Source organism: Cyanistes caeruleus, chromosome 12 (genome assembly GCF_971803275.1).
Source record: "Cyanistes caeruleus chromosome 12, bCyaCae1.hap1.1, whole genome shotgun sequence".
Lineage (NCBI taxonomy): Eukaryota > Metazoa > Chordata > Aves > Passeriformes > Paridae > Cyanistes > Cyanistes caeruleus.
The window spans coordinates 18,469,539-18,540,265 of NC_141712.1; the positions used below are offsets into that span (position 1 = coordinate 18,469,539).

At 44.2% G+C, this 70,727-nt stretch overlaps 2 protein-coding genes and 1 long non-coding RNA gene across 5 annotated transcripts; 1 reads left to right on the top strand and 2 right to left on the bottom strand.

Moving 5' to 3' along the window:
- Positions 1 to 9,126: 9,126 nt before the first annotated feature.
- On the top strand, positions 9,127 to 11,301 carry LOC111934341 (uncharacterized). The gene is made up of 3 exons (XR_002867162.2): positions 9,127 to 9,183; positions 9,681 to 9,731; positions 10,257 to 11,301. It is a non-coding gene; the product is annotated as an uncharacterized LOC111934341 (long non-coding RNA).
- A 3,305-nt stretch (positions 11,302 to 14,606) lies between these two features.
- Positions 14,607 to 18,231, bottom strand: HSBP1 (heat shock factor binding protein 1). Its single transcript, XM_023934515.2, has 4 exons — positions 18,170 to 18,231; positions 17,646 to 17,712; positions 16,857 to 16,976; positions 14,607 to 15,963 (listed from the first exon to the last, which is right to left on the bottom strand). Exons 1-3 carry the CDS (start codon positions 18,212 to 18,214, stop codon positions 16,858 to 16,860), a joined length of 231 nt encoding a protein of 76 aa, XP_023790283.1. The 5' UTR covers positions 18,215 to 18,231; the 3' UTR covers positions 14,607 to 15,963; position 16,857.
- Positions 18,232 to 42,865: 24,634 nt separating this feature from the next.
- On the bottom strand, positions 42,866 to 58,247 carry KCNG4 (potassium voltage-gated channel modifier subfamily G member 4). Of its 3 annotated transcripts, none has more exons than XM_023934513.2 (3): positions 57,933 to 58,247; positions 56,282 to 57,081; positions 42,866 to 44,804 (listed from the first exon to the last, which is right to left on the bottom strand). In XM_023934513.2, exons 2-3 carry the CDS (start codon positions 57,029 to 57,031, stop codon positions 44,019 to 44,021), a joined length of 1,536 nt encoding a protein of 511 aa, XP_023790281.2. In that variant the 5' UTR covers positions 57,032 to 57,081; positions 57,933 to 58,247; the 3' UTR covers positions 42,866 to 44,018. The 3 variants fall into 3 exon arrangements, with proteins under 3 accessions (XP_023790281.2, XP_086703596.1, XP_023790282.2); XM_086847470.1 differs by lacking the exon at positions 57,933 to 58,247 and adding an exon at positions 57,508 to 57,602; XM_023934514.2 differs by lacking the exon at positions 57,933 to 58,247 and having other exon boundaries at positions 56,282 to 57,096.
- Between the last annotated feature and the right edge of the window lie 12,480 nt (positions 58,248 to 70,727).

Below are 70,727 nucleotides of genomic sequence, written 5' to 3' on the forward strand. Positions count from 1 at the left end.
ACTGGGAGTGCAGCTCTGGGCTCGATGTGGAGCAGGGAGGGGAACTCGCGTGTGGGAGCTGCTGCTGTCAGGATTCACCTGCTCCACTCTGAGAGGAGCTGAGGACACACACAGAGAGGTTAAAGGCTTGCTGTAGAATGTCAGCCCTCTGCTCTGTGTTTGCCCTTTTGCCAAAACAGATTTCGTGCTGGGGAGAGCTCTCAGCTCCCCGTGCTGGAGAAATATGTCTTCTGTAGTACAGCTGCTCTGGGAGATTCCTCTTCCTCTTGTTTTCTCACCAGTCTCTCTCAGATCGTGTTTTTAATGAGGTTTCTTTCTCCAGAGAGTTACCACAGAAGGCCATTGGTCTGAACCTCTTCACTCCAGAAGAATATATGAATAATTCAAGGCCATTAGCATTCATCCACCTCCCACCGAGGCCGTTGCCCAAATGAACTTACTCCTGTCTTTTAACTACTTATTCCTTCCTAACCACCTTGTTTCCCCTCTTTTTGTTCTCTTTTACACTCTAGCTCCCCCTCCTACTGAAAAAGCCACCTGTCTGTACTGTCTGCCTCTTCCTCAGGGAATGCTGCTCTGGAGACCTGGCGTGACTGAGCCACCACCAAGAAACAGGTTACTGCTCATCAGGCCAGCTCTGGATCCTGCTTTAAGGTCAGAAGTGATTTTGGCAAGGGGGATTTCTCAGCAGTGCTGTTCGTGCCTCTGGACTGTAAACCTCACATCAACAGGACAGCAGGGAGCAGCTCAGGAACTTCCCCTCGGAAAGCACTGGCCAATAAATCAAGAATTTCTGGTCAAGGCTTTCTGTCTGTGGTAGCTCCCCTCTGTTGTGGGACAAGAACATGTTGTCATCTCGAGCAGGGATGCTCTGAACTTAAGAGGAGCTGGGCGACACTTCTTTGTCCATGGCCAGTTTCTGAAGAGGTCATTGTCAATTATTGCATCGTTCATTTCTTAGCAGTCTGCAGTGGTAAGAATATGTTAAAGCCATTCCTGAGGTTCTGGTGAGGATGTTTCCATTTCTGACCTCAGTGGAGAACCTTTGGTCTGTTTGTTGTCTTCACCACCCCCCGTGCCCCTCACTCCGCAGCAAACCTGCCTGCCCACACTTTTTGCTTTCTCCTCACTTTCACCTTCCTGTCTCAGTGGTGTTCATTTTCCTGAAACAAACCTTGTAAAGCTGAAGCAGGCAGGCACAGAGCTTTTGTTTGGCTGGGGCAGGGGGAAGCAGAGCTTTGCCATCCCCATGGCACAGGGCTGGCAGTGCAGCCCGCTCTCCTGACTTTGGCAGTGACCTCCTGAGTGACTTCATCCTGCAGGGACCCCAATCAGCAGCACTTCAGTCTGATGGGATTGGCTCCAGGCTGCTCAATTCCTGTCGTGTACCCTCTGAAAGGCCAGCCCCAGCCTGTCCTTGCTGGATTGGCTATGAATGGGCCGAGGAAAGGTGAACTATTCTGTATTCTATTACTTATCCCCTTGGGCCGTGCAGTCTCCCTCTGTAAAGTTGAACTTTAAATATGATAGTTATTAAGGCTTGTCCAGGCTTGAGATTTAGCTCATATAAATTCTGACAGGAACAAATGACTCTAAATTGTGACCAAATCTTTCTTTCCCCCCATTCCCTTGCCCTTCCAGGTCTGCTGCTCAGAGAGGAAAGTGAATCAGAGCAGCTCGGGAAGATAAACAGCTGCTTTAAAGCAAAGTTATCCAGATCCCTTCCTAATATAAAATTTACTGCAACGTGCCATGCTGCAGCTGAAAGCAAGGTGTTTGTGACAGGTGTTTTTCTACTTGAAATTGGCTTTTAAAGCAGGTACCAAGCGGAGGGGAGTGGAGCATGGCAAGCTGCACACAGAGCTCAGGGAGACATCGTGGAATTCAGTCTCCTGGGCCAGGGCTCCATCAGATAACACAAGAGAGCGTTGATGGAAAAGCAGATCAGTGAAACGTGGTAGGAAAGAAATGGATCTGGCGACTGGGAAACCAGGCAGAATGGATTGGTAATTATTTCTGATTGTGTTATTGAAGGGCAATTAATTTCCCCACTTGCTCTGCCCCATGTTTTTTGCTCAGCATTTATGTGGAGGTTGCTAAAGAGTGGTACCTGTGGGTGCAGAGGAGACATTAATGACAGGTCTGGCTGAGCTCAAGCTCGGAGAACTGGTGTGGTGGCTAAAAACCTGGGCAGGGTGACTGGCTTTTGGAGTGGGAGTTGGTGCCCACACCCAGCCACATTCCAAGGAGCCAGCTGGGTGCTCCCAGCGGTGCTGGCCCAAGGCAAACGCGGCTTTGCCCCTGCCTGGAGCTGGCCCTGCTGCTTCCCATCCTGTGCCCTGCTAAAGGCAGCCCGCAGAGCACATTTGTCAGCTCAATTAAATTAGCTCAGAGAGATCTCTTGTGTTAAATAGATGCGGCTTTCTTACATATTCAAGGACTGTTCTCAAGGACTGTGTGTTCAGCATCCAGCCTGCCAGGGCTCTGATCTCACCGGGGATCTGGAAACACGCTCAGGAAATAACGAAATACAATTTTACCGAGGTTGAAACAACATGTCCTTTGAGTGGAGATAATGGTGCTCCACGAGCTGCCCGAGTCTGCTCTCAGTCCCTGTCCCTGTAAAAACTCTTGGTGACGGTGCAGAGGGAAGAGAATAAAACCAAGTGTCCTGTGCCAGGTGATAAAACCTTTTGCATATGGTTATACTGCTATCATTTGCCCTTATAATGCCTTTCACAGAAGGATCTGGAGACATTTTCCAGACGTTAGTTAATTAATCTCCATAACATCCCTGTGAATTAGGTGACTTATCTACTATTTTACAGACGTGTGAGCTGAGGCGAGTAGAGGTTAAGTGTCTTTCCCGAAGTTAAACAGTGAATTAGAGGGAAATGCTGAGAGTGAAATGAAGGGCCACAATTCTGTTTAACAGCCCTGTTCCCTCACCAGCACCGTGGTTGCCCAAGAAAGTTGCCTTCCCTCTATACCTTGGCCTGTTGGACAGAAAAATGGTGAAGTTCAAATATTTCTGTGGAGGTTTGCAGAACTTTAGCTCATTAGCAAATATTTCACCTGTAATTTAAACTCCTGACGTGGATTCTTGGGTATCAAGTGGCAGACTGTGCTGTGTAAAACAGTGATTTCTTATTTAAGGCCAATTAAATCTTTCTCATGGGGGAATAAAATTTGGTTTAGAGACACCAACTGCATGTGTATATTCTGACATGAAAGCATTAACACCTCAAACTGAGATGTATATTTTTTTTGAAAGGCTTCCAGGTTTGGCAGTATAGGCTCTCTTGTTCCTGGGAGAAATTGATTTTCTGCAAATGTTCAGCAGGATTTTTTTATTATACTTCCCCCCCACCCCATCAGAAAAAGGAATTACTGATTTGCTTCATATTTCAGCAGACATTCTGGAAGTCTGAGAACACATGGTTTGTATTTGCAACTTCTGACAAGCTGGGAGAAGGAAATAAACATTAGATACCTGTCCCACATGGTATTGCCTGTCCAGATCAATAAATACAACAGGAAGGGCAGCACTGTTCTAGAGAGTTGAAGTTACAATTGCCACCTGCTTTTTTGGCAAGTCCTATATTTACTGGCATAAAGCCCATTCGTCTCAGAAATGCTCCAGCTGCTGATGATCCATTCTGTTTTAATAAGGTGTTTAAAAACCTCCAGCTGTTTCTGAAGAATCAGCTCAGAGGAGTTGATCAATCTGACAGGCACAATGTGAGTGTGGGCCTCACAAATACTCCATTGTGGCTTGGGTGATTGATATTGACACGCCGGATTTGGCAGCTCCGATGGAAGCAATCTACTGCCAGATGGTGGAAGAATGGAGAGGGACTGGAAGGGAAGGCAGAGGGATTCTCCACCTGCAAATCCCCCCTCAGTGGCACCCAGGCTGGCACAGGGAGGGTGGAGATGCACATGCAGCTCCTGCACCCCATCTTTTGTCCATAGCAAACCCAGGAGAGGTCATCAGTTCCTGCCCCACTAGGGAAAAAAGCACCCATGGCCTCATTCCAACCCACAACAAATTACCTTTGTTCTCCCAATTAATTTAGCCTTCTGCTCGGTGTGAGGCACGTGTGTAATTAGCTCCAGAAAGGCAGAAATGTTATTTCAAAAAACTGTTTGAAATGTCCCAAAGAGGCATTGCAGCAGGCTTTACCCAGTGTTCCTTTATCTCCATTCCCACTCTAATTACCAACGAGCCTCCTTGTTTAATACAGTTTTGTGGAGCTCTTCTTTCCTTCCCTCTTGCTATTAGAAAGTTGCCGATGTGGAAAAAACAAAAAGAGGGAAAGTGTCATGAGAAGAATCATGGCAGACTGAGCTCACTTTGAAAAATCCCTATTAAAAACTGAAGTGGAGGCTTGATTCTTTTTTGGCTTGAAACCCCAGAACCCTGAAGGACAGGGGTGAATTCTCAGCAGAGGAACATTGACTCTGCCATTCTTTCCTGGCTTTGCTTGGAAAAATAGGAGTGGCATGATGGGTGCAACATCATCTCTCTTGATCACTTATTCTGTTGGGAGAGTGGCACAGTGCAGGTATAAAAGCACAACATAAATTTGACTTTCACTTTAATCTGAAATTGTACTCATCTTGTGTTTGTCAGGACAAAGTTGGAAATTCGAGTGAATATAGGAAGGCAGAAGGCTGTTATCATCCCAAAGAGAGATAACAGCGTGATCTGTGGCTTTCTTCTATGGATTCCCTGTCTCACCACTCCTGGAGTTATGGGTCTTTAATATTCCAAACTGTCACTTGAGCTGGGAGGAGGAGGAAGACATCAGCAACGCACCCATCCATCCCACCTCGCTCATGGTGCCAGAATAAAAGATTTATTCCCTCACACCATTCTGATTCTGCCTCCTGGAAGTGAGTTAGTTTTGATTTGTACATGAGGATTTTTTAATTTTTTTTTTCAGAGGAACAAAAAGATGGTACAGACTCTTGATTTGCTTGGAAAGAAGCTTGAAACATTCTCTGTCTATTTTTGTAGGACAAAGTAGGCCTGAAATGATGCTCCTCATTTGGTAACCAACACAACCTCACTTCTGAGCTTCTGACTGATTTAATACTTCAGTCACCAAATTTACAGTAGGTAAAATCCCTTCTGATTGTTGTTTTTACCCACAGCTGATGTTCAGCCTAGCCCTGTAGCTCTGTGTAGAGGATCCCATTCTGCTCAGTTTTAACACCAGGGGGAATTTGGCTGCAGCCTGAGCCCAAAATGCAACACAGGGACACATCCACAGGGCTGTTTCCAGTGCCAGGTGTGTGTTTGCATCATTCAGACCGAGTCACTGGCCTCAGCAAAGCAAGCTGAGAGAGGGGAAGCACCCCAGGAGGAGGCTGGAACTGAAGGGCTGTGTCTTCATTTGCTGAATTTCCCAACTGGTGAAGTTACCTTGGGCTTGGCTTGGGTGTCCCCAGAGCCAAAGGAGAACAGGAGAGGTAAAACCACACCCAGAGATCAGCCAGTCCTCTGCTGGGCTGGGAGATGGCACTGGAAGGACTAGGGAGAGCAGGGGGAACTCGTCCCAGTTCCCACTGCTCAGGAATTTGGGGAGGCTCAGCATGAGCCTGGGCTGGCAAGCCTGAAAGTCACCCTGGCCCCTGCTGTCTGCTGAGGCCACCAGAGACACTGACTCCAGGGGACCCGAGCACCAGGAGCACCAGGAGCAGGGATGTGAGCACCAGGAATAGGGATCTGAGCATCAGGAATAGGGATCTGAGCATCAGGAGCACCAGGAGCAGGGATCTGAACACCAGGAACATGGATCTGAGCACCAGGAATAGGGATTTGAGCACCAAAGCAGGGATCTGAGCACCAGGAATAGGGATCTGAGCACCAAAGCAGGGATCTGAGCACCAGGAATAGGGATCTGAGCACCAAAGCAGGGATCTGAGCACCAGGAGCAGGGATCTGAGCCCCAGGAGAAGGAATCCAAGCACCAGGAGCACCAGGAATAGGGATCTGAGCACCAGGAATAGGGATCTGAGCACCAGGAGCAGGGATCCGAGCCCCAGGAACAGGGATCTCTGCTCAATTCGATTCCTCCCGCAGCACTGAGCTGCCTTCACTGCAGAGGTGACAGTGCCATCTACAGCCCCGACTCAGCCTGGCTGTGGGACCTGCCTGAGAAACGTGAGAGGATCTGGTGCATTTATGGGTTTATCCTCGTGCTGACTATTTAAGACAGCACTTTCTGAGCCCTCCTGCGGGCCCTGTCTGGTGCTGAACACACTGACAGTAAATAATGGACAACAACACAATAGGCACACAAGCAATTTAGGAATCACATTATTCCAACCGCTCTCCTCGATGGTTTTCTGTCATTTTGAAGACTGTTTGACAGGGTTCATAGAAAATGCCTGATCTTTATCCAAATCACACAAATTTCCATCAGGTTTTGGGCTGTTCTGCAGGTATATAGCTCTTGAACTCTGAGCGATTTGTGAATGATTATTGCAGATATTGTGGCTGTAAAGCTTCCCACTTACAAACACACAGATCACAGCTGTTCTGGGAGAGGAAGGGAGCACAGAATCTACTTGGTGGGACAAAATCCCACAGCAGATGCAGATTGATTCTAAACTCAAACAATCACTGAGGCTTTCTATGGCTAATTAATGAAATAGTGCTGTCCTGGGTGCATTTAAAGGCTGTACACACCTGTCATCCAAAGGAGAAATGGGTGAGATTTGCTCTGTTCGTGTAACCTGGGAGGTTTCTGTCCCATGGGCTCTGGCTTTGATGGCTCCAAATGTTTTAGTACTGCTCCACTTCTTCCCTTCAGGCAGTAAATCTGTGCCTGCTCTTTGGAACAGGAAAAAATCTACGGATTGGAGGCTCTGATTCCAGTGGAACAACTGCACATTTGTAGGTTGTGGAAGTATCTTGCTAAAGGCTGTAGAGGAGAGGAAGTTTGGCTCTGTTTTGTTCCAAAATTCGTGGTTAGTTTGGATCTGGCCCATGTGATCCCTTCAGAGAAGAATCAGTTCCAGCAGCTACACCTGAAAAGTGGAAAAATCAAAGCAATGGCTGTGGAGGAGATTTATGGGCTTTAAATTTACTCCCAAAGATCTGGACTAATTTCATTCTGAAGCAAAGCTTCAGGTCTAGTAAGCTCCTGAAATAGAAATGTAGCACCAGGCTGCTCAGGAAAAAGAAAACAAACATATTTCTGCTCCTGAACCTATCGAAATATCTCCTGTGTTAGCAAGGCTTTTGCCACTCAGTTGACAATTCAGTTCTAGGCAGTGGAGCACAGTGGGAATCAAATCAGATCACACCACCATAGCAGGAGGATTTAACATGGTAATGAGTAAGATGGACTGATGTTTAAATAGCAAGAGATATTTGGGTGAAGATTAAAGGATTTTTAGTCATGGATCCAAATTCCTTGATTAAATAAAATTTCTAGTGACATTTGTACAACAATTCTGGGGAATTACACTGTGTGTACTTAGTTTGTGATAAAGCTTAACCTGTAGGGTCTCCTACAAAGCACAAGAGCCGTTTTTATCACAAAAAAAGTGGACCTGCTTGGCCTCTTCTCACTCTCTCTGGTTTTTAACCTTGGCATGCACCATCCAAAGCCCAAAGAATTAAAGGATAAGCATCATCCTTGAGGATGGTCAAGCTGGATTGCTCCAGGATCACAAACCCACTGGGATTTCCATGGCTGAGCATCTGTAAGAGTTAAATTAAACCTGTCAGACCTCATGGCATATTCTTCAGAGCACACTGAGGGGAAGCTGGGTTCTCCAGGTGCTTTCTCATTTTTTTTTTCCTATTATTCTAAAGATAGAATTAGAGCAAACAAAGCTAGAAAACCCCTGCTATGGTGAGTTTGTGGCCACCAGTTCCAATTCCCCACATAACAAAACCAATCCGTTTTTGAGTCGGCTGGAGCTGTGTGGCCACAGCCTTTCCCATCTTTAAAGGAAATTTCCAGTAATTATACATTTCTGCTGTGCTTTGAGTGCTTGCTCACCACCACCTTGGAGCTGCAGGTCCTGTTTGCAGTACCCTGGGGTGCAGCATTTATCATCCCTGTCCTTGCAACCCTTGCTCCCCCCGAGAGCTGAAACTCTCTGTTTATCTCCAAACAACAATTTTTTCCTACTCAGGCTCAGTTAATGCATGCTAACCTTAGTGTAAACATTTTTTATTTTTTTTTTCCCCTAGATAAACTCCCTCAGGAAAACTTTCTGCTTGATTTTTGAGGAGTTGCTTAGCTGTAATCATGCAGAATTCTCAGGGTTTCAAGCCGTGTGCCTCCTGCAGAGGTGTTCTGCCTGCTAATGATAGGCACTCAAGCTGTTCACTTTGCTCAGGCAAGGCCACTTGAAGGACAGCTCTCTAGTTTTGCCATCCCTTCCCATCCTGGGCACCAGAAACTGCAGAACTTCTGCAAAATGTCACAGTCCCTTTGCCCAGAAAAGCTTCCTGGGAAAACACAGGGATGTTGCTCTCAACACGAGCCACTTGTTTCTGCGGGTTTGGAGAGGTTGCTGCAGGGAGATATTTCCATCTTTTTCCAAGACAAGCTGTAAAACAGTAAGAAAAAGACTAAGTGATACCAAAAATGAAAGCTTTCTGCCCTAAGAGTGAAGATTCATTATATAAACACCAGGCAGTTTTTCAGAGCGAATTTGGAGTTCGCAGTGAAAATAACTGCTCACTTAGTTCCTGGCAAAGCTGCCTCCAAATTATCTGCAGCTTCTCATAGGAATCAGGCTCGTTCAGCAGGGTTTTTGAGGCAGCAGACATAGAAAAGGTTGTTGTGCCACTGTGGAGCTTCACACATCACAGGCCTCGTAAATCCCAGTTCCAGCGCGAAGGCCTGAGACAGGCCCTGAACTCACCCACGGGTTTGTGTGAAGGGGGAAACACTTGTGTCTAATCCAGCTGGGGTTTGGGCCAGGGATTCTCTGTCTCCCATCTGCCTGGGCCTCACAGAATATCCCTCACAATATCCCTGTGAGGGAATTTGGGAGGGACAGGTTCCCCCCTGTGCCTGCTGCAAGCCCCTCTGCTAGCCAAGGGGCTGCTCTGGGATGCTTGGAATGCAGATTTCAGTGTTAAGCTGTGTTCATACACAGAGTGTCTGGGACAGGAGAAGGTGCTGAATCACTTTATGGGCTTTCCAGGTAATTAATAAAGCATTAATGACACAGGGATGGCAGCCCCTGTGCTGGCAGCGCCTGCCAGCTAAATCCCTACAAATTCTCCATGAATTTCCCTCCTTCCTTTGCCAGTTCTGGGAATAATAATTTCTGATTTCTGAATCAGCCAGGGAAAGAAGAGAGCCCAGGGCTGTGGCAGGGGCTGCAAACCCTGCCCCAGTGACCCCATCCCTAATTCCTGCTCATCCCAGGGCTGGCCACAGCCATGCAAAGGCTTTGCAGGAAAAGAGGAGAGTGAGCAGAAATCCCTGGCAGCCTCAGGTGTCTGGATCCCAGGATTTCTGTGGCATGAAGCGTGCTCTCTCTGCCTGCACACAGGCTCTGGTGACAGCTCAGCCTGAGGAGATTTGATTGATGCCTGACAATTTGAACATTGGTGGCAGGAGGGGCTGCACCTCCGTCCTCCCTGCAGAGCTCTGCATTCATCCGCTCCTGTTGTTAAATAATCATTTCTTTTCTAGGTATAAAACATGGGGTTCCAGTGGGCAAAAGCAGCAGGAAAAGCCAGCAAGGTGAGAATGTTTGGGGATTAAACACGGCTGAGAGAGATTTCAAATTCTAATCATGACTTTTTTCTGAAGTATTTGTTCTGCCCTATCAGCTAATACAGCAATGGCGCATGCATTAACATCCTGAAATTGAAACAGAGATCAAGGGTGTAGGGTATAAATTGGTTTTGGAGCATAACATTAAATAATCAAACCACGCTGGAGCAGCCTCTGTGACAAAATGACTTACATTTTTGGTGCTGCTTTTAAAATGTGATGAAGCATTTTAATTGTTTAACTTCAGCCTGCGGAGTATTTACAAAGATGTTTTAAAATAACTTACGGCATGAAAAGCCTCCTGGCTTTTAAATATGCCTTGGGTTCAATAAATTTGTTTTTAATTTTGTGTGATGTGTGAAGCAGTGACTTTGTTCAGTGCTTTCAAGGGGGTGGAGCAGGATTTTCTAAAACACTCTGGATTGACGAGGCTACAAATGTGTAAAGACAGTAGAAATTTCCATTCAGATTGTTGTTTTGTTACTCTGGAAGAACACAGGGCTCCATGAATTTCATGTTTGGAAGAACAGGAATCTTCAAGGCCAGGTTGGACGGGATGTGGAGCACCCTGGGACAGCAGAAGGTGTCCCTGGCCATGGCAGGGCTGGAATTTGGATGAGCTTCAAGGTCCCTTCAGCCCAAACCAACCTGAAATACCGTGACCCCTGTGCTGCTCTGAGCCTCAGAGGAAAGAGCTCTGGGACATAAAGGGATGATGGATAAACAGGAAAAGGTTTTGGGTTTGTCTTCTCCACTCCTTCAGCCTCATCCTCCCTCCAGGAGCCCTTTCTCCAGCTCCAGATGCCCCAAATGCAGAACCTCAGGGCATGTCCTTGCCAGCAGTGCCCACATCCCCTCCCAAGAGAGGGCTGATCTGGGAACTCATCCCACAAGCTCAATAATGAGTGGAAACTGAGACCTCAACAACCTGTGCTTTGTTTGTTTGTGCTCCTCCCTGGTCAGAGAGCAGAAAATCATAATTTACAGTGGCAATTGTCAGCATTTGTAACCAAGTTCTTGGCTAAAACACTGGAAATATGATTAAAAAAATTAAAAATGGCAGATGGTGTCATTCTGCTAAACATATTTTGCTGATGCCTGTTGATTTAGAAGTGCTCAAAATGATTTTAACAGGAGTTTTATTGTGCAAGGACTTCAATTTCCAACATTTCTTGCTAATGAGCAGCATCAATAATCAAACTCATCAATCCCCTTGAATCCCAAAGTGTCTTCAGTAGGAATGTGGGGGAGGAAGCCTCAATCATGTCTGGGATCTCTGTGAAGCAATTCAAACTTCACAGTTGTTCAGGAGCAAAGTCTTAAACTTCTGCCTTAACTTTTATTTAAAAGTGGTTCTGGCCTGGTAAAAAAAAAAAAAATACAAACCAGCACAATGTTAATGTGAAGATCTTGCATGAAAATACAGTTAAGAACTGTATTTAAAACCAGATTATCAAAGCTTCAATTCGTCATTAATTTTGGTATTTGCAGCCATTTTTTAAGACCATTTGGTCTGATTTATAATATTTCTCGAGTTCAGTAGCAGAAGGGCTGGTGTCCTTTTCTTGAGTTGGTTTTTCCCCCTTACATCCCATTAACATTAACAATCACTCTCCTGCTCTTGGAAGTAGATATATTTTTTTTAAGATAACAACACAACTGAGGGTCTGTACTTGTGTTTCTCAGCAGGAATTTAGACCAGCAAGCACTCAGGTTGTTTTATCTCTGGTGACCACTCACTTGCATTAAATGAACTGCCCTGTAGAGTAAAGAAATTCACATTATTTTTTCTAAAATGCCTGGTGCTGAGCATTGAAAAGCCTTTTGATGGCACATCACACACAGGCTTCACTCCTGGGGTTTTAATTGCCTAAAAGCCAGCAAGCCTCGTGTCCTAAACTTGGTCTCTTTTTCTTCTGTGTTCTCAGTTGATTTAATTTTCCAAAAGTAAAGTATTTCCAAAAGTATTGCTGTCCTGGATATCCTTGGCCTCCTGACTCCTTGAAGTACATGTAAAAATAATCAAACAAATAAAATCTTCCTGGAAACCTTCTTGTGTTGCTTTTAAGGAGCTGATGTTCCTGTTCCAGTGGATAGGGAGCAGCCGAGCTCAGTGATTTCCCCCACTGTGGAGGTTAAAATGCAAAAAGCTTTAAGGAGACACTTTTCCTGTGCTTTAAAGAGACGGGGAGCTGGTGCTCAAAAGAAAACACTTCTGTAGGAGAAACAAGTGGAATCAGAAAGTTTCATTTACTGGGAAATTCATGCTCTCAGAGATGAAGGATTTGGTCAGAGGAGGGAAAAGTGAAACTGGAGGAGCTCTGCAGGTGGAGCCCGAGCAGATGGAGATGGCAGCTGGGAGCTGGCAGGACATCAGACAGGTGCTGTCCACAATCCAGCTGGGATTTTGGACATTCCTGTGCCACCAGAGGGCATTTGGCCCAAATCTGCACCCGAACATAGCAGACTGTCCAAGCTCTCAGGGGAATCCAGAGGTAGAGGGTGAGACCCTGCCTTTGGACACAGAAGGGTCACAAGTCAGCCACACCTGCCACAAACACACCTGCAGTTCTGGAGAAATAAACTCCATCACTTCTCCAGCTGCTAATTCCAACAGGATTGGATCTCTCCAGCGAGGATTGCACATTGCACAGCTCTGTAAACTCAAGGAACTTTTATATCTGTATCTAACTATGAGAACTTCATAAATAAAAATGTCAGGTCTGTAGCAAGACAACATAAAAGAACATATTCTATTATTACGTGCAGATTTTTCAGAGAGACAATTCCTGATTAACCTTTCTGATTTCAGAATGTTTATAAGAGGTAAAGTATCTATTCTGATTCTTTATTTTCCTGATGACCTAATTTCATTAACTCTACATCAGAGTGAGAAAAAAATATCTCAGCAAGCATTAACTCTTTTCAAAACAGCGATGCTTAAAGCCCAGGAAGTGATTTGTGCATCCTCTTTGTTTTCTTAACTGTAAACAATCCTCAGTGCCTTGTGCAATAGCCACATTTCAGCAGCATGTGGCTGGTTATAGCCCCAACATCTGAGCCCCAGCTGAAATGACAGTAATTAATCCGAGCAGAGCTGCTCCTCGCAGTGCCTGTGCCACTAGAAGGCACTATCTGCTAGAAAGTTGGGAGAAGAGAAGAGTTTATTAAATAATTCCATGTGGTCACCTCCAGGAAAACCGCAGGCTCGGGTGTAGCGTTGGGGAAATGCTGGGCAGCGTCTCTGGCTGTGGTTACAGCTGTCCCCCAGCCAGGCCACAGAATCAACATTATTTCCCCTGGAAGGCAGGGCCAAATGTATTTACAGTGTAAAGGACTGAATTCCACGAGTTTTGAAGGCTGGAGGAAGAGCCAGTGAGTGACTTCAGCACTCTCCCAGGGTTTGGAGGACAGGCAGGTGACATCTGATTTCCACAGGGATCTCTGGCAAACCAACTCCCTGTGGCTCAGCCACCCGAGAGAACCAAGGGCACTTTCCTGGGGGTGCTGAGTAAATCTGGACAAGGACAGGAAACATCAGCTGGCACAAAGGCTGCCTGCCAAAACCAGAGTGCCAGAGGGGCAGGATGGAGGCCAACAACTCCTGTGTGCCCCAGCAGGCAGTGACACTTGCCAGGAGCTGAGGGACCTGGGCTCACCCTGTGCAAAGGGAGGTTCCCAACCTGGCTGTGGCACAGGTCAGTGTGTCACTGGCTCCCAGCAGCCTCATTTAGTGCCTGCACCAGATGTTATTGACTGCAATCTTATTTACTGCACATTGTCTTTAGGGCAGAGATTAAATGAAAAATCCTCTTAAGGCTATCATAATTCTGGATCAGTTATCAGTAGGCCGAAGTGTTTCAAAACATGCATTTATTAGAACAGTGTTCCTCTGTCCAGAGTAACATTCCTACTATAAACACAGGAATTAAGACACCAGAAGAGATGAAACAGCGGTGTCATATTTGTGTTGCCCAGAGCAAGATACACTGGCCACACAGCTCCTGTGATATTTGACTTATTTCTCACTTCTCAGGTCTTAATTCCAGCATTCAAAACCAGCACTGCTGTTGAAGTTTACCTGCACAGTCTGTGGATGTCACTCCTAATTCCTGTCACAGAAAAACACCGATTCTATTTGCTGTTCCTAATGCAGACCCTGTTGTGAAAGAGCATCTCCACTTTGTACCTGGAGAGAGCTGGGAACCCCCAGCTCTGGGACAGCTCAAGTGGGGCTCTGAAGGGGCAGAGGGGAAGAGAAGCAGGGCTGGAAGAGGATGGAGATGGAAATCTAGAGTAGGTGCAGGGAAGAGCAGTTAAAATCAGTGACATGTCAAAATTTAAGAGAAAAATATCCCTACTGAACAACTACTGCAATCTTTCCAGTGAGTGGAAAAACACAGCTGCCTCTTAAAGCTGAAGTAACTTTCCTGGAAGTTATTCCGCCAGAATAAACATGAGGAAAGCAGGGCTACTGCTGCTGCTCAGGGGAAGGTGCAGGCAAATTCAGCAATGACCATTTGTGCCCTGGGAGGAGCACAGCCAGCTGAGGATTTATAACATTATACATCATAGATAATAAGAGAATGTACATGTATAAACATCATACAAAATGATTATCCACTTTAATGTCCCTTTCTGTGTTCTAATTAGCTGCTAAATCACAGGTCTGACAGGGCACAAATCATCATCTTTTTATTATACAGAGCACTCCTGGATTTTTAGTGTATTCTGTGAGCAGCAGCTGTGCTAAAGTCTTTTTTTAACTTGCAACTAAATATATTCTCCCACATGATTACAGACTTATGCTAGACTGTGCTTTAACACACGTGACCTGACTACTTGTTACCATCTAGCAGTTTATTAGATTTTTTCCAAATGACATTACAAAGGACCTAAGGCTGGTATTACAAGTATATATCGATACATTTCTCATGTTCACAAAATTCCCCTGTTATTATGAGCTTTTATTACAGTGAGTTTGGAAAAATGACCTGTCATATTGCCTTCACAGCACCCAGGTGCTAATTTGGTGGCATTTAAGGAGCAGTTTAGGGCTGCTGCCTGCCACTAGTGCTTGCTGAAATTTGCATTTGAAGCTGGAGGAGCATTGCAATGATTGTCAGGAATAGCTGACATTGGTCATTTTTCCTCACAATTGACACAGTAAAGACTCTCCCAAACACAATTCCCACGGCCAGAATGTAATAAATACCTACTCCAGGCCCAAAGATGCGGGTATGATTAGAAAAGCAAACTCTTTTCCAAATCAAATAGTTTTGAAGCTGTTATTCCAAGAGAAGCAAGGCTTTAAAAATCCACCTGGATTCTCTTTTTATTCCTCATGTATCACTGCTTTGTTGGCAAACTGATTCCCACTGAAACCCCCCCACAGACATTCCCACAATCCCATCCCTGCTCTGCCCAGCATCAATCCCAGCCCACCTCAATCCCAGTTACTGACAAAGGAAGTGCCAGAGGGCAGTGCCAAGGCAGAGTGGTGAAACCCCTCAGTCCCCAGTGAGAGTGTTCACAGCTAACAGCTCCTTTTCTGTCCAGGTGTCACAGCTTGGGGAGGCAGTGGTGGCTCAGGTGTCTCTCCTGGGAAATCCGCATTTCTGGTTTCGGCTCCAGGAAACTCAGGTAACACCAGGAGTAGGAGAGATGATTTTGATGTTCAGTGTCTCTTGTTTCCAAAAATCACCTTTCTTACACGTATGAAAGACAGCACAATCCTCAACCAGTGAGTGCCTGATGCTCAGAGCTACAATTAATGCAATTAATTACGTTTCAATGTTGTGCTTCACTCCACAAACTCACGTAGGACAAGGCAAGATTCCCATTTGGTGGGAGTCACAAAATGCTGAGCTATCAAACATGAAACATCTAGAAAAGTACAGGAAAGAGGAAAAAGTGACTCCACAAAAAAGTACACCCAGAAATTGAGATCCATAAGATTTGTGTTTTGATAACACAACCAAGTGATTCTCGTAACAAGAATTCAAAAAGTGAAATTACAGTACACAAATCAAAATAGAAACTACCCTACCCCAACTATACAATGTACATTAGGAATGCAAGCTCTGTAACAATATAAAAATGCTTTCACACACTGGAGTTGCAAAAAGCCATTCTTTAATTCCAAGGATTTGTAGAAAAAAAGAAAAAGTCATCTTCTATGATTTGAGCTGCTGGCAAACTGTTGGGGGAAAAATAATAAGAAAGGAGATTACTGAGAGTTAAGAGAGTCATGCTCATCAGAGATTTTCATTTCTGGGGTTCAAGCTAATGGAAATTACACTGAGAGCAAGGAAGCAGTAATAATTTGTACTTTTAACAAGGTAACACAAAAATAGCTACCTTAAAAAGCAAGAATGTATCTGTCCCAAACACACAGGCCCACTATAGTATTATGACTTGCAAGTTAGCAATCAGAAATGCTCTAAGAACAGATAATTTAATATTCAATTTATCTTTCAGAAAATCTCTTTCTCCAGGGAGCCCTGCCCTAGGACATGGATTGCCTCATGGAATGCCCTCCCACACAGCCAGGACCTGCAGCTTGGCAGCTGTGTGGAGTCCCTGCTCCCTGCCTGCTCACAGATTACACACAGGAGGAATTTACAGCTCAGGGACAGCTCCTCCTCAGCAGCCCCTGGGGCTCCACTGCTTCCCTGGGCAGTCAGTTCCAAAGCCTGACCGCCTTTTCCATGGAGAAATCCCTCCTGATGTCCAACCTGACCCTCCCCTGGCCTAACCTGAGGTTGTTCCCTCTCATCCTGGGAACAGAGCCTGATCCCCCTTGGCTGTCCCCTCCTGTCAGGGAGTTGTGGGGAGGCAGAAGGTCCCCCCTGAGCCTCCTTTGCTCCAGGCTGAGCTCCCTCAGCAGCTCCAGGTACTCCAGCCCTTCCCCAGCCCCTCTCCCATCCCTGGCCACGCTCTCTGTCTCTCTCCAGCACAATTATCTCCCTGTATAATTCTGCTCTGCACGACTCCCAGGCCACCTCACAAACCAAGGAAAAGCTCCCTCTGTGCTGAAGTCAGTAATTCCAAACACCCAGGGGATTGTCCCAAGGCCATGAAGCAATTTACTTTAACCCTTGTTGGGAGCCGGGGTCTTGTTCTCTCCCTCGAGCTCCTCCACGCCCGCCTGCATCATGAGGTCAGCAATGTTCCTCTCCAGGTCATCGATGCGGCAGCTCATGTCATCGACTGCCCGGGGGTCAAGGAAAGCACAGCCTGTGCCAGCCCCAGGCAACACTGCAGGGACCTCACAGCCCCTCTGGTCCCAGCCCTGCCACGGCAGGGACACCTGCCACCCTCCCAGGCTGCTCCCAGCCCGGTCCAGCCTGGCCCTGGGCACTGCCAGGGATCCAGGGGCAGCCCCAGCTGCTCTGGGCACCTGTGCCAGGGCCTGCCCACCCTCACAGGGAAGGATTCCTTCAGTATCCCATCTAACCCTGCTTTCTCTCCATCTGAACCCATTCTCCCCATCCTCAGTCACTCCAGGCTCTCACAAATAGTCCCATTCCATCTTTCCTGGGGGCTCCCTTCAGGCTCTGGAAGGCCACAATTAGGTCACGGTGAAGTTTCACTTTCCCAGGCTGAACAATGCCAGCCTTTCCTGCCAGCAGAGCTGCTCCATCCCCCTGCTCATCCTGGAGCTGCTCTGGGCTCTCTGCAGCAGCTCCAGCTCCCTCCTCTGCCAGGGCCCCAGCACCAGGATGACATTCCTCTGGGAGTGGGTAACACTGCTCCGTTTAATTCTTCTCATCATCACAGCTGCGATCAAACACTTATGGTCACTTCAAATTCATCTTACAAACCACACCGGCAAACAGACTTGTAATCCTGCACCCGTCTGAGTTTAGAAAAGGATATTTCTTCCAATTATTTGGTCAGACATGGTTTGAAACTTGTCCTGCATTTGCTGGAGCAGTGTCTGCACCTAACACAAAGGGAAAAAAAAGAAATGTTTCGTTTCCTTCAGAGGCTGTTACCCAATCTCATGTAATAAGTACATTGTTCTTGCACTGCTAAGCTCAAAACTCTGCAGTATAATTACATCGACAGGTAAAAACGGTACTTAAATATATGTATAAAGAGAGGAAGTGACGCTCACACGAAACATTTGTAATATCCAGAAACCACCCGTGTTGCCCAGTCAGGACCAAGCCCAGGACAGCAGCATCCATGCTCGTGCTGACCACATGGGAGCTGTTTTGGGTGTCACGGAATGGTTTGGGATGAAGGGACCATCTCCTTCCACCCCTGCCCCAGGCAGCGACACCTTCCGCGGACCAGGCTGCTCCAGGCCCCATCCCGGACAGGAGTTTTCCCTCCTTTCGTCTCTCTCCCAAGCCCCTGCAGCCCGTCCGCGACCCGCTCGCCCCTCGGCCCCTCACCACGGCCGTCAGGTCCTGGATGCTCTTGGGGTCGGTCTCGGCCATGGTGGCTCCGGTGGCGGCTCCACTTCCGGGCCACGCCCCGCCGCTTCCGGCGCCTCTCGCGAGAGCGCCCGCCCCGCGGCATGCTGGGAAATGTAGTCCTTCACCAGCCCCCCGCAGTCCGCAAAGCCCGCACAACTATTAAAGCTTTTCGCTGTTTACACGTTTCGGCTGAAAGTTGCGTGGTTCTCTTATTAATTAGCCTTCTGTCTTCTATCGGTAATTAGCTCCGTTGGTTGGAGGGTGGTGCCAAATCATTCCAACAGCACCAAGAGCGTGGTGTTGAATCATTCTGCGTACAGAGCTTCTCTGCTCTAAGGATTATACATTTCTGCTTGAACTACAGCTGTTGTTTCTCCTTAATATATCTCCATGTACAATTTTCAATTAATAAACACCTCTATAAATACATTATTATATACAATATAATAGACAAATACATATAATATAAATATCTAAACAATTAATATAGCTCCTTGAACAATTTTCTGAAGTCTTCATTTCTTTACACAAAGGAAAAGAATTATTTATTTCCAGGTTTCATTATTTTTATTTTTTTTTAATGCATGATACTGAAATGTTCCCTTATTTTATTTATTGCTTTCTTCTGGATGAGCAGCTAAGCTTAGTCTTATCTTTTGAATGCTAACAACCTACCCAGAATTAGATGAAAATTTAAAGGATGACATTTCATGAATATTTCCTATAGAATCCGTTGGCATTTCTGCTGCTTTGAATAGACAAAGCAGGATGATTTGATTATAAATACTTCATGTGTGGAGGAGAACAGGTAATTATTCTCTGTGTCTGCTCCACTAAGATGTTTTTTCCCGTCTGTTATTGAATTCAAAGAAGTTTAACAAATCAATCACAGATTCACAACTACAGATCTCGGACTGAAATTAAGGTCGGTTGAGATTTTTTTCCCTCATGGAAATTTGAAATGTGTCCTTCCAATTCCAACTGTGTGAAACCAGGAGAAAGGCAGCATTTGGAGATGGACAGAGGCACCATCTGGAAAACAAATGGACACCCGTGGAAGCCAGCAAGGAAACCTGGCCAGGAAAAAGGGGCAATTACACTGTGCAGCCACTCTGATTAATGAGCAATTCCAAAGGCTTTGCAAAATGTGTAAATATGTGACACTGGAGCAGTGACAGCCCATTCCTGCTCCGCCTGAATCTGGTGTTAAACTCCCCTGATCACAGTTAGATATCAATGCTGCGCCTTTTTGTAAAATCCGCCCACCGAGGAGTGAATAAAACCAGCATTTGTTTGTTCAGTGTCATACTGGGAGAGCAAATATTCTAACTGCAGGCTCCAGGCTGATAAGGGTCCACATTTACCATCCCAAATTGCTTGTTAGAATGGCTTCTTCATTTTCTGCCCAAGCTCTCATGAAAATCTGCAGTTGGCTGGTTTTCTGTGGAGAGATCATGAGGATGTGATGTTCCCTGTTTGCAGCACCAGCGTACCTGCTTTAGCCCAGGCTCCTTTGAATTTACACTCAAAACTGATGCTGGTAGTTTCCTGTAGTTTTTTAAAGAGTTTTTCATGATGGACAACAACAACAAGAAGAAGATAACCCCATGCTTATCATCACCCTTTTGCTGCTTTTGAGCCGTGTGGTTGGCAGTCCAGCACGAAGCAATAAATATCTGCTGTGCCTCGGCTGCAGACAGCCCTGGATTCCGAGCAGAGCTGCTTTACAACCTGTGTGCTTGGCACAGAGCAATTATTCACTCGCTCAGTTATTCACTTTGCTCCGTGTCCCAGCACGCTGGGTGCTTGTGGCACATCAAAGTGAAATTCAGTCACTCCCACCCATCCAAAGAAACCCACAGGAGTTGTCTCTTTGAGGAACAGAGCTTTCCATAACGTGATCATCTCCCAGGCTCTCCCAAGGGAGGCATTAATGGAGCCAAGGCAAAATCCTCTTTGTTATAAATACATATTGTGACATTGGTTTTTCACAAGTATTAAGATGAATGTTATATGTTAGAATTGCTTTTGTTATGCCTTTTTCTTTTTTCTCCTGCTAGAAGCTAAAAGGTTTTTAGGCATAGGTCAAGAAGAATTTTGGATGTTAGGGTTAGGTCCTGTCTGTTACAAAGCCAGATAACCTCCAGGGAACAGATGATGGGGCCCAGGCTGCCATCAACACTGACCACCTGTAGAAGAAAGAACCCCAGCCCAAATAAAAAGATGATAAAAAGAAATCAAACTCTAAGAGCACATGCTCTAAAAAGGTGGACCCAAGGAGTGGCCATGCAAAATACTCCTTGGAAAAGTTTGAATATGCATGAATCCCTGTGGCAAGAATGGTATATACAGGGTGTTTCCAAAGCACCAAGTGTGCACAGACAGACTTGCAATGTCACCAGTGAAAAATCAGTCCTTCTCCAAGCACATCACAGCTGGCAATGTGAAGTGCTTTAAAGAAAAAAAAAACACAAAACTGCTTTAATTATGGATTTAATTATCTCATTATTTATATAATTAAATTATAAATTTAATTATCTCATAGCAGCACAACATTCCTGGATCGTCTCTTCTTGCAGCCCCTTTACTTTACCTGCAGCAGGAATGAAACTTTTCCCCATTTTCCTGGGCCTGATGTGCCAATGCCCAGGTCAGACTGCTGAGAGGGTTTTGCTGAGATAAAGACTCTCAGTGCAGGGAAATCACTTCATTCATGACTATGAATACATGACCATGGATCCAAATTTCTTCTGCTTCAGTTCCTAAGCAAGCATTTCCTACAGGAAGCTGTGTCTCCAGCTCCTCATCCTGGATTCAGTGTGTTGTTTTATCCCTGACACAGAGCTAGGAATATGCTGTAGGGCTGTACAGATATGAAGAAGAACTGGTTTTATCTCCCAAATCTCTTTTCCCCTTATATCACTGAGTGGCTGATACTGAAAAGAACTGGTTCTTTCTTTGTGCTATGAGCTGTAGAAAGATATTTGGAGCATGTGATGAATGAGAGTTACCCTTGTGAGAGAGGATAACTGTTCTTGGGCCTTAAAACACTGCCTGTTTCTAGACTGCATTGATAATACACGGTTATTTCCAGTTGGCAGTGCTTATTTGTACAGTAAAAAGCACAAAAATATAAAACATCAAGCATTCAAAGTGTGGGTGATGATTGTAGTTCTGCCTAGCTCTGTGCCTGAGCCAAGCAGGGTATTGAAAGGCTCACACAGACACAGCCCACTGGGATGAAACACCCAGCAGGCTTAAGAAGAAATTAAATTAAACTACAACCCTAATTGCATAGCAGGAAAATTCAACTCTTACATGCTGGTTACTCTAGCTAAGGAAGGTTTTTAGTGTCTCTCAAGCTGCAGAACGAATCCATTAGAAGAATAACCTGGAAGGGATATGGAGGTCATCTTTCATTTCCCTGCTCTGAGGCTGAAAAATTTCAAGCTGTGTATTGTTTCACAAATTGTATGTGCCAAGGGAAGAGTTAAGGTTAATATATTATCAGTTTCCTGCTTTCAAATGTCAAAACACATAACTCGAGCAGGGTCAGAAGCACAGTCACATAAACAAGAGAATGATGGCAACTGAGAGGAATCCCATTTGGAAAATAAATTGGAGGTGGAAAACAATCCTAGAAACAACGTGATAAATGCTTGTGAATCAACACTTGTCAATGTGTTATTTGTGCATGCTGGGGTTTTGTTATTCAGCCAGCCATGAGTAAAGCTCCATCTCAAGCTGGTGGCTCCATCCTCGTGATCATATTGACTGTTGACATGGTGCAGAATAATGACAGATTCTGCTGCTTTAATTATCCCTTCAGACCTGCAGCAGCAGGGTCTGGGGAGCTCACAGAGGAGGACACTCAGAGCACCTGGAATTATTGCTGCAAGTGACCTTGCCAGGAAAAAAAAAATTAAAAATTAAAAATTCTTTTTTAATTCATTTTCTGCTGTGGGGATGGGCCAGCTAAAGAAAAGGCAGGCACAAAACCCTAACCTTAACCCTAACCCTAACCCTAACCCTAACCCTAACCCTAACCCTAACCCTAACCCTAACCCTAACCCTAACCCTAACCCTAACCCAAACCGAAAGTGAAACTGAAACCGAAACCGAAACTGAAACCGAAACTGAAAGTGAAACCGAAACCGAAAGTGAAACTGAAACCGAAAGTGAAACCGAAACCGAAAGTGAAAGTGAAACCGAAAGTGAAACCGAAAGTGAAAGTGAAAGTGAAACCGAAAGTGAAAGTGAAAGTGAAACTGAAAGTGAAACCAAAAGTGAAACTGAAAGTGAAAGTGAAACCGAAAGTGAAACCGAAACCGAAAGTGAAACTGAAACCGAAAGTGAAACCGAAACCGAAAGTGAAAGTGAAACCGAAAGTGAAAGTGAAAGTGAAACCGAAAGTGAAACCGAAAGTGAAACTGAAAGTGAAAGTGAAACCGAAAGTGAAACCGAAACCGAAAGTGAAAGTGAAACTGAAACTGAAAGTGAAAGTGAAACTGAAAGTGAAACCGAAACCGAAAGTGAAAGTGAAACTGAAACTGAAAGTGAAACTGAAACTGAAAGTGAAACCGAAAGTGAAACTGAAAGTGAAAGTGAAACCGAAAGTGAAACTGAAACTGAAAGTGAAACCGAAAGTGAAAGTGAAACTGAAACCGAAAGTGAAAGTGAAAGTGAAACCGAAAGTGAAAGTGAAACTGAAAGTGAAACTGAAACCGAAAGTGAAAGTGAAAGTGAAACCGAAAGTGAAAGTGAAAGTGAAAGTGAAACTGAAACCGAAAATGAAAGTGAAACCGAAACCGAAAGTGAAACCGAAACCGAAAGTGAAACTGAAACCGAAAGTGAAAGTGAAACTGAAACCGAAAGTGAAACTGAAACCGAAAGTGAAACCGAAACCGAAAGTGAAACTGAAACCGAAAGTGAAACCGAAACCAAAAGTGAAAGTGAAACCGAAAGTGAAAGTGAAACTGAAACCGAAAGTGAAAGTGAAACTGAAAGTGAAACCGAAAGTGAAACCGAAAGTGAAACCGAAACCAAAAGTGAAAGTGAAACCGAAAGTGAAAGTGAAACTGAAACCAAAAGTGAAAGTGAAACCGAAAGTGAAAGTGAAACCAAAACCGAAAGTGAAAGTGAAACTGAAAGTGAAACCGAAAGTGAAAGTGAAAGTGAAACCGAAAGTGAAACTGAAAGTGAAAGTGAAACTGAAAGTGAAAGTGAAACTGAAACTGAAACCGAAAGTGAAACTGAAACCTAGAACCCTGATCTAGAACCGTAACCTAGAACCTAACCTAGAACCCTGACCTAGAACCCTGACCTAGAACCCTGATCTAGAACCTAACCTAGAACCCTAACCTAGAACCCTGACCTAGAACTGTGACCTAGAACCCTGATCTAGAACCGTAACCTGGAACTTGAGCCTGGAACTTGAGCCTGGAACCCGAGCCTGGAACTGTAAGCTTGAATTTCTGGTTAAATATGGCGGCCGCTAAGTATTTTCGGTTAAATATGGCGGCGCCTTGTATTTCCGGCAAAAACATGGCGGCGCCCATCAATTTCCGGTTCAAAATGGCGGCGCCTTGTATTTCCGGCAAAAACATGGCCGCGCCCTATATTTCCGGCAAAAACATAGCTGCGCCCTATATTTCCGGTTCAAAATGGCCGCGCCCATGTCCTTATGGATCGTTATAGTGTCGTGCTTGTGTGTGGCTTTGACGGGCGGCGTTTTGTGCCGTTTTTCTCGCGCTTCTCGGCGCCGCGATTCAGGATTCTCAAATTGGTTTTTTTCGGGGCAAAATGGCGGCGTGCATGCGCCGTGGGGGCTTCCAGGCGGTTGCCGTCGCGCTGGTGACGCGCTTCCGGTCAAGATGGCGGCGGCCGTGCCGGGAGTTTTACCGGAGCCGCGCCGCCACGGGAGCGCCCCGGGGCTTGGGGGTGCGACGGTGATCGAGAGTGTTTACGCGGCTTCGGGACGGTTTTTTTGGCGTGGCGGGGTCGGCGGCGTGTGTGCGGGGTGTGGTGCTTGTGTTACGGTGTCAGTCCCAGACTGTCTCTTTCAGGAGAGCATAAATAGTTCTGGGGTTTGTCATGAAATTCCCTTTTCTCAGCAATCACAGTTTTCCCTCAGAAACACTGAGTGTGAAGATGGGGTTTATGGAGGAAGAAGTCCTTTCCCTCTAGCTTTTGAGTAGCCTGGGCTGTCAACCAGAAACCTGCTGTCATAGAAACTCTTTTTTGTTATTGAAAGTCAGATTTCCATGGTAAAAGTCATCAGTTTGGGACAAGGATTATCTGTCTAATGGGACTCTCTGTAGAAGGAGTCTTCACTCAATAGGAAGAACTGTGCTCAATATTATGGGCCTCAGAGTCACCTACCACAAAGCTTTTTGGTCATAAGTGCTCCTGAAAACTGATCCAGGCAGGAAAACCTCCCTGTCCCACCTTGGGAATCCTCTGCAGTCAGGAGGACTGGCCTCTGTGGCCAACATGTCTGCAAAACTCTCTTTGGGCAACGCCATTTGGAATTTCTGACGATGTTAATGGTTCCCACAAGGGAAGAACGAGACTTCTGAATGTCTGATTGCTTGTAGGATGTGGCATTTATTATTTATCCTACACGCTTTTGTTGCTGGTTGTTGCTAAGCATCCTCATCCTGGTGGGATCCTGTGCTTTTATAGGATGTCAAGTTCTCAGGAAGTCATTATGGGGCTCATTAGGGATCTCCATCTACCTCCCATCCTTCCGTGCATGTAGGAGTTTCAGTGTCCCCATAACTATTTGATTTTGACTTGTTGCAAAGCCCAAGGGATGGATTTCTGCCCTCTGGACCTTTTTTCACAGCCTGTGAGGTCTTTACTGACAGAGTCTGATCCACCCTCTGAAATGTTTTTAGCTACTTTCCTCAGTAAGATGGGATTTTGAACCAGATAATGGGATTGCCTTCTCGCAGTCATATGGTTTAAAATATCTTGTGGGGTCAAAATTTCATTATTTTAATCTTCCATTGACCATTATATGAACCCTTGCAATTCACTGTGGCTTTTCTACAAAACTAAATTGCTTAGCAGTGCCTTGTACCAAATCTTTTTATAACATCCTTGAAAAGTCAGTGGCTTTCTAAGACAAGATCTTCTTCTTAAGTTCCTTTTCCACACAGTAAACTTTTATTTCTTGGCATTACTGGCCATTCAGATGCTGGGTCATTTACCTTGGTTTTCTATTTAATGTTAAGCTGAGTTTTAAGCCATCCACAGTGTAATCAGCATTTTGGCTTTACATTTGTGCAGATAAATTGTATGGAAAGTTCAATTAACTAATTATGTACCCACAGTGAGTCATAACAGCCCTGTAATTCAGAACTGCAGCAGTCTGACCACGGCCAGAGCAATTCTGTTTGTGCTTTAGGGGATGCCAGTCACTACATTGGCGCTCTGAAATTGGCAGTTTTGGTCAAAACAGGAAGTTTTGAGGCAAACAGAAGAGAATTGAATTGATATATGGGGAATCATTTGAGTATGGAAGCCAGCCACTGGTTTCAGAGATCATTAGAGTTTTGAAAGCCCGAGATGAGCAGGAATTTTTCAGAAATGAGGCATTCAGAGAGGAACTCCCTGAGCAAGGGCATCTCATGAAGCTCTTCACCATCACTGTCCTCCTTGGGTTGTGTTTTCAACCCACTCTGAATAAATTTCAGTCTCCCAGTACATGACTGCATGGCTCTTTATGATTAGTTACATTCAAAATTAAAGTTGTTGGGGATTTTCTTCTTTTTTCTCTATTTTTGTGAAAGGCCATTTGTAAGTATGTGCATTGTCAAACTGGATACAACCTGAGCCAAAACTCTGGAGTGTTTACTCCAGAAATCTGGATTTGGTCAAGCACATTACATATCTGCATCCCCCTGATTTTTACCATCTCGTCCCCTCTTGAAGCATCAATAGTAGTTAGTAAAAATCTCACAGAGCTGGTCTAATGATCCCTTCAAAATGAGCAGGAAATAAATTACAGCAGGAACCACACTAGGTAGATGACATGATTTAACTGAGCTGTGTCCCTGAAGAATTAGTCTGGTGATTATGGGAAGTGTCTTTTTAAATGAGGTAATTTGAAATTAAGCCTCTTTTTCATATCTACTTAGCACAGTCTATTGTTCAGCGTTGATGGCTCAGGTTGGTATCTGATGTTTAAAACAGCATTGCCTAGAGTGTCTCCTGATGAGTTTAAAGTGATTTGAGACCCTTTCATTCTTGAATGCTACACTGGCAATAAGATTTGGAAGCAGAGTGGTTAAAATGAGTTTTTCCACTGCTAAAATATATATACTGGTAGTTAATTCAGAACTCTTCAAAAGAGAAAATCATTTAAAAGATTGGAAAGCTGAAAATAATCCACCTTGAGAGACTGCCTGCTGTCCAGAGCATGTTCCCTTTGCCCTCTGAGGACATTCCCCAAGGATGTCCCCCAGACCAAATGCTCAAAAACGTGTTGGGGAGCAGAAATGCAGTGAGAGCTTGGGGTCTGTGCCCTGTGCAGCTCACCCAGGCAAACAGGCAGCAGAGAATTCATCACTGAAACAGAGAGAGATTTGTGATTTCAGTTTTTCAGGTCTCTGCCTTTTACACTCTCCTGACAGAAATCTTTAGGGGTCCACTGAAATATCCCATTTATCCCAGTAAATTCAGGTGGCTGGTGACATTAAGTGCTGGTGTGGGTCTGGGTCATGGTTGCTGCCAGGAACAGGTGTGTTCTGGCTGGGTGAGGACACAAAGAGCTGGAGGATGACTTATTTTTATTTTTATTTTTATTTTTATTTTTATTTTTATTTTTATTTTTATTTTTATTTTTATTTTTATTTTTATTTTTATTTTTGTTTTTATTTTTATTTTTATTTTTATTATTTTATTTTATTTTATTTTATTTTATTTTATTTTATTTTATTTTATTTTATTTTATTTTATTTTATTTTATTTTATTTTTATTATCACGATCATAGTTATTGATGTTATTTATTGTTGTTGTTATTATTTTTGTTATTGTTATTATTATTTTATTTTGTTATTGTGATTATTATTTCATTGTTCTTGTTATCTCTCAAGGCTGGTGAATAAGGCCCAGATTTTCCAGCAGCTGGGTGGACAGGAAAGTATCCAAGTGTTGTCTCCCTCTTGAATCTGAGGATGAATTCAGGATCAAGCCCTCATGCTTCTTCTTGGGTAAATCAAAATTGTCTGAGCTCTCCCAGCCATTCCAAAATGCAATTTTTTGCTCCTGCAGCTGACTGAGGCCAGCTCCTCTTCGTGCACTGGATGTGCCCAAGGAAAGGAGAGGAAGCTGGAGCTACACAGGGATGAGGTTACAGGGAAATTACACTCCCCACTCCAAACACACAGAATTCTCACAAACCATTAAACGGTTTTCTCTTCTGCTGCACACTTTGTGTCCAAGCTGTCACAGCAGTCTTGCTCTGGAGTTTGAGTGAACCTTGGACTTCCATCCTCTACAGGGAGGTTTTTATCTTGACAGCCAGAAATCAGGCAGCTTACAGCACAAATTCACAAACCCTGAGCTCCCAACGCTGGCTGTACACGTTGCACTCCCATTATGTAAAATAAAGCAATTTATAACCACTGGCAGTGGATAGGATGCTTGGTGGGCTGGCTGGATTTGACAGGCTGAAACCAGCTGCTTTCCAAAGGGACAAGTCCTGCTCCATGATCCTGTGTCAGAAAAGCCTGCTAATCTTCCAGAATCAGGTGGATCAGGTTTAAATTCTGGGTTTAGCCATTTTAATCTGGAATGAAATCCATGGATAGAAACTGCAAATTTGTTTGTCCTGCTCAGGTTTTCTCTTGTTACGAGAGAAATGCTTACCAGAAATAATAAATCCATGCACTTTTTTTCTTCTGAAACACTGTCAAGGTATAATTGTATCATGATTTATTTTGCAACATCAAGACTAAGGCTTGAAATATTTACTCATGAAAAAATTAGGAACTACAGAGAGTAATCCATCATTCACAACTAGAGAGCTGAAATTCCTTCTGTGTCCATTTAGCAGACTGAGTACAGAATAACCCTGTTATTGGGACCTCTGACAGAGGCAAAGAATAAAACTCAGCCTTTTTGATTTCTAATGCTGAGCCTTATTCATGCACCTCATCCTGAGTAACAGCCACAAAGCAGTAGTCCAAGCTTTTTAATGCCAAAGATACAAGAGATTAGTGGAAATAGCAACAATTTGGGGCCCAAATAACAGTTATATGGCATCTTGTTGGTTTTTGCTTGGTTTTTTTGGTGTTTTTTTAATAGATCTCCAAAAGCTTCCAGATGTGTAAGGTTCAGTTTGGGTTTTGGTGGAGGGATGTGCCACTGATTTTTCCCTGTGATATTTCCCTCTTCTCCTGGCCCTGCTGGGTATTCCTGATGGATTTCTCTCCCTCCTGGGTATGCTTGCAGATCCCAGCCAGTCTCTGCAATTTGGGATGCAGACACAAAACCTTCTTATGGCATTTAACTGTGTGGGGAGACAAAAGTGCATTCCAAATCCTCAATGGTGTCAGCATAAAAAAGTGCCCACCACGGAGCTGTAATGGATGGGAACCAAGCTGATTCCAGAGAGAACAATCAGTCTGCCTCTGGAAGAATTATCCCGCTTTTCAAGCCTAAATTTTCAAGTAACTGTAGATCAGTATGCAGAAAATTATTTTTCATATCTAATTTATGTTCTCTAAAAGGATCATAAAATTCTCCAGATTCTGCTTCTTGCAATTTCCAGCTGCCTCAGGAAGACTGAGAATTGCCACCATAACTCTAACTCTTGATATGTGTTTAGCTAACAAAACACTTTGTTACATCACTCCAAAAGCCTTGGCATGAATAGTCGATTCTTCAGCTTCTTTATTCGAGTGAATGGTGAGCTCAAAATTATAAAATACAACGGAATCAGTGTCAAACAAAATGGTTATTCAATGAAAATTCAAATAACTGAGCAGGCAGATAACCTGAATCACAGAATGAGGTCAGCTGCTGGCATGGAATTCATTCCTGTTTCATCATTTCATCATTTCAGTTGGTTCTGGGGGTTTGTTTTGTAGCCTGCTAAAAATGAGATGTGCTTTTCGTGGTTTTTGTCCCCTCAAAACCAGCTGAGCACCCTCACACAGCTCATTTCAGAAGTTACACACTGAATCTGAAGCTGGTTTTATTCATTTCAGTGGAGTTATGCTGGTTTACATCAGCTGGGGACATAACAGCCATTTCTTTGGATTTTCCACCAATTCCTGCAAATCCAATAGTGAATGTGAATGAAATGTCTGACTGTGTGGGGTTTGAGATGTGCTCTGTGTGGGAGGAATCTCAGCCCCATGTGCCAAATAAATGCAGGTGCATTTTGGCCAAAACTCCCTGGAAATGGTGCAGTTCATATCTTTGATTTTGAAATGGAACAGTCACTGAAATTAGAATGTTGCAGTAAAATTGAACAGATCTACCCTCTGATTTGGGGTCTGTTAGGAAAGTTACTTTCCAATGGAAGAAAACCCCAAATCTGTCGTTTTATTCAGACTGCAGGAGATACTAATCTTTCAAACTGGCTTTTTGCAAACAGGAACATCTGCTAAGTTCTTCCTCACAGCTTTTTTTTCCTCTCTTTTTCCACACAACAGAGGAACATTTTCCAAATTTCCAGTCCAGCATGAGCTCTGCCATCTCACTGCAGGTCAAATGTAGTCCTTCCTTGCCTCTCCTTCCCATAGAAATTCATTAGGGAGCCATAGAAGAGCTGATAATTAGCTGTGAGGGACTCGATGTTAAATATTGTAGCATTGGAAGTTTTGCACTTTGAGATCTGAAATGCTGGAAACCTCATTCATTACTGAGGAATGGCTCCTCTCATTCCCAGGGACCTGCTAGAGGAATTCAGGAGATAAGTTAGCAAGTGAATATATGAGCTGATTAATAAAAATTCCACACCAGCCCTTAGCCTGGAGTGTCCTGAATTTAGAGCCAGCTCAGACTCTCAATTGTTTATGCAACAATGCTTCAACACCGACCTGAAACTACAAATCCAGGAGGTTCCTGGGCTCCCTGAGCACTGCCTTGGCTCGTGTTTGTCAAGAAGAGGAACCAGGCAAGTGGGACATGCAGGAGATGGAGAGCAAAGCCAAGCAGAGATAAAAGGAAGAAGGGCTTTTAAGCCTGTTGTAATTTGCCTGATCCCATAGAGAGGAATGTTCCTTGTGCTTTATTTCGGATAAGCAGTGTTAACATTTTCCTCCTGCAGATTACCACGGCGAGGCTTGCCAGCCTGTGCTGGGTCCCAGGCTCCAGGGAGAGAGAGCTGCCTGCTGCCAAACTGACAAGGAATACTGAAATTAATTAATTCAGGAGGTCAGAGCTGGTTCTGAAGCTGAAGGGGAGGTTCTGTGCAGCCCTAAACCCCCAAGTCCTGCAGCATCTTTTTCCTCACAGGTCACTGCATCCCTGCCAGAGCTCCCCTGGGGCACAAAGCACCCAGTGCCAGCTGCTGGGGCCAGGCATTGCCCTGGGAAAGCTCTCAACTTCCAGGTGACCTTCCCAGCTGCCACAGCCCCTCCACGGAGGCGCCTTGGATCCCAAGGAAGGGCCTGGCCCTGTGCATACCCATTAGGATCCCTAATTTTAGCAGCTGCATCTGTTGAATTGGGATTCTCAGCAGAACTGGGAGCCTGGGGGCAAGCAAGACATCACTCAGATATGAATTGCAAATGTTTTAAAGCTTCCCTCTCTCCTGGATAAAACCTTCCAAGGGCTGTGATGTTTGTGCTGCTCCCATTCCAGATCGGTCTCCTGCACTTGGATAAGAAGTTTCTTCCTGAGCAGAGAATATTTAATGGATCTATACAAGAGATCTACTTAATATGTGCCATCTCTTTGTCGTTCAGCAGGATAATGAACATCTCTCAGAGCTACTATAGGTATTTGTACATTTCAAAGGTTATTTTAGACAATTTTCAGAACTTTCTGCATGAGTTGAGGGCTAAACTCCTGGGATTCTTTCTGTTAATAGCTGTCAAAAGTCCTTTAAATCCTTTAAAATCACTTTACAAGGTCCAAAACCTTAAGCATTTTGTGGGAGTTTCTCTGTGTTTTATGTTACTAAGAGCTGTATTTATCATTGTCACTTTTTCCTGTTTACCAGTCCTGAATGCCACTGGCATTGCAATAGAGAAATTGAGAGATGCTGCTGAAAATGTACTAAAAATAAAAGGCAAGCCTGGTGTAGGATTGTGCTGGGAGTTTGGCTCTGCACTCACCATCTTTCTCACATAGAAAACCTTAACCTTTTCTAAATACCTTGCTAAATTTTCACTTCTCACAGCATTTTGTCAGTGGTTTGCTGACAGCTCTTCAAACTCTGCAAACCCCTTCAAACAAAGCCTTTTCTAGTTGTGCCAGCCTCTGATCATTGGTGCAACCAGAGAGTTTCCTGATTACTATTATTATTATTATTATTATTATTATTATTATTATTATTATTATTAGTGCTAAATTGTCCAAAAAATTAACCCCACCAGTGCTTCTTGATCCCTACTGTTCTGTACACACATTTTTTAGAAAATTAATTATTTTGGAAGAGGTAGATGGGGAAATATTGCTGTTGGAAAAAAAAAAAAATATCACCTTACCAAGCCAGCTTTTGAGAACCTGGGAATCCTTTTTCCTGAAAAAGAAACAAAGCATTTCGTCCTACTTTTCTAGAGATTAGCTTTTGTTTAATCTTCCAATCTTCTGGCATCCTGAATCACTGACTACTCTAATAAAAACATACTACTTAATCCTTATGAAACATGTAGTGATAATTCAGCCTAAGAAACAATTGGTGTTTTACTTTTAGCTGCCAGCTAAAAGCTTAAGCTAAACTTTCTGCTTTTACACACAAAAAAAAAGAAATGTGGGTGGTTTTTTCCTCTTTTTTTTTTTTCCCAGTGAATTCTCAACTCGTATATTCCCAGTTATTACAGGCATCTTTATCAGGGATGGCCAGCTCTTATTGTGTTTTATTTTATATTCTCTTAGAGCAAACTGAAAATCTACCCTTCCACTTTGACATTAAATGTAAGAAAAGAAAACCTGTTAATTACAGGCGTTGTTCACATCTGATCTTGCTGCACATAAATCACCATTTGTTGTCTTTGGAAGAAAACAGCTGTTTCGTAAAAAGAAAAAAAAAATATCCAGGTAGAAAAAGGCCTGCAGAATGTCATTAATATTGTCTGGTGGTAATAAATCACCCTCCCTTCTTCACCTTCTGCGTGGCCTGTGAGCTCCTGTGAGCACACACCTGTCCTCTCTCTACAGGTACCACACTCAGGGCAAACTTTGCTGGCCCTGCAGAGAAGGAGTGAAGAGCAACCCTGGCTCAAACTTCAATTCTGTCATTTCAGCAGCTCCATGTGAAACAAAACCCTCCAGGCTGGGCTGGGGTGATGACCAAAATCATGTTTGCTCTTGCATGACTGACTTGAATCCTCCTTTGGTTTTGTGGTTAGATTTTTAATCTGGTTTAATTTCAGCAGAGATTAATCTGCAGAGGAAAGGCTGAGGTCTAAAGATCAATTCATTTTGTTCTTTCTCCCCACCCACCTTTTCAGGAGTAATTTGTTTGCCTTTCTCTCAGCTTGCACACATTGTATTTGCATTTGTAGATGATGAAATACTTGACTGATTTTTAACACTTCTGTAATTTGGTCCGCTTGTTCTCTCCCATGGAAAGAGAGGTAATTTGTTTCACCAGGAGCTGCCAGGAAGCTTTTCAGCTCTTAGCTGGAGCTTCCCTTCTGGAAAGGCACACATCAATAGCCAAGTCTATTTGCTGCTTTCAGAGTGAACTCATTGTGAGGGAGGGCTGGGCCTGAGCTTTCTCTGCTCTCGATGCTTCTGAAGTGTGGAAGGAGACAGTATAAAGTGTGTGACAAAGCCTGACTCTTCTAAATAGGGGCAAAAAAGCCCCGAGTGTGCCTAATGCAGCATTCTGCTGCTGCACTGTGTCCTGGGGAAGTTACTGTGCACTTTTCCTCCCTGAGGAGATTATCTTCACACAAAGATAGATGTTTGGATGAGTGCCAGCTAAAGCTTTTCCCTTTTTTCTTCTGCCTTTTTGGTTCTCTTTACAGAGAATTAGATCCCCAACAAGAGAAGAGAAATCTCTGAGTTAATTAATCAGGCTTGGGGTGAGGGACAGCCAGGATCATTATCAATTATTAGGGGCAGGAGCAGTTTGGCATTGGTGGGGAATTCTGACTCCTGGAACTGAGGGGTCACTGTTCTGGCTGGCAGGAGCTCAAAAAAATCATCTTTTCTGCAGAGAATTCAGGCTGAAGGGAACGAGCTGGGTTTTCTCTTTCAATCTTCAAAGTTAGAACCAGTTTCTCTTGCGTTATTTGTTGGCTGAGGGTTTCAGGTATTCCTTCTGAGTGCTGCAAGAAAACATTTCATACAAGTTATCTCTGCCACAAGACACTGAGGGCTTTGATTAACCCAGGTTTGAATGATCTGAATGTAGAGGAAAAGCAGGCCTGAGCTCCAGCGTGCTGGGAGCTGCCCCATGGCCTTGTTTTGGTAGCTGAACACAATTCCTGCTCCTTCCAGTCCTATTTACAGCTTCTGTTTCCAACAGGAGCCCTGGACTGATTAATGTGCCTGATGCCACCTGGCTGGCAGCTGGAGTAGGTGATGTGCTGGGGCAAACCATGCTCTGGGGATGAGCTTTTCCCCTGAATTCCAGCTGGGAATGAACCCCTCCACCTGCAGCTAAAGGCAAACACTGCAGGCAGGTGGTGCTCTCTGGATAATATATGGAATAAACACACCTGGCTCTGAGGTTAGCACAGTTTGTTAGAGTGTGGTGCTAATAATACCCAGGATATGGACATTATTATTACTATTATTATTATTATTATTATTATTATTATTATTATTATTATCCCCATTCTCTTCAGAGCTAGACTCCTTGTAGGTCCCTGTGATGGAAATTTTAAACATTTTATTTTATTTTTCTTCCCTTAACAGCAAGATCCATTCCTGCCCTCTGGATAAACCTGAATAAAACTTAACATTCATTTGCAATCTTGCCTTCATGCCAAGCTACCCAAAGTCTTTTATTGTTCATTTCACAGCTCTCAGAGCGTCAGCACCTGTAAAATCTCGAGCCTGGTGAACGATGTCTGTAGTTAGGAATGAGTGCAATGCTCTGCTGAGCTTGGAAATGTGTTCAGGTTTATGTGGCTTCTGCTGCTTTGTCATGCAAAGGAGCTCAGGGATTTGTTCTGGCTTCTGCTGGGGACCATGCAGAGCAAAACTCAGGTGGAAGGAGGCTACAGGGGTGGGAACTGAAGATAAAGGCACGACAGAGATCTCGAGGTGACTCTGGTGTAAACCTGAGCATTTAGGTTACCAGAAGAGCCCAGCTGCTGACTGAGGAGGAAACTAGAAATGCTCAAGTTGCATTTGTTGGAAATGTTGTTGGAAAGCAACATGTAATGATAGGACAAGGAGGAAAGGCTTTGGACCGAGAGAGGGGAGATTTAGGTTAGGCTTAAGGAATAAATCCTTCCCTGGGAGGGTGGGCAGGCCCTGGCACAGGTGCCCAGAGCAGCTGGGGCTGTCCCTGGATCCCTGAAGGGTCCAGGGCCAGGCTGGATGGGGTTTGGAGCAGCCTGGGACAGTGGAAGGTGTTCCTGCCATGGCAGGGGTGGCACTGGATGATTTTTAAGATCCCTTCCAACCCAAACCAGTCTGAGTCAGCAGCAGGGTGCTCACAGTCTGCTGTGGGGTTTCATGGGCCAGAGAACCTTTTTGCCAGGTTCAGTGAATCTGGTAATTCAAATGTTAATAAGATAGAAAAGCTGTGAAATAAGAGACCTGACTGGGGGCCCTGTTTGGCCCCAGTTTTGGGTTCAGATCTGTTTTTAAGAGAGCTGGAAAGCAGCCCCAGGAGGGTGAGCACATCATCCACCCGCGTGTGCTTTGTTTCCTCGAGAGGCCGGAGGAGCAGGAGCACATCTCAGCACTGATGGTTTAACGTTGGCTGAGCCCCAGAGCGCTGTTCCTGCAGATTCACTGCGCTCACGGGGACATTGGGAGCATCTGGTGATCAGAGACATCCTCAGTGATTTCCTTCAGTCACTAAAAGTCACCCAGAGGCTGGGCTGGAGCAGGGCCAAGGCCAGGGCACTGAGGTTTTGAGGAGTGCAACTGCAGGTCACAGCTGGGATGGGCCAGCCTGAAAAGTGCCTGCTCTGGCACTCTGGAATTGCTGATCCTCCTGCAGGCAGCCAAGGAAAAATGATGGTCCCCATGCAGAACAAGGGGGGGAAAAAAGGAAAGGAAAGGAAAGGAAAGGAAAGGAAAGGAAAGGAAAGGAAAGGAAAGGAAAGGAAAGGAAAGGAAAGGAAAGGAAAGGAAAGGAAAGGAAAGGAAAGGAAAGGAAAGGAAAGGAAAGGAAAGGAAAGGAAAGGAAAGGAAAGGAAAGGAAAGGAAAGGAAAGGAAAGGAAAGGAAAGGAAAGGAAAGGAAAGGAAAGGAAAGGAAAGGAAAGGAAAGGAAAGGAAAGGAAAGGAAAGGAAAGGAAAGGAAAGGAAAGGAAAGGAAAGGAAAGGAAAGGAAAGGAAAGGAAAGGAAAGGAAAGGAAAGGAAAGGAAAGGAAAGGAAAGGAAAGGAAAGGAAAGGAAAAAGGAATTGTAATTTCTGGTGGGCAATCCCACAGGTTTCATGAGGAAAACCCCCCATGAGTCCACATCCCTCTAGACCTGCTTCCCTACATGCAAGCACAAGACCTTGGATGGATTTTGGCAGAGTTCAGCCCTGTGCAGAGTGTTGAGCTCAGAAGCCTCTTGACTTACCCACATTTTACAAGAGGAAAACTTCCCAAGCTATTCTAAGCTCGATTATTCAGCAGAAAAGCAGTTATGAGAAATGAGTGCTGTATCTGCCTGCTTCAGCGTGCTGGTCCAGGACTTTCTGGCTGTGTTCTCTTGCTCTCTGAATAAAAACCAGGAGGATCACATAAACATTGGCAGGGTGCTTTTTAGCCAGAGCTGAGCCAGCAAACAGCTCTGTCTGTGCCAATTTCTCTCTCAAAATGAACGTGCCCTTGAGGAGCAGGTTAAGCACCTCCTTGCAGTTATAAATTGAATATATTCTGTCTCATACAAAGGGACACAAGTATTGCCTAATAGTTTACAGGCTGGGATATTTTCTGCTGTTGGTGGCCCTTTGGTGGACCCCTTTTCTTGTAGTTGGGAACAAGAACAAATCAAGAATTCCATGGGGTTTTTAATTCCTCTTTCCCACCAGAATCAGCATTCCTGGAAATCTTTGAAGACCTTGCAAAATTCCCTTCCTTTTGGAAATGCAAATGTTTGGGAGTATTCTGTAATATATATATTATATTATATTATATTATATTATATTATATTATATTATATTATATTACATTATATTACATTATGTTTTATTATGTTATATTATGTTATATATCTATTATCTATTATCTATATTAGATATATTAGATATATTAGATATATAATGAGCTATTAGTGCTCTGTATTATATATATGATATATATTAGATATATGATATATATTAGATATATGCAGTATATTTTGTAAAGCTACACTGTTCAGTGGTAGGAATAAAGATAAAAATGTTATGCAAAGGCCTGAGGTTGTGCCTGGGTTTGTGAATAGTTGGCAGGACTCACAGTCCAACAAAACCTGTGAGCCTGGAGCGTTGCCCCCGGTGGTGAAAGGAAGGTTGATCTTTCTCTTTAGCTTGCTGATGGACTTTTTTCACATTTCAGAGTCGCTCAGTGCAGGATGAGGACAGCAGTGAACACACAGCAGCGATGTCAGAGTGCTCACAGCCTCCTGCTGCCCCTGAGCTGGGCTGAACCCCTGGAGTTTGGGATTTTGGGATTTACACCCAGATTTACACCACATCTGAGCTGCTTTTCTTCCCATCTCTGCTGTTCCACACTGAGATGGAGGCAGGCAGGGAGAATCATCTGTGGGAATCTCTGCTACTTCAATAAAATGAAGTATTGTAAAGCATAAAATTTAACTGCCTTATCATAATATTTAGTTGCACTTCTGAGATATTTCTGTGCACTGAGTGATCGAAGCTCTGTAGACATACAAAAAGCTGGAAGCACTTAGCACAGGAATTATCCCAGAACCTGCAAAGATGCGCCTTTAATTTGCTGTTATTTCAATAAATAGGATGAAAGCCCAGCAAATTTATCTACTGACATATTTTTGCTCTTTTGGGAGATAATTTGAAACTTATTTTTCTCCTGTGGAGTGTTCTCTTCAATATCCTTGCTCTAAAGATTCATTTCTGTGAATTTTCATTGTTGTTTGGGGTTGTTTTTTTTTTTTCTTTTAATGCCACTTGTGTAATGACACAGAGAAATGGACCCTTGTTAACAGTTTTACTCAGAAATTCATCTTTTCTGGAGTTTAACATTTCTCAAACCCTGAATGCCTTATGGGATAAATCTCTTTGACCTTCAGTTTTCCTCAGATATCTTTGTATCAGCATGAAATGAGTTTAATTTGTTTAAGCATGCATGCTCACACCCTAATGAGCTGATAGTGTTATCTTGATCAGCTCTGGAAATGACTGCTCTGAATCCTGCCAGCCTCATTCCAGGTATGAACCCTTGCATCTGGCTTGGAATTGCAGATGAAGTGTATGGTTTCATCCTCTTTTTTTCTAGAAATATCCTCTAAAAATCTAAATTGTGCTGGAGGAATATATTCATGAATCTTTGCTGAACTCTGTAATAGTTTTTTTTTTTTTTTTCTTTAATCATGAGCTCGTAGCTTTTTGCCTCTCAGAAGCTTTGAAATTTCCTGGAGTTTGTTGTCTTTGAGCTGAGGTGATTTTTTGTGAAATTCTCATATAAGAGACTCTCAGAGGGAGAAGAGCTCTGACTAATTTGGTGTGGAACAAGACAGCTCAGAAAGCTTTGGGACAGTAAATAAAACATCAGACCAATGCAAACACAAATGATTTGGAAAATCAGATCCTCGAGGCATAAACTTAAGATTGTTACCTGCTTTGTTGCTCTGCTGAAGATAGTTCAAAACCAGGAGTTTGCAAATGAAACTTTAATTAGAAAATTTTAATGGCTATTTTCTTAAAGGAGGGTGTAACATGCTGTAAGGGCAGTACAAGAGCTGTTGGTTGAGGAACATAAAAGCACTCTCTTTGTTTTATTAATATTCTTTATTCATGAGTGCAACCCAATTATCTTTAGCATTTCTCACACGGTACCTTTAAGGTGCTGAATTTTAATAAGAAATTTCTTTCACTTTGTGGAGCAAAGGAACAATTCCTGATGTGGGCAGGTGAAAACAAGAGAAGCCACGGAGCAAGGGAAGGACTGGATATGTGTCTGGGGAGGGATGTGGGCCTGGATGCAGAAATAAAGCAGAGATAAAGTGGAATATCAGAAAATGCTCCTGCAGTCTGTCTGGAATAAACTGAAACATCCTTGGATTCTCACAGAGGCTTCACTGCCCTGCAAATTCAACATTAATCGTTCCTCCTCTGCTTGAACTTCAGGCCACAGGAAAATTCTGTATCAGTCCATTTGTTCTTACTGAGAATAGCCTCTGGAAAGCTGATGAAATTATTTTGGAGAAGCTGAAACAAAACCTGTTGGCTCCTCTGACTGGTTAATATCTGGCTGAACTGGAAAGAAAGAAATTTTGGAAGATATTATGACTTAATTAGATGCATGTCTGGAGTCCTGTGCTAATATATTAAGTCCTAAATGACTTTTTAAAACAGAATTTGCTGGGTGTGAAGCAGTAGAGCTTTTCATTAAAATTGGAATTGCTGTTTCAGGATGGTTATGTTTTATTACTGATAGTATGACAGAATGTGACTTCCAGAGGAGAAACACCTGAAGGGTTTTCTACAGCCCTTCCCTTTTAGGTATCTGCTTGGTTTTACAGCTGCTGTAGTTATGGCAGGAATTGAGTAGAAAATAATGAAATCTGAGTTAGATTTTGATCCCTCTTGCTGGATCTGCTGGAATAATCTGCTAAAATGCTCCTTAAGCACTTTTGCTTAGTGCTGATAATCCAGGCTGGTTTTTGTGTGAGTTCTTGTGATGCTGTTCTGGTTGCAGGTCTTTGTTAGAGTGCACGAGCTTTGGCTCTTCCCCCTCTGTGAGCATCTCCCTGGCACAAGGGAACTACAGGAACACCAAATTTTGGGGAAAATAAGTTTTTTGAGAGCTGTTTTCTACCAGGAATGAAATGGTAAAGACAGGAGTGCAGGGGGAGGGGAAAACACCTCGGTTCTTTCTCTTCATCTGTTTCTTGTGAGCATGGTTTCAGCCATCCAGGAAAAAAACAGAGTAACCCAGAAAAACAGAGTAATTAGGTTTCATCCTAATATTGCAAATTAAGAACTGGAGCTTGCCCAGCAGATCTGCAACCTGTTCCTCTGGGCTGGGACTCAGGGAAGGGGTGAGAGCCTCATTGCTACCAAAACCAAAAGTTCACAGGAAGGAATTCAATACTTTCACTAAAATGTGCTGGAATATCTTCATTTTACCCTGCAGAAACCTGACTGCATTTAGGAAACATGACTTTTGTATCAGCCTTTTATCAGTTTTAACTTCAACATGTGGCTAATAATTTATTACTTGTAGAAGTAAAAACTGGGGATGTGCTGTACTTCTTCCTCTCCTTGACCTTCTAGGTTTTCATCATTATTTATAAATCACTGCAATGTATTAAAATAATTTTCTGAACCAAAAAAATTAAAAAAATGAGGGATAAAATCTTTCATGGGGAAAAACACCAGAAGGGACATGCTGAGTGTAATTTCTCCCGGCAGATGTGCTTAATTGATCAAAATAACTTCACAACAGTGTTTGGGTGTGTTTGAAATAAAATTGTTGACCAGTGCAAGTTTTAAATAGTTCTGCTATAATTAATGCATGTCCACTCCCTGAATTCTTTTGCAAGTTGCTCCTAAAATAAAACACTGTTCCCTCAATGAATTTGTGACTTAATCAACCTGGTAAGTTTATGTTAGTGGCTGGATGCAAAGACCGGTGAAAAGCAAATTTCAGGAGTTCTAATAATAGGCTGAAATAATAAAATATTGAGCTTATGAAATTAAAGGAAGTTAATTAGTGAGATAGTAACATATCCACCTTATGTAATGCTTCTCTACCAGAGGAACTGGTGAAAGTCACAGGGGAGAAACAGCTGGAGGACAGCTGGGAGGTACCAGGGCTGCAGAGAGACCTGGAACAATCTGCAGAACCCCTGAGGAAACCAGAGTTAGGCCAGGACAAAGGTCTCGACCCCTCGGTGGGATTTCAACACCACAGAAAATTTGCATTTAGCCCCTGATCAAAAGCCATTCTCTGTGTTTTGTGTCCAGGAGGGTCCTGTGTTGTGTTCTCACAGACTCCTGCAGGCTGGTGTCCACAGCTGGGCTGCAGAGCAGGATATATTCCTGATTTCCCCCAAAAAGCAGCAGGGTGGGGGTTTCTGCAGGTTCCCACAACAACAGGAGGTGCTGCTGTGCCAGGGGAGCAGTAAGAAGCCTCCAAAGCCATGTAATGCCTTGGTGAGGGCTGCACAATGTGGTTCCCCTGGGTGGTGGGTGCTGCTCCCCTGCTGTTTCTAGGATTTAGACCCAGGGAAAAGGCTTTGAAGTCAGAGAATCTGGGTGCCAGGCAGCTGAACTGCTCTTTTAATTAAAACTGGTTAGGAAATGATACGATCTTGGCAACAACACTATCTGCTAATTGTAACTGCTTGTTCTGAATTTGTTACTCAGTTGAGTTACACCAGCACTAAATGTTCCTCCTGACATATTTTCCCTCCCCTGGAACCACAATGAATCACTCAGGATTGTTTTCTGTGAGAGCTGGCGCAGCCCAGGCCCTGCTATCAGGGGAGATTTAAGATAAAATCTGAAATACGAGTGATGGTCCAAATTCTGCTGGAAGTGCAAGCCCTCACTTCCCTGTCAAGCAGTGGTGCTTTGTTTGTTTGGTTGAACTCTGTGATTCGGCACATCCTTGGGCTGTGTTTTGGAGCTTACACGGAGTTAAACACTATATATATTTTTATATATATATTTAATATATAAATATATTAAACTGAGTCAGGGTTTGGATTTCTGTCAGTGCCCAGTCCCACCTACACAACAGAACCTGTTGGATGTGGAGCTGTTACAAGCACTTGAGCAGTAAAAACCCCAATATTTCACCAGATATCTACATTTTTAGAGCCATATGGCTGGGCTAATTTTGTGTGCAATCATTTTGAACCGATTCCTGAGCTAATAAGGATATTGTTACTTGGAAAAAAACAAATTATCTGCCCTACCTGCTTGTTTATATCTCCACAGTGTGTGTCAGTGGGAGAAGTGTTTTTTTTAAAAAGCTGCAGCAATTCTGCATCAGGATTTGTGTCCAGCAGCCTCCAGTCAGCTTGAGCAAGCACTGGATTTGGCACAGACCAGAGGGGCAGAATCTCAGAGAAATGAAGGTGGCATCAGCATGCACAGGACCCTGGAGAGGAATGGTTCATATTGCAGACCAGGATTTTGTCTGATTTATCATCTCTCTGGGCCTACTGTAGAGAATCACTATAAGAAAGAAAAAAAAAGAAAAAAAAAAAGAAAAAGCTGATTGTGAAAAATAAAAATTCAGATGGACCTGTGCATAAACCAGCAGCAATTGCACATTAAATGGGGCAGATGTAAATGCCTGTCATCTAAAGTCAGCTTGTTCCTCTTGTGTTGGAACATCCCCATGAATAATCTGCTGCAGTTCCTCTGGTTTGAATCATAAGGTCAATAGCAAGATAAGCCCAAGAGATTAATTCCAGTCACGTCATCCCAATTGTGCCAAAAACTGTGCTTTTCTCTACTTCAGCTGTGCAGGAGGGAGGGGAGCAGCTCAGCCCCAAGGCTCCCAAATGCCTGCAGGAAGCTGCAGGTGACTGGCTTTGGGTGTCCAGGTGGGAGATGGGGTTTGGAAGCGTCCCCAGGCTGGGCAGGGGTGGTGCCTGCCAAAATCTGGCCCTGGTGGGAGGTCATTCACTGAGCTTGGCCCCATCACACAGACATGGGGACCTTGGCAAGAGCTAAGAAATGGAGTAATGAAAGCTGGAAATCTGATTAAAAACTAATTTAGGCCTTGATTAATCTTAGTGCTTTAATACATACCCAAAATTGAGCGTGTCAGAGCCCTGTGGGTGTCAAGGGGACTCTCAGTGGCTGACATGGGCCCTGAACACACAGGTCTGTGCACACCTGTGGCTTGTATGGAGCTCACTGGCCACATTCACACCATCTAAAGGGTCAAATTGTACAAAACCATCCAGTCTACCCTTAAAAGAGCATCGCTGACCTCTGCAAAGCCCTGCTGCTTCCTTCTGGCTGTGCATGGGTTTCCCAAAGGGGAATCTTCCACTCCCATCAGAAAATCACTCCCATTGCCTCTGGGGCAATCATTCCCCTCATTCTTTACTATTTATACCTTTGGATACTTCTGAGCTACCATCACATTTAAAATAAGTCTATTTTTTATCTTTCTTCCAGAGAAACCATCACCATTCAACAAAAAAAATATAACACCAAGGCTTTTTAATATGATGAGTAAGCTTGGGCTTTTTTTATTCCTCATTGTTATTTTAAATAGTTATATGAAAAAGAAATTTGAAGACTTTTGCTGTCTAGTATGATATGTTTAGTCTGCAGACCACAACTGCCTTTCAAGCAAATGCTCTTGCAAACAGTATGTGTATTACACAAAGCAGTGCAATTTGGTGGGTACAGGTTGATCGTCTGGCTACAGGCAAACTTTGAAAGCTGTCACATACAGCGGTTTTAAGCTTGTTACTGGCCTTAAATACAGAATTTGGATTTGTATCTGTATGCCTGGTGGATGAGCTGTGGATACACTGGTGTGTAGCACTGAAAAAACGTGTCCTAACGCCTGGCTCAGCATACTCACTGTGAGAGCACTGGGAACTCAAAGGCAAATGGAATAAAGAGTGTGTTTGTACCAGCAGAAGCTGGTTTGTTTGTTTGTTACTCCTTCACTACTAGGTATTCAGCAAGATGCATCAGCGGCAGAGACAAAGTTTATTCTGAGTAGTCATAGAGAAGAATGAGCATTTATCATGGAATAAACCCTTGTTTACATTCTCCCAGCCTCCAGCTCCATGGGGATTTTTTGGAGCTGGCTCTGTTGGGTTGGCTGCTCCTTATACCTATGCCAGGGAGAGGACAGCACTGTAACCTGTGTTGTTGCTTTGCTTCGTGTATTTTGCTGATGCACACATGTGCACATTTCTGTGGTTGTTTTTGGGAATGCCCCAGGCCAGGCTCAGTTCTCTGTGTGGATGTGTTTGATGGGACACCAGGCTCAGTTCCCTGTGTGGATGTGTTTGATGGAGGACACCAGGCTCAGTTCTCTGTGTGGATGTGTTTGATGGGAACACCAGGCTCAGTTCCCTGTGGGGATGTGTTTGATGGAGGACACCAGGCTCAGTTCCCTGTGTGGATGTGTTTGATGGGGGACACCAGGCTCAGTTCCCTGTGTGGATGTGTTTGATGGGGGACACCAGGCTCAGTTCCCTGTGGGGATGTGTTTGATGGGACACCAGGCTCAGTTCCCTGTGTGGATGTGTTTGATGGGGGACACCAGGCTCAGTTCCCTGTGGGGATGTGTTTGATGGGGGACACCAGGCTCAGTTCCCTGTGGGGATGTGTTTGATGGGGGACACCAGGCTCAGTTCCCTGTGGGGATGTGTTTGATGGGGGACACCTGGCCATCCAGGATCAGGCTGTCAGTCTCGTTGAAGGTGTCGCTCTCCCCGGAGCGATTGGCGTTCTTTGCTCGGCTCAGCCGCGACTGCAGCCGCTCGTGCTCCTTGCGCAGCTCGGAGTAGGAGTGGGAGAAGGTGTGGAATATCGAGGTTGCGGGGAAGGACATGATGAGGATCCCGCTGAGGATGCTGCTGAGAGCCACCATCTGGCCCGGCACGCTCCGCGGCACCATGTCCCCGTAGCCCACGGTGGTCATGGAGATGATGGCCCACCAGTAGGAGGCGGGGATGCTGGTGAACTCCAGCACCCTGCCCGACTCGTTCTCGGCCAGGTACACCAGCGGGGAGAAGAGGGTGACGGCCACGCACAGGAAGAGCAGCAGCAGCCCGAATTCCCGCGTGCACTTGCGCACGGTGAGCCCCAGCGTCTGCAGCCCCAGGGAGTGGCGGGCAAGGCGCATGACGTACAGGATCCTCAAGGCACGTAAAACCCGTAGCACCAAGCCCACCTTCTCCAGGTAGGTGTTGCTGCTCGGCCTGTCCTCCTCCTCGCTGGAGTCGTCCTCGGAGAAGATGAGGGAGACGTAGTAGGGGGAAATGGCCATGAAGTCAATGATGTTCAGGGGTCCTTTGAAGAACTGACACTTGCTCCTGGCCTGGATGAACCGCAGGCAGAACTCCAGGGAGAACCAAGCCACGCAGATGGTCTCGATGACGAAGATGTAATAGCACTTCTGGGAACACTCACCCTGGCACAAGACAGAGAGGGAAATGCACAAAAGAACAGTCTGTCAACCGGCATCCAAAGAGAGAGAAGCAATATGGATCTGCCTGAGTCACTGGTACCAGAGATAAACAAACCCCAGCTCACAGGTAGCGTGGCAGCTGTCCTTGAATTGTGCACAGAGAATATTGAGCTCATGAAAGAGCTGAACAAACAGATCTACCTGCCTGCCTCATTTTACTGTGCTGCTTCTTGCAAACTACTTGAATGAAACCCATCCATGTTTAAAGTCCTGGCATGCAGGCTGTAAGTCCTGAATAATTCCCACTTACTGCTGCACTTGGGAGTAACAAGTCTTTTTGTGTTATAGAATTGGCCAGTAGAGGTTCCCCTTCAGGAGTGTGTTTTACCCTGCCCAGCCCTCAGAACAATTTAGCTCTGTAGCAGCGTTTGGGGATTTTTCCTTTCTGCACAGTAAGCTGTCGAGTCTGTATTTTACCCCTAAAATGAAACACCACAAAAGCTAATGAAGTCCTGGCCCTGCACGCAGGGTCAGGCTGTGGCTCCATTTGCAGTCTGTGCTGGAGTGCATTGATGTTTGCAGAGCTGCTGACTGGGCTTGATGAGATTGCCTACAATCAGCAGTTGTGCTGTGCAGTGCTCACTCTTTCTGAGCCCTGAATTATCGTTCAGCACAGCCTGGACTCTGAGCAGACCTGCCTCTGGCCACTCCAATGATGTGGCCTCTCAATTATTCATTGCTCCCATCAAGATTTACTTAATTTTTTGTTAGCTGGGCTGAATTTCCAGTACATCTGTTATTTATTTGCCTGTAGATGTTTTCAGGTGACATTGGTCTCAGATCATTGTGGGGTTTTCCCTGTTCCTTCCTTAGAAAATAGAAGAAAAGAAATTCTGTTTGCTGGAAGGTTTAACCATGAAGATGTAGGGTGTCTTTTGAACTGAGTGTGAAATTTCAAGGTGTAGCAATGCAGAGACAGTTTGGGAGATTTTTAATTCTTGCCACCCTCAGTGACCTCAGTATTCCCTATGGAAATTCATATTTACTTAGTGAAGGCAATTTATGCTGTCAGCATAATGAGAACATGCTCAATGACTTCACATTGGGAGATGGATGTAATCCCAAGAGTCTGTATGTGAATGTTTTATATATTAGGAACATTTGTATATATTATGGAATGCACCTGACTTGATTTCTATAGAACATCCCTCTCTAATGTCAGTTTCCTCAAACATTCTTAATCCTTTTGAATATCCTGCTCAAAAGCAGCCAATATTGAAATAAGGGGGAGTGGGTAAGGAAATTTCAAGCACCAAAGCAAATTTCTGTTTCTCCCAGTAGTTTTGAGGATTTTTACACCCCAGTGTTTTATGTTGCTCTCAGAACTGCTGTCCAAAGAACAGGCAGAACACACTGACTTCAAATCTCTGTTCTCAACAAAATGCTGATGCCTCTGTGTCAGTGGGAGATTGTAAATCTATTTTGCCACCACGTTCCCATTAGTTACTTGCAGAATGGCCCAAATACCCTGACTCATGAAAGGCTTTTTTTGCCCAAATGTCCAATAAATAAATCTCTGTTCCACAACAGCTTTCATACAATTCCTCTTTCTGAACAAACCAGACACATTTGGATATTCAAGTGTTCAGCACCTGCCAACACAAACCACAACAAACTCCCTCCCTTCACCTCACCATGAGCTAGAGTAAAATTCTGGGGTTTTATTTCCAGATCTTGGAGTCAAATTTTCACTGAGCTTTTCCTCCTCCTGCTGCAGTTTTGCTCATGGTGGAGTGGGAGCTCTAAAAGCTCCAAGCTGGAATGGTGCTGACCTTGAGCAAGAGGGGAAGATGAGATTTTATTTATAACTGACCACAGCATGTTTTGGAAGGGCTTTTTCAACAAATCTATCTGACATCAATCTGTACTCAACCTGCCACTGACTTTGACAGGAGAACAGGCCCAGCAGTGAGTATGTAACTCTTTATACTTTATTCATCCTGCAGATTTACTTTTCAACAATGCAAGAACTTATCAGGATTTATGGAACTTGCCTCCAGCAGAAATTCTACAACCTGTGATATAAATGTAATAAAATGAGTGCCTGATATTGATCTTCTGTATGAAATGAGCATTTGGCTCAGCAATGAATGAAACAATATTTTGTGTGTAAAAAGATATATATTAAGCATGGTGCCTGAAATATTAAGTGGTTTCTTAGATTTATAAATTACCTCAAAGAAGCAAAGGAGTTGTTTTAAACTACTCTACCACCAGAGAGAGTCAAAAAGTCAAGCTTCCTTTGATTATCCCCTTCTGGCATATAAGAGAGTGACTTATTTTCCATTTCTCTTATGTGCTGGAGTTTATGGTGTTACAGTGAGATTGCTCATTTTAGGATATTTCTGTTAAATTCTCTTTAAATAGGAAAAAAACCCAAAAAATTAGGTTCCTAATAAAAGAGAAGAACAGCAGTACTGAGTCCAGTTAACCCAGTTCCCTCAACAGCCAGAGGAAACCAAGGCAACTCTCCTGGCTTCTGTTTTCCACTCACAGAATCCCAGAATGGTTTGGGTAGAAGGGACCTTAAAAGAGCAGGTTGCTCCAGCCTGGCCTTGGATGCTTCCAGGGATGGGGCAGCAAAAAAGAAATTTATTCACTAGTTGTGAATTCCAGCTAAATGTGCTTGAGATACATGCCACTCACAAGATAAAAAGAGATAAATTTCCCAGCCTCTTAGTTTGCCAGGGAACATTAATTAAAATGCAATGATGTCTAGGATAACAAACAAAATCAGATCCCAGAGTTCTGCAGCACTAGCCTAACATACAACAGGCATAAATCTCATCTAGTGAAAATAATACCTTTTCATGCATCAATAATTTTAGTTATGCCCAGGGAGACTGAATCAGAATTTCCCCTGAAGAATATATCTCTCATCTATCCATGCTGGTTTCCAGATGCTGCTCGCTCTTTTTATGTGTTCTAGACAAAGGAAAAGTTTGTTGTTATTATTGAATAACTGTATGACACCACCAAGAAACTGCTCTTGTTCCTTCAGGGTCTGCTCTGTGCTGATCATTTGTGTCCCACCTGCCTGCACTCTTTAATTCACAATTAAAATATGCTTTGGAAAACTTGTTCTGAATCATTACTTGATCCACCAATGAGTTTTCTACTGCCAGAGATTTACCCCAATAACTTTTGCAGGGGGTATTTACCCTTTATTCCCTCTTAATCTGAAGTACAGTGAGGAAAGAAATCCTGTTATTCCCATTATGTTGGGAGAGCAGTGCTGCAGCTGTGTGAGGATAAAATTGGATAAGTACCAACTTTCTGCCCTGGCTGTGATTGACTCTAAATGGAAGTTTATTGGCAGCAATCTGAGCCTGTTTTCTGTGGTGTGTAATTTGGGATTTCCCACAATCTATAAACAGGGTGGAGTCTGAGAGGTAAAACAAGCAAAACCACAGCATTTCTTCCTGTGCTTGCCAGGGAGCTCAGCTCAGGATGGTGTCAGTGGTTCTGAGTGTTTCCTGTGTCAAACCATCTATCCCCAAATTAAATAGCAAGAGTTCCTCCAATGCTTGTAGAACACTTTGCTAATAAGCACAGCTTGATCAGTATATCTGGATTATTTCAGAATCATGTCATATTTCCAGAGCCTTAGAGGGAAAATCAATGTGGACCTCAGCACAGGGCTTATATGTTGCTTAGACAGCACACTCGTGAGAAAGGAATCTCGTGTTATTTATGAAGCCAAGCTGATAAAAGTCCTTGAGCCCAGCTAGAAGTCATGGCTGAACCCCTTCATGCAAACACTGTTATTCCCAGGACATGTTGATGGGAACCAGCGGGCTCATCATCATAAAACAAAGGAGCAAGGGGCTGAGAGGATCTGAGCCCTGCTCCCAGGCAGTGACTGCTCCCGAGGAAAGGCTCTCCTGGTGCTCAGTGACCCACACCTAATGGAGCCAGACCCAGGCAAGGAGCTCAAAGAGCACATTCCCCATCCTACTGGATCTAGAGGAGTTTCCCTGAGCACAGGACGTGCACCTCTTGTCGCTCTGCAGTGGAAGGACAGGCTGCCAGGATGTCACCTGGCTCTGTGGCTGCTGCAAGGTCATGGTTCTCTTCTGCTGCATTTGTCCTGGCAGGGGCAGGTTCTGTCTGGCACTGCCAGGCTGCTGCTCAGATCCTTCCTGTGATGCACACACTGCTCTGTGGGCCATGTCCATGGGAGTGGCAGCAGATGGGCTCAGCCTGTCCTGTGCCTCCCGACCTGCCTTCTGCCAGCACTTATCCCAGCCAGACTGCTCTTCCTGCAGCCTGGCCCTGTGGCCAAACTCAGCCAGCCCTCCAGGTGCAGGGTTCAGAAGTAAAACCAGCAGGAATTTCCCTCTCCAAGCCCAAGGCTGCCATTTCCTGGGGACTCTTTTCCAGCCTTTTGAGCTTCCCAGTCGCACCTGGGCAGGGAATCCTGGTGTAGAGCTTCTCCCTGAGCAATTCCCTCTGTGTGAGAAATCCCAACTAATGGCATGGTGAAAAACAACCTGTGGTCTGCCACAGACCCAAGGCTGTGGGAATAGAGGCTGCAAGTCTGGAGAAGGGTTAGGAAGGAGCAGAGGCAGAGCAAGACCTGGGTGTAGGGAACAGAGCAACCCAGCTGGCTCCAAGCTGTTCTCATCCCGCTGGCAGCAGGAGATGAGCAGATACAGGGCAGAAATCCCTTCTGGCTGTGAAGAGAAGGCTTGGTTAGGAAATGTGGTGCCAATCCATGTTCCCTGCATACCTGAGCTCCAGGATCCAGCTGCAGTGCTGCAGGTACTGCTGAATCACTGCGGCCGCATTGACGCTGGGATTTGAATAATTAAACCACGCTCTGCTGAATCAAATGATGGGGAGGGAGAGCTTGGAAACTCTGTGTTATGGATCACATCAGCACTTGGATTTATGGTTTCAGCCTGATGCAGTAAAATCAGAAGGTTACAGCTGAGAAATAGACTTTAACCTGATTTAGGGAATGATGAGCTTGTTAAAGCAGTGCTGCCCATTCTGAGAACACAATGAGTTCCCACTTGTTCTAAGTGATGGGAAAGAAGCCTGGACTGAGGAAAACAATTATTGCAACTACAACTTTTAAGGAAACTAAACTAATATTGGTATTGTGTTAATGTGGACTTTAGAAATAACAGAAAAAGAAATTTATGCTCTGTGTCCATCAAATAATTATCCCCTCTGCGGTAGAAGTGTACCTAAAATAAAATGTCACAATTAACTTTTAAATTTGGGTCCCTTGTCTGCAAACACTCAGAGAGTGAGTCTGAAGGATGTGAATTTGATTTAAACCAGTTGATTAAAAAAAAAAGTGTTGGTGTTAGCAGAAGGATGTGAAAGAGTAAACTTTTTCTTGTTTTTCTAGTCAGGAATCTAACAGAAAATGTAACTGTGAAGAGCAGTATAGTCAAAATGACAAGGAATTTATCTGGACTTGGGAGGAAAACCTTCAACTGATGGTTTTGCTGCTGGTCAAAGCACTTTGCTATTACCATATCTTTGTTTCTTTTCTCATTGCACGGTAAATTCTTCGGAGCAGAAATTCCTTCTTACTGCGACTCTGGAGTACAGGGGGTCCCAAATACTGTTTAATCTGTTTTAAGGGAAGACACTGCTGCTAATGAGAGGTGCTGGCACTGTGGGAAGGAACTTGGAGGATAAATTAGTTTCCAGCAGAGTGTTCCAGAGATGGAATGCCTCCATGAAAGGGAGCACCCATCTTCCCAAAGCAGGCATTTATTGAACACTCACCTGTGCCGAGCCCCTTGAGGAGAGCCAGGCGAGGAGGGTGAGCAGGATTTTGTAACAATTACAACCCCAAAAGCAGCAGGAGGGGAAAAAACTCCTGGTTGCCAGTGAGGGACACGTGCTGGCACACTGCACAGCTGTTGGAGCACTGCCCAGTGCCGCACAGCTGGCACAGCTGGCACAGCTGGCACAGCTGGGTGCCCCCCCAGCATGGCGTGCAGAGCTGGGAGCCTTAGCGCTGCTAAGCCAAAAGGGGATGAACATAAGGCAAACTAATAGTGTCTAATTGTGCTTCCTGAACACTTGCTTTGGCAAGCCAGCCATCCACTCCCTCCCTGGAGGGCCAGGGGTTTGTGCAAACACTTATTTTGTGTGGCAGAGAGCACAGATGGTCAGCAGTGCCCACCCCCGCAGTGCCCTTTTGGCTGTGGAGAGCAGGGTTTAAATGATGTGAACTTCATCAGTGTTGTACACAACGGGCTCAGTGCTGGATTGTGCAGTTCTGGGTGCCTGGCAAATGGTCACTGATAATGTGGAACTCTGAAATCAGGGTTTTAACGTAACGCTGCGGTTTCAAAGTCAAAGTTCCCAGTGTTTCTGACCTCAAAAAATAAAAAAGGGCAGATCCCATAAAGCAATAATTCATAAATAGATATCAAAGTCCCTGGCTTGAACATTTCTGTTGTTTAATGGCTTCCTATTTAACCTTTCTTCAATCATTATTAATTTAACTAATTCAGTTCATGTAGCACACCGATTAGCTGGGTTCTACTGTGCTGAGTACAGCTAGAGAAGGAGGCTTTTGGTGCTCCACTGAAAAACATTTTCCTACTTTCCTTGCTGATCAAAATGGTCAGAAAAAAAATCAGAATTGCACTGGATGCTTGGAGAATTTAAGAGAGGGATTGTCCGCAGAAAGTGACCTGATAAGAGCCTGCAGTAGAGTGCTTGAGCAGATGCAATAAAGCCAAAGCACATCCAGCTTCATTTTTTCTCCAAGTAATTTCAAGTTATATGTATATAGCAGTGTATTTATAGATAGGCATGTACACATATGCCTTTATAGTCTTACACGTTAAATGAGCATTACATTTTCTTTCTCTTCACAGTAAGGCAAATAAATTGGGTTTTTTCCCCCTGTAAAGTAAATTTATTCCAGTTTTAAATAAAACCTGTTTCTTGGCAGTTTCTCCCAGTGTGCAAGCCAAATATTCTTTAGTATTGTGCAGAAAACTTCAGCAACATCAAGCATTGAAAAACTAATCAGGACATCCAGAATAATGGTGTAGAATAATAAAAAAAAAATAAATTAGAAATGGTTCTATATGTTAAGCACTTGGTTCTCCTCATCTGTTCATGTTTTTTTGGATTCCAAGTGCAACCAGGGAGCAGAAACCTACTCTCTTAAAAGGAACTTGGTTTTAACATAAGCAAATGATCCCAGGAAAAGCAGCTTTAAAGAAATGAATATTCTGTGTTTCAGGATAAAACCTGTACATGAAACAACAGTGGCTTCAGCTTATGATGATTTCGTTTCATTAGGTCCTATAAAATACCTGAAGTAATTCCAAGCTTCTCAAGGTCAGTTAAGAGCAAACACAAAAATTAGTAGTAACAAGGTCCAGGAATGGAAATATCTGGAAATTTCTTTCCCCTGACCTTAATTTTCTGCCTTTCTGAAGCACAGACCTTGCTGGAGCCTTTCTGCTGAGTCATTTCTCCAGAGGATGACAGTCTTAGGGACTCATTAAATGAAATATCTCGTCCTAAGGAAAGTCCCAAGAGCACTTCAAAGTGTTCTCCCTGTCCAGGCCCTTCTGCAGTAGTTTTATCCCACATTTTCTGGTGTAATGATGTTTTTCTCCTTTGGGTTGGATGTGCTGAGCAGGAGCTGTTTCAGTGACCCCTCTTAGATCCTGACTGTAACTCTTACATGGGGCTGGGACTTGTAGGGGGCTTTGATGGGATTCTGTCCTGTCTCTAGTGGGATGATCTGAATTTCTTCATTTGAGGGTAATACTGGTGAATTTTGTCACTTCAGCTTTCCTATCCTGTGTGCTTGGTCTCCAGTTCAGATTTGCAGTCCTGCCAAGCTGCCTGTTCAGATCAATAACAGATTTCCTCACCTCTAAATATGCCTGTTTTTCTATCTCTACGTGTTTTGATTAATGCACAGTGATGTTATTAAATCTTTTTTACCAAATAATGGTTAAAGCTTTTTTACCAAGGACAGTTTGATCTCCATAAAGAACTGATATCAAATATCAAGGACAAGGATATATTGTCCCTGGAGAATTTGGATAATTCTGTTGTTTTGTGCCTAAATAACACAACCTTTTTGATCACTCCTCTTTCCTTAGCCTCATAAATGATAAAACCTTTTGGATATTTATTTCATGTTCAGACTCAAACTTGAGCTCACCAGAGCTCTTCCTCTGCTACTCTGCATTTTTGCTGAACTTTTTGCTCACCCTTCACCTGGGACTGTTCTCTCTGGGTTGAGATTCACAGTGTGTGCTTATATGACACAAACTTACAGAAACCTTCACCCAAATCTCGGTGTTTTTCTTTCTGAACGGCATTTAACACATTTTGAAGTGTGTGCACGGTGCTGGTTATAACAACCCCTCCTTTATTTCGCTCTCAGCTGCGTTGCCCACCCGAATCTCCCCCTGCGGTCCCCCCTGCTGGCCCTGGCCATGGCTGTCCCCTCCCCTGGTTGCCAGGGTGACTGGGTTTCCCTGATGCAGATGCTCTCTCCTGGCTCCCTGCCATCCCTCTCCCAGAGACAGAGCGGAGTTTTCACTTGCCCTCGCACACTGAGGACTCCTGGTTGCTCTTCTGCCTGCCCAGGCAGCTTTCCTCCCTCCTGAGCAGAGCTGCCTGAGCAGCTGCTGGAAGGACGAGGGATCTGCTGTGCCTGCAGGGTGGGATCAGCAGCCTCTGAGCCAGCTCTGTGAAGTCACCTTGCACTATTTCTCCTTTTTTTTTTTTTTTTTCCCTTTCTTTTTTTTGACTCTGATCCTTCTTGAGCTGGAGTCCAGCCAGTTTTCACTCTCTTAATGTGGCTGTGATGAGGAGGAGCAGGACCCAAGAGTGGTACATATGCAGCAGAGGTAAAGCCTTTTTTGTCTGTTTTTCAGAAGGGGTGATATGGATAAATTCAATTTCCAGCATTAGTGACATTGGAAAATGGATCCTTGCAGTACTTTAAAGGATATTTACCTCAGAGCTTTTGCCAAGCTTTAAATCAGAATTGTAAAAACCTCACAGTAGAGCATTATTAAATTTAGGTGCAGAATTTCAGGTTGTTCAGAAACTTTGTGAAGGAATTTGACTGTTTTCTGTCACTGAGCAAACAGATATTAAACTATCTTTGTGCTCAGCCCAAAAACCAAAAATTCAGGTCCTACATGCCTGTTTCAGGTTGTTGGTAAATGTGGCCCCACCATGGAATCACTCTCTGAGGCCAGTGAACAGTTCTGAGTAACAAATCAACGGAGAGTTGCAATTTGCAAAGTATGACTCAGCTGCAGCCAAGAAGTCCTAATTTTAGTCAATTAACTTCATGGAGTTATTTTTCCAGCTCTAGTTAAAATGCTCTTTTGAGGTCCCAGTAAGGAAATCTTAGTTGTTGCAGGCTAAGAATTTAGGGATGCCAAAACTGCTTGTTAGTAGTTGAGATTCTCTGCTTTTCCACAAGGCATGAGTATTTTGTCTCCTGTATTCCCCTGTGTTTCCTGTGGCAGAATATCACATAATTCAAAGAACAAGACTTTTAATACTCTGTATTCTGGGGCACAATGAAAAAGTGCATTAGGCTGGTGCTTTAAGTGTAAATTATGGAATGCTTCCAAATACAATGTTCCCAAATACAATTTCCAAACAAATGTGGTCCTTTCCTCGAGTTCATCCCTCACCCTCTCCCCTGCACTTTCAACAATCCATCTCTTGAGCTTGTTTCGATGCAGTTTGCTTGTTTTTAAAGCAGTGGTGTATATATATCTCTAAGTAGTAGTGCCATCCTTGTTTTATAGGAAATCCAGGAACAGCAGCTTCACTGCTGCTCCCAGACACACTCACAACCCTCAGCATGCTTTTCTTCCTAACTTCATAAATTATTTTTAAAACACACAGCCCCTTACATCCAGCAGAGTTCTGCTCATGTGCTGGCTCTTCTGCACAGGACTTATTTACCAAAGCTTTTCCTGCAGTGCTTGGGAAATGAAGATAAAAAAGCATTGAGCCACTTCCATTAACAAAGTTAGTAGGAAGCACTTGCTGGAGCAGTTTGTAATGTTTGTACATCAAGCTGGAAGAAGGATGTTCTATATTTAAAGTACTTCCTTGGAAGAAGCATTGGAACAGTGTTAACAGCTTTTCCTGTGAACACAATTTTCCCTTTTTTTCAGCCAAAAAAGTAATAGCTGAGGAAGGCTGCAAGAGCACCAGGCTTATTCCTGACGGCTTGGAGCCTTCCTGAGCAAATGGAAGTTAATAGTCAAGGGGTTAAAATGGAAAAGGGAATGATCTTAGATTTCAGCCTCCTGTGCAGCCCTCAGTTTTATTCCAAGACATCAAATATCAGGACATATTTTAACCGTGACAAGGCTGCTTTGACCAATGGCTTGACCAGTAAAATAGATACAGATTTTTGTCTTGTGCACACCAGGCTGTGCCATAAATGTAAAAAATGACTTTATTCATCAATATATGGCACTCTGAGGAGTGTCTTGTCTTACAGCAGGGGTTGGGGCTGGGGGTTTATTTGACACAGATTTCCTCAGCACTTTTGGAAGGGCAATTTGCAAATGAAGTGCAGGATTCATTACCCAGATTAGTGAAGGTTATTTGATGAATTTGGACATTACCACATCTGAAATAACTTTGGATTCTTACTTTTCCTCTGGTCTATTATTACAAAAATAAATCTTTTAAATGCTGAAATATTTACAGTAGTGTTATAGAGCAGATCCTTCATGTGTGATACAGGCTTGAATTATTTGTCCTGAATTAATGTGGATGAGTTCTTTGAGAAGGGTTTAAATGCAGTGAGCAGTTCAGATAGTGCTTGGTATTGCTCCTACAATATGTACATATATATGGGGAAAACACAGAATTCTCTTAGCATGGAATTGTGATTTTTGGAGGCACAGCTTTTAAGTATCAGCATGTGAAAAAATACTTCATCTGCCTCTCATCCTTCAATCTTTATGCAACTACTGAAATGTAACATATAAAAATTAATGAATATTTCTCCCTCTTTAAGCATTTGAAAGTTTTATCTCAAGGGAAGATGCCCAGCTGTTTTAAAAGTAAAGATATCAGAGAAAAATATTGCTGTAGCTGATGTGTCCAAAGGAGAGATTGCCTGTAACTAGAGAGTGAAGCATCTTGAAAACTCCATAATGTCAGTTTGAGAGTCCCAGTGCTAACAAGTTAATCTTACACTGGCAGCTGCTTCTCAAGAAGGAAAAACAGCCCTATACTGGAGACCTGAAATATCTGCTCTGCCCAAAAGCTTTCTTGTATTTTAGCTAAAAATCAGTATAATATTTGTTCCCATTATTCTTAACCTATCCAATGAGAGAACCAATTTGAGCCATTGCTGTGTTTCCTGTCACAGACTGTGCCATTAACTCTGTGGTTAGACCAGTTAAGAAGGACTGACTTACCCTGTCCTCTTCAGCTCTCAAGTCTGGCATTGTGCTCACACAAAGGCTGACAGCTGTGGTGGCCACAAAGAGGATGGAGAGACAAGCAAAGACTTTGCCTGGCAGTCCTGACTGGGGATTTTCCACCATATCTCGGAGTCTGTTCATGAACTGCCCAAATCTGGTTTTCTCATCCAAGACGCACGAGGCTTCCTTGCTCCTCCGGAGCTCCTCTTCCTTGCGGATCTCGGCCAGCTCCTGCAGTTTCTGGAACAGTTTCCGAAAGCAGCAGTTCTCCAGGTTGGATTCCTCAATGCCCCAGTACCTCAGCTCCTCCTGGAAAGACAAGGCACACATGTCTCTCAAGAGCATCAGCTTCCCTGCTGCTAGGAAGCTGACGATCATCCCAAACGCGTTGGGGTTCCTGTCAAAGAAGAACTCGTGGGTGTCTTCATCGTAATCGTCGCACAGCTGGATGATTTCTTCGTAGCTGCTGCAAAGCTTTAGTTTGCTCAGTCTGGTCAGGGGAAACTCATCTAAAGTACTCCAAGGCAGCAGGTACTTGATGCCCCCTACGTTGATCATGATCTCTGTCTTTAGATCGGCTGCAGACGCTTGGTCCGGGTGGTAAATCCTCCTGGCTCTCTGGTAATGGACCCCCTTGACAGAAGGGGTTTCCACGCAGATGGGAAGGAAGTGGCTCAAGGAATTGCAGGAGTTGTAGCTGATGTTGCTATAGTCTTGGTCACTGCCTCTGGAGAGAATAGGCATCTCTAAGAGTTCTCACCGGGACATCCAGAACGGCATCAGAGCGGGGGGATCTGTCAGCCAGCAGACACAGGGAGGAGGAGAAAACATAGCAGAGGTTACTGCGAGGGAAAAGGTGTTCCCAGGCACTTTCCTCGGTCTCGAAATTAGTGAGCGCCTGTTTTGTAAGTAGAAATCACCTCTGTGCTTCTTCCTGGAACCTGCAGCCCGTGAATGAGCTTGGCTTTGCAGCCTCATTGGTTGTCTGGCAACACAGGCACGGAGCAGAGCTACAGCCTCATTCATAATTATCAGCCAGGCTCTGCCAATCCAGCCGGGAACACCTCGGGCTCTTCTCCCGGCAGCTCCGGGCACCCTTACCCTTATCCCGCTAATTTCCCGGTCGCTGTCGCTTCGCTTTCTTGTCTCTATAAACCCCTAACCACGCTCTAACCGGACTAAGCTGCTTAATAGCTATTAGAGACAGAGTGGTCAATTACCTGCCATCAAGCAGCGGAGTTCCCCATCGCTTTAACCGGGTGCTCAGACCGTGCTCCCTCCTCTCTCTGCACACCCGCTCTGCCTCTGGGGGGACTGCGGGGATTAGCGGGGACAGCTTTACACAGTGCCTTAAGTGGGCAACTTGTGTCTAAATGATGACTATTCTGATCAACCCGACCTCGTGCCACTGCAAATTACTGAGAAGCTGGGGGGGAACCTTTGCCCACCGCGGGGAGAACTTTTGTGAAGCAGGCAGAAAGTGTTTTCCCAGCTCGGAGCGGGGCAGCGATTGAAACAATCCCTCCTCCTTTCAGGGACAAACCCCTGCTTCTGCCCGTAGTCCCTAGAGATTAAAAAGCAGCTTTTTTCCCCCCAAATTAGCGAAGTGCGAGCACTGCAGGGAAAGTTTCCCGGAGCCGCTTACCGGCAGGGCGGAGCGGCTGCCCCGCAGGTGATGCTCACATGCCGCACACGGGGCAGGGTCCGGCAGCAGCTCCTGGGAACATGCTCCGGGATGGATCACACGGAAAATCCCTGCAGCACGCTGGAGCTGGCCGTCTCTTCCCTCCTCCGCTTCTTTCCTGGAAGGGGAAAGCAGGCGTGTGTGTTGATGTAACATATGTTGTGCTGAGGTGTCCCGAGGGGCAGCTCCTCTGCTGGGAGATGCTGGGGAGAGCTGGTGGATCCTGCCCTCTCCCTGTCCCTCCTCTCCTTCCCCCGGGACTGTCAGTGTGGTCCTGGAAGAGGAGGGGAGAGGGAAGGGGGAAGGGCTTAGGAATAATCTCTCCAGCATCCCTCCGTGTATCCAGCAGGCAGCAGGCAGCAACGGGGTAAGAACATGGAGTACAAGTCCCCGGCTAATGAGGTTTAATAACCAGTAAATTCTGGCAAATCTCCTTAATAAAACAATTTCAGTGTCTATTAACTCCTTCCATCATAGTCATGCTAGAGCCTCTTGGTCTGGAGAAACCAGTTAAATTTATCAGCAGCTGTTTCCATCACCTGCATCCCTTCTGAAACGGGGATTTGCTCTTTAATGTCCCCAGACGGAAAGGGGAATTTGTAGTGTCCATGGATGCTGTGCCTCAGCATTCCTTTGGCTGTTATGGAACAGCTTTCCTTCCATAAAAGAGAGGACCTCTGGCTTGTAAAGCACAGATGCTGAGCACTCTCTTTTCCAGATCTGCAGTGCTTTTCCAACAGCCAAGAACATTTTCCTCTTCTCTTTACAGATGATGGGAAACCAAACCTTATCATTTTCTCGCTTTGCTCATGTGTGGCTCTAGGGGACTGGGCTTGCTGTAATGATTTTGGGTTCTGCAGTTGGGATGGCAGAGATTTCACACAAATTCTGTTTGCTTGGCCTCCATTCTTGGGTCTAAGAAACCTGGGGTCAGGTTCTGTGGCCAGGTACCCTCCGTGGGGCTCCCCAGGCAGTGAGGAAAGCCTTGGCTTGTGTCTGCAGCCAGCGTGGCTGAAAGCTCTGAGGTGAATCCTGTCTCCAGAGAGATGTGTGAACCTGTGGGATTTAAATGGCACACTGAGAGTGTGAAGGGCACCAGGAGAAGTGAGAAGGGGACAAAACGCAGGTGCTCCTCAGGCCTGTGATGTGTGAGGGGCTGGTGAAGCCCTGAGCTGCTGCTCCTCAGCTCTTTATCAGCGCTGAGCGAGGCTATGGCACAGCCTAGGACAGGAAACCTTTGCTAATTGGGCTTTTGGGGCACATCTCTCTGGGCCACGTAGTGCCCACAAGATTAACTTCTTATCAGGCTTCAGCACCGGGGTTTTCACTCCAGCCCTAATTCTGCCACCCTCAGAGAAAGGCCAGAGAGATGCCTGAAGGCCACGGAGTTGTGGGAGCTCAGCTCAGAATCACTTCAATCCCACCACCTTTGTGCAGGACGCAGCTTGCTCTGCCCATCCGTCTTTCTTATGGATTATTGCTGCGAAGAAAAAGCAAAGCCGTTCTAATTAACTTTGGATGGATTGTTTCACAAAAGGATAAAACCAATTAGCATTTCCTTCCCACCTTGTGAAGCCCTTGCATGGCGTTGTTAAAGGTTATTTTTCTGACAAGAAGGTGAATAAATCCAAAGCAATGAGTAAATGCTGTGTGCAATTGAGTTATTTAAGTGCTGCATTTATTTATCAAGAAATACATGTACTTTAATTTTAGGCTTTCTATTCTAAGACTGGGTACTCTAATAGTTGTTTTATTGGGACCTGCAGTTGTGTCTGCAGATTGATCAGGTCCTCATTGCTCATACAAATACCTGTCAGAGACAGAGAATGGATATGGAGAGAATGTATAGAAATATTTCTATCTGAATTTTATCAATGGGAGATGAGTGCACACAAAAGAAATATACCTAATCTGGTGTCTGAGGAAGCCAGCCCTGAACCCAGCTCTGAAGGGCTTAAACATGTACCTCACTCCAGATCTGTCCTTCTGTCCTGGCCAGGCTCTGTTTCTGCCCTCCTGGACCCTTCTGCCACAGCTGTGGGAGACCTCTCACCTCTGCAGGTGAGAAAGGCAAATTCCTGGCTCAGTTCTAATATCTTCTGATGTGTTCTTTCACATTTTAAAAAATTTTCATCTTCGTGATTGATTTTTCATCAATCACTACTGCTATAGTTATCCTGTTAAATTCTCTGTACCCTTTTCAAGATGAGGTTCACAGTCCTTAATTTCTTCCTCTGTTCCCCGTTTCCCTCACAACTTCTGGAATTGCTCTCTCCTTGCTCTTTAGCCATCTGGTTATATCAACTCCTCACACACCCTTTATGCCTTAGATGCAGCTTCCATATGCTTCACTGATTTGTTGGCATGGATGACATTCCTCTCTCCTGCTTCTTCCCCTCCTTTGGTAGTTTTGCCATTCTCCTGTGGTTTGGTTTAGTCCTTGCTCTCTCAGCCCTGCTGTACAAGGACAAGGTGCAGCTGCTGAGGAAGGAGCAGCAGGAGGTGCTTGCCCAGCGGGTTGGGAACCTGCTGGCTGTGGTGGTGCAGTTCAAATCCTGTCCCTGGCAGAGTGAGCCTATCTCCCCTACAGATGTCAGCAATGAAAGCCTTCACAGGACTCTTATTCAGAGCCGAGAGCTGGCTTTTGTAAGAGCTGATGCTGTAGGAGATGGGGAAGCTGGTGGTGTTCCCTGTCACCTGCTCACCTGAGATTTCATCTCTGCTGTTCTGTTCTCTGCAGCTATGCCAGCATCCTGTATAAAGAGCAGACACACACAGAAAACAGAGATTCTTTTTTCCCACAGAGCACACAATAAAACTGTAGAATTTATGGGCACACGCAGTTGCAGTGGCCAAAAGTGTAAAGTATTTAGAAAAGAACTGAGAAATTTATGCAATGAAGGTTCCCCAGGCAGATCCAGTGTCTGGCACAGAAATTCAGCAGCCCACCTACTCCTGGGCACCAGGGAGATGTTTTAGCACAGGTTGCTGTTGCACCTTTGGGTTGATCATACAATATTTACCTGACAATATTTCCCTGTCAGAAGAGCCCAAAAGGCCTGAATTATCTGCTTATATCCAGATGTGCATGTATAGCCACTCCAGACTAATGATGTCTGTATATAATGGGCAATCTCACTCGGAAATGCTCCGTGCTTCCAGCCTCCCAATCTTTCTGCAGGGAGCAGCTTGTAATTTAATAAAAGCACTGTTGTCAATCCTCCTCCCTCCCCAAGCAGGCTTTTTGTGATGCTTAAATATAATACCAAGATAATTGCTTTGCCTGGCATCTCTAACACAAGATGCATTTCAGGCTTTTAAAGTCAGGGGGAAAACAAAAGTGTAAATCAAAATAATTATTTAAAGAAATATGAATGCGCTGGAGAAGGGGAGGGGAAAAAAAAAATGAGGAAAAGAAATTAATTTTCAAAGCTTGCACTGTCCTCATTCATTGGCTTAGAAATCAGCCCAGTGCTGCATCTTCAGTGGGTACAGTTTCATCACAAAATTATTTGATGCTGTTTCTTTTAGTGATTGAGTATACAGCCTGTGGTCTGTGAGCCCTGATTCTCCTTTAGGCCTCAGCCAATGTACAGGCCTGGCCTTTCTCAGGTTCTTTATGTGTGTGCCATGTGAGTGCTGATGATAAATAAAACAATATTTTTGGTTATTTGGAAAAAATAAAGAAAAAATAAAGGAATTATATGCGATTGAAAAGAGCATCTAAACACCCCAAAATTCATTTAAATGCTTCCATTGTGTTCATGGGTGGCTAGCGCTTCTGGATTTAATTGGATGTAGATAGCCTTCTTACATGGAAATTCAGGTTCTTTTCAGATCCCCGTGTTACTCACTGGCCATAAAGAATAGCTTGGCCTCCTTTTCTCCATTTAATTATGACATTACACATTGCAAGGTAAACTTTTAGGATTGATGCCAACATTTTTATTCAGTCCAGCAATGTTTGCTTCATGTTCCTGTTTATTCCCCCATAATTTGTCTTTATGAACCAATAGAAACCCCCTCTCTTGCCAAATGCCTCCTTTGTATGAATAATTAAATTGACAGTAAAGCACTCGATCCACCTCTTCATTATTCAAGTCTTACCAAGTTGCAGCATTATTGATTCCAGTAGAATAATGCTTCAAGGGCCCAGGAATATGTGGTAAATCAGGCTGTGGGTACCCAGGATTTGTTAAACATTTTATAAAATATTGCTGGTTCATCCCTGCCCTTGGAAACCCCAGCCATGATCCATGGTCCTGTTATGCCACAAATTGTCTTGGAAGACTGAGTCACATATCACTGGCAGTGTTTTATTCCTTATTTCCTTCCTTGCCTTTGTAAAAGTTTCTTTTTTTCTCTGTCAAGTCTGATGAAAGCTGAAAGGGGTCACATCTGAATTACCACCAAAGCAAATGAGCCATTTGGGGCATTTCTTTGCTATGTAAATACAAAATAATGTCCATGACATGTACCACACGCATTTCTGTGGCGTTTCACTCCTCTCCCTGTGCAAAGACTGAACCTGAACCAACTTTGCTGAAGTTTCTTGAAGTTTTCTTCAGCTCTTTTTTCCTCTGGGCTATCTAGAAAATTATTCTTGTTAATAAACAGTAGCTGAGGAAAGGAATCCCAAAGGGATAATCATTCCTACGTGGACCCCAATGAATTTTGCATAAGGGATGAATCACGTAAGTTTAAAAGGGTTTGAGGAATAGAAATGCTGTGTGGCAAGGGCAGAGGAAATGTTGAGTGGCTTGGGGCTGAGTGCTGCTCGCTCTGACAGGGTGGAGATGGATCAGGAGGGAAAGCCCAGCTGCTGTGGGAATCAGGATTTAGACAGAGGCAGTCCCAGGTCAGCCAGGGCTGCAGACCAAACCTCTCCTGATTCCAGCTCTGCTGACCAGTCTCACTCACACTGAGCCAGGCTGGGTGCTTGGGGAAGGTTTTCTGCCCTCTCTGAGCGTCAGGAGGCCCAAACCAAAGGGCACATCTGTCTGAGCACATCAGGAAGCAAATTTGGTCAGCATTTTTGGCCTCACTGAGAGCTTAGCAACCGTTTGAAGGGGTTTGAGAGAGAGGCCTGGTGATAATCAGCAGGAGGCTGCTGCTGATAAATGAACTTTTCCCTCCTTTTTCTCCCCGACTCTGCAGGCACATTTGGACTGTGCATTTTGATGTTTCAGAGCTGAAAACATCTTGACAAGGTAAACTGTGATAAAAACTTTTAAACAAGGTAAAAACTGGGAGCTACATAAATGCTTTTCTTACCAGGTGTTTTTTATTTGAGTTCCAGAGCGTTTTGGAATCACACCATGATTTTTGATGGCTGATGTCAAGGGAGTCATTTCAGTGGTGGAGCTCAGGATCACTGAAATCACTGAAATACCACAAATATCCAATAGAGAGTACAGGATACAGCCACAGAGATAATAACTTTTTCTCCTCTAAAGCCTGATACTTGACTGTGATGAGTGCCAAGATTGGGTTTTTTACCATTTTCATGCATTTCTACAGCCAGGAGCAGCAGACATGGTTAAGACAGAAGAAGGTTTGATTCAAAGAGAAGCTGTCTGAAGGGTGTCTGCACAGGGCCAGGTGACAGAGATTGTCCCTGAGCCACCCTCAGTTAGAGAAAATTACACCCACTTCAGGGTTTGAAGAGGCAAATGGACAGAAGAAGGTGTTAATTTTCTAGGAAGAAAATCTGAAGATTTTAACTAGATGTTGCAAGTACTCTGCTATGGATATGTCTGCCTACCAGTGCTGTTGTTTTATATTTTATATTTTGATATGTCTGCTCTACCTGCACACGCAGACACACACCTGACAGCTCACACTGAAGTATCTGTCATTGGCTGGTGCAGTATTAAAAGGGAAAAGGTGATATTGTGGTCCAGTCACCACTGTAAAATTCTCTCTTGGTCATCCCATAAATCAAATAAATAGAATTACTGTGGTCTTGTAAGAACTGTGTTTGTAATACTGAAACACAACAATAGACTCCCATTCAGGGAGAGGGACAGGAGGTATTAAAAAGTTGATCTTCAACTAATTCTGCTTTTTAGCAGGTGGGTAAGTTACTAGAAAGACCAATTATTTAAAGTTATGCAGCTCAAGAATAAAACACAGAAGTGCTTTCAGTTTTCAAACAGAAGGAGGAATAGTGTTAAAATTCCATTAGCTGCTGTGACCAACATCCAGATTAAAACACAAATTGCTAAGCAGGTGAGGTGGATTTGAACACTGAATGCTGTTGATCTTTTTCCCCACTCCTGTTATAATTTATTTCTCAAATCATTTAAAACCAGTGAAGGAAGGTGTGAGAATGTTGGGGGTTTATTTTAGTTTTTACTGGTGAGATTGATTTCTTCCTCTTGTTTTTCTTAATACCGTACTGTTCAAATTACCATATAAATCCAGTTCTCCATTTATGATGCATTAAATGTAAATATATATATATAAAAATAATCATTCCAATTATTATCAGTCCAATGTTTCTTCCCAAGCCCTGAGACCTTGTGTTAAAAGCAATATGCATAAAACTCATTGTTGTGTATTTAGTAGCACACAGTTGTTAAAAAGTACCCTTGAGCACTTCTTAATAATTTGGCTGGTTCCTCCTTGGGATCTGTATCTGTTTTTGCCCATGAAATGTCAGCCTTGTTGAGGCTAAAATATCAAGATATAATTTGGTCACGCCAGAAGGAGCCCCTGTGCTTGCAGTGCAGTCCCTGCAGAGCTGTGAGAGGTGCTGAAGGCAGCTGCACTTTTCCCTTGGAGAGGGGAGGAGAGAGCTTTTCCTCCTCGTGTGAGTCCCTGCACCTGCTTTGGGGATGAATTGGTTAGGCTGACACTGAGCACCTTCCAAAACCCCACCACCAGGAGAGAAAGCCAGCCCTTCCCTCATCCCCCTCGTCACCCCTTCAGCCCATCTGACAGCCCTGGTGCTTTGCAGCTTTGTGTTCCAAAAGTGAACTCGGAGCCCTTGGTTTGCTCGTCCCTCCCTCCAAAGCCTTTCCCTGTTTCCCTGGAAGTCCCCACTCCCCAGCCTGGGACAGAACCCTCCCAGAGCCCTCCCAGCACACAGGACCCTTCAGTCCTGCAGACCCCAAGGGGCTGCTCAAGTTCCCATCCCACTGTCAATAATTCCACTTTTCCCTGATCCTTGGCTGCTTCCCCACCCCTCCATGCTGAGGAGCTTTTGCCCTGATTGAAGGAGCTCTAGAGCTGGCTTGGCACAAGGATTAGGAAGTTTAGGAAGGTCTAAGTGCTCCTTGTGAGCTTCCCTTCCCAAAGCTGGCATTACCTCCTGTGAAGTGATCATTCTGCTCCCTCCATCTGTATTCCCCACCTCCTCTTATCCTACAAAGCCATGAGGGCTTATCAGCTGTGACTGCTAAAGGGCCAGAGAGGAAAAATAATCAGCAAATGTTTCATTCACTATAATCTAAAAACTGTGATTGTACTGAGTCAGCAAAGGTGGGGCTGGGCAAGGGACGGGGCTGTGAGTCCTGTTTATAACCCAGCTTTTGCTGTAAACACCACAAAGATGCATTAATTAACGATAAAATCAAAGGAAATGTCTGGCAGGATAGACTGAGAGACAGAGCCAGAGCTAGAGAGATTAGAGAAAATGGAAGGCACTCCTAAACTCAGGCTGAACCTGAGGAAATTACTGGGTGTCCACTATGGGGGATTAATCTAAAGCAAAGCAGGCATAAAGTAGGAAGAGGGATGAATGCAATGAAAAGCAAGAGTGTGGAAAGCAGAAATGCTGGCTGGTTTTATAGCATGTTAGGATAGCATACAGCAAAACACAGAATGACTGCATTTGTTCAGTTTCTCCACCAAACTAACCAAAAGATGCTTGTAGAGATTTTTTTGCAGAGATGATGTTATGGATCATGGATTAAATGGGAGTATTGCTAAATTCTCACCTCCTGTGGCTTTGGGTTTCATTGTTTGAAAGAGATTTGCAGAATTTGAAACGAATGGGGTTGACAAAGTCGCTTAAAGAAATGAAAGTTTTGTCTTATGGGGGAAAGGTGAAAGAGCTCAGAAGATTATGAGTGACACCATCCATCCACAGCTGTTAGCATGAAGTGAAAGCAAATCCTTCCCTGAATAATTAGGGAAGACCCAAAATTTCATGCTGAATGCCTGGACTGGGCAACAGAAAGTGTCTTAAATAAAATGCCATGTAGGCTCCTGAAGGAAAAGCAGTTTTTCCAGTGAAGTTGCTCTTCTCCCCCAAAAGTTTTTTCCTCATCCAGGTTTGGCTGAGTGTAAGCAGGATAGGATGGGGTTTGAGAGGATGGTTTTTGCCCTTGGCTCTGTGAGAAGACACATTGCTGCTGTAAAAGCAACACCCCCTACTCTCTATTAAGCAGCACAAACAGCACTCAGAGCATTCACTTCTCTCATTTGGGCTTTAAAACCTCTTACCTGGAGCTTAAATGACAGATCCTCCTGTTTCTGCAGCGCTTTCTTCCTGGTCCCTTTCAATAATTCATGTTCATCTACACCTCATTCCCGGGCTCCTTTTCATTGCTCCTTTGATAAACAACGAGACATGAAAGGTACAGGAGATGCTGAGATATGACCGTGGCTCCAAACACTCCTGGCGTTGGAGGGAAATAACTTCATTACCACTCTTATTGCTTGCCTGGGAAACATCCAGGCAGTGCCTGACATAGAAATGTGTGGCAGCAAGCGAGGCAGAGGAGGGCTCGTGGTGTCTGCAGGATCTCTTCGTGCATTCGAGCCAGAATTTTCACAGTTCATTTTAACCATTTCGCATGGAAAAACACAATAAACTTGTCCAAGAGCCCCTTTGCTTGAAGCAAGGATAAATTACCATGCTATTTGTTTTTATCCTCAGTAATGTTTAGACATTAGTAATATTTAGACATTTAGACCTCTTAGACACAGGTTGCAGAAACTCCAAGTCCCTGGGAATTTTACATTAATGCATACATTTTGTTCACAGTCTGTTCCCCGAACAAATTCTGTCTCCAAGATGTCACTGTTTAGAACTTTCCTTTTTAGCAGTGATGTGGAAGGACTTCAGTAAATGGCAGCACTTGGCACAGCTCCATCTCACTGAACAGAGACTAATTTGAATTTTATTCATTCCAGACTATTTATTTCGATAGCAGAGAACAAGAAACTACTTAGAGGGTGATAGAGATCTCTCCTGTTGCTTGTCCTTCCCTTCTGGGTATTTAGCTGGCCAAAAGGGCCTGTCTTTCAACCCTAATGACCTCCAATAAATAACTGCACTCAATGGCCCAGCCCAGGCTTTGTGTGTGGGTGTCGATTTTCTTTCTAGTAATCTGCTGAAGGGATTAGAAATAGGAAAAGATTTTGATTGGAATGAAATCACCCAAATTGCCCTAAGCCCCTAAAGCAGTACGAGCAGCAGAAGTAGCAGTGAGCTTTCCCTGATGCCGTTCTTGGTGGAGTCCTTCAAGACAACCCTGGATGAGTCTCCATCACCCTCCACGCTCTGATTGCTGCTGGGGTTTGTTGGAATAGTTTTGCACTATTTCTGCTGCAGTTTTTCTTTTCAGAAGGATTTCCCCCAGCCTGTTTTCCCCCCCCAGGAGCCATCTCAGTGTATGGGGCCACAGTGATGGAACCAAGCAATAAAACGAATATTTTCTTTGTTAGGTGACAGCACAGGGTGCTGTTGCTTGTACCCTCCTCTTTTACTGAAAACCTTGTAAAATCAATGCAGAAGCTTCCTCCTCTCACCTGTAAATGCCTCAGCAGGTGAAAGCAGGGAGAGTGTTTGGGGTGATGTGATCTACACACAAGACCAGAGGGTATCCCCGGGGCCCTCAGCCCACTCTGAACAATGACTAAGGAAAATGCTCTTTGCTGCTTCCCTCCCTGCGTGGGCTCAGAGGCAGAACTGCTGCTGGTCCTGAGGCTGCTGCTCTCCTCCAGCTCCGGGGAAGCAGAGAAAAGCAGCTAAATCATCTATTTCTGCCTTGTCAACAGAATTGATCAAAAAGTTCAGGCAGAGTTCAGTGAGAGCGAGAGCTGAGGGACCCAAGGGCAAGGAGGGCACAGCTTGGACTCTCAGTTCTTCATTACTGACCATAGAAGAGGGAAGGAACTAAAGCTGATTAAAAAAATAAGAAGTGCTATAATGTTTTCCTGGGTTTAGGATGAGATCTTAATTTTAAGAGAAGGCTTTCTGAAGCTTTGGTTCCCAAGATGTTTTTTTCTGGCTGCAGGGCTTTGGAAGGACTGGTGCATTCCGGATTCACATTCTGGTAGTGCTCTTAATTATTATCCTGTTACAGAAGTGTTATTTATTATTATTTAGTGTTATTTTTATCATGTGAGGCGATGTTAGCTCATAACTTATATTGCACCTCAGAAGAAGAAGTGTTTCAGGACACTGGAACACAACTGTAGCACATCTACCTTGCTGGGAAATTCCTGAGATGTTTTTGATTATAATTTCCAGCAAAACCCGATGTTTTCTTGCTTTGATATTTCCCAGAGATCAATGCTGGCTCTCTGGTGTCAGAGACAAGATTGTTTTCCCTTTAATTGGTCATTGGTGGTGCTGCAGCAGAGCTTAACAACCCAAGGAACAGACTGGAAGTCTATTATATATGTATAATAACTATATATAGATAAAAAAGTCTATTTTATATATATTTGTATGTAACATATCTCTCTATAGTGCACCTTTTGTTGGGTGCACACACAGGACAAGCAGATGGCTGTTGTCTTGGAAAGTCCACCCTGGAAATAGATGAGGCAGACTAAGTCAGGCTCTGTGCCATATGAAAATATTTCCCATTTTCAAGGCAAACCTTGGTCTGTGGTTTTGCTGAGAGGCTCTGGGGTGAATCCCCATAATTGTCATTAATTGGCCAATTTCCTGATACATAGAATGGAAGGGCCAAGCCCTGTTTTCCTCCATCCCAGAGTGATTCTCTTCATTCCAGTCCCCTGCACGGTGCCTGTGTGAGCAGAAACCTCTGGCATGAGCAAGGCAAGGCAGGATCTGTCAGCACTGGCTGGAAAAAAGGCAGGTTCCTGTGCTTCCAGACACCAAGGAGGGACGTCCCAGGCTCCAGGGAGGCAATGCTGAGCTGCAGATCACGTTCAGAAAAGAAGAAGTGTCAGCATCAGTCCTGTCTTCAACCCTGAACTCAGCCCCAGCACTAAAACTCCTTGGCTGATATTAACACATCTTAAGCTACCGAGTCCTTTGAATTGTAATTCCTTCCAGAAGCTATTTGCAATGGGCTTAGCTGGCTAATGGTTACATGTTTGAACTTCATCCTTCCATAATAAATTCCACTGCTAATTCCTCGCTTTCCTGAAGCTTTGTTCTGCCAGATTCACACCGTGTGTCTCTCCTGGGATGCCTTCAGAGCCAGAGCAGGCTGCTGATTTGCAGTCAGAAGCCACACACCTCTATAAAAGACCCAAAATACCTTGTTTTGGAAAGATTTTAATTTCATTATATTTGCAGCTCTAATAAAAAGCTGGGTGCAGCACTTACTGCTTGTTCAATAAGTGTTCTGATTTTCTGTGCCAGTCGATGGAACCTGGAGGGAATTTGTTACGAGGGGCGAGCTCTTCTAGCTGGAGGTGCAATCTGGAGGTGCAATCACTCCCATATCCTTTCATTTCCACTAAATTCAAGGTTTTCCATATCAATTTTTAACAGCTGATCCCGGGCATGCAGAATGCCGATTTCCTGCTGGTCCCTTTGTGGTGCCCAGCAGGGTTTGAGCACCTCAGCCAGCCCCAGCCGTGTTCCTGAGCTGGAGATTGTCCCTGCTCACACCCTGCAAGGGACAAGGGACATCTGTCCCAATACCAGCAAATATTCTTTTATCCCAACACATTTGGCAATGGTTTACTTTGTTTAGGCTGACTTCAAGGCAGAAATAGACCTTATCCATCCCTTTGATTTTATTAAGGGTTATCCTCTGGTGTGAGTGTGGATTCTTCAAAAACACAGCCTCATGACTGACCCACCAAAGAGGCTGAAATCACAAGAAAGCCCTAAAAAGTTCCAGTTAGTTTGTGATTAGCATTTTTTAATTATTAGGTGATGGTTTTTATGCAGAAGCCGTAACCACCTCCGTTATCTGCCTCTCAATTCAATGCATAATTGACAGCAAAGTGATTTTATCAGTGTTCTTTGTAACATCTCTTTCAGATAAAGACAAGAGAAAAAAAAAATCTGAATTAATTTGTGGATAGATTCACTTTGAAAATACATGAGACTATTCCCACAGTTCCATTTTCTGAAAGCAGTTCCATGCTGTGCTGTTTATTTTTCCTGTATTTCTGATATCCTGGCATTTAGAATTTAGTTTTTATGGGACAGAAGTGCTTTAGTACCTGTATCTGTAAGGAATAAATCCAGGTGAGTGTTTGAAGTTGCAGAGTTTGGAATATCTGGTCCATTCTGGAGGTAAAATGCAGACACATGTTAAAAAACATTCAGCCTTCTTTGAGGTTTTTTTTGGCATTTCTGATTTTTAGATGTTAATTTCTTGGTCATATCTACCTGGGACTATTTCAGATGGTGTTAACTAATTGACCTTTAATTTTTGTCTATTCATCTGTCTTTTTACCTAGACAAAAACATGATTTCTGTCAGTTCCTGACTCTGACACACTGCATAAAAGAGTGAGTTGTGACTTGTTGGAATAATTTCCATTTGTAACTTCATTTCTGCATCTGATTTTATCCCCTGAAGAACAA

Bases quoted from the DNA above. Each gene is read 5' to 3' on its own strand.
- HSBP1 (XM_023934515.2), bottom strand. From the start codon at position 18,214: ATGGCCGAGACCGACCCCAAGAGCATCCAGGACCTGACGGCCGTG. The intron at 17,713-18,169 runs GTGAGGGGCCGA...CCTTTGTGTTAG, and splicing joins TCCAGGACCTGACGGCCGTG to GTGCAGACACTGCTCCAGCA. The intron at 16,977-17,645 runs ATATCCTTTTCT...ACCCCCGGGCAG, and splicing joins TGACCAAATAATTGGAAGAA to TCGATGACATGAGCTGCCGC.
- KCNG4 (XM_023934513.2), bottom strand. From the start codon at position 57,031: ATGCCTATTCTCTCCAGAGGCAGTGACCAAGACTATAGCAACATCAGC. The intron at 44,805-56,281 runs GTAAGTCAGTCC...GTCTTGTGCCAG, and splicing joins TGAGAGCTGAAGAGGACAGG to GGTGAGTGTTCCCAGAAGTG.